Source organism: Bombina bombina, chromosome 6, assembly GCF_027579735.1.
Source record: "Bombina bombina isolate aBomBom1 chromosome 6, aBomBom1.pri, whole genome shotgun sequence".
NCBI lineage: Eukaryota > Metazoa > Chordata > Amphibia > Anura > Bombinatoridae > Bombina > Bombina bombina.
Window position 1 is genome coordinate 448,400,570 of NC_069504.1, and position 72,089 is coordinate 448,472,658.

Consider the following 72,089-nt stretch of genomic DNA (forward strand, 5'->3'; position numbering starts at 1 on the left):
AACTGTATCAATATAGAAATTAACAACCTCCAATCTGGTTCCTGAATTACTCCTCAACACTTCAGCAGTTATACATTCATATTACACAAAAGATATACAAACCAATACATGATTATACTAAGTATTTATTGCTACAGGAGATTACACAGGTTTAAATTGCATATATAAAGATAAGTGTGGGCCCACTTCAACTATTGGTATACCAAAGCAGGTCAGCTGACTTAAAAATATAAACATAGAAAAAGAGAGTTCCATTTAAAAGGGTAATTGTAACGTTCCACTCTGCTTATAAATGTAACTTTTGCACCACACTTCTTTACTTTGTTTCAATCTTCAGTGGGAGATTATGGCAAGGTGTTAAAGGGACAGTCTAGTCAAAATTAAACTTTCATGATTCAGATAGGGCATGCAATTGTAAACAACTTTCCAATTTACTTCTATTATCTAATTTGCTCAGTTCTTTAGATATCCTTTGTTGAACAAATAGCAATGCACGTGTGAGCCAATCACACAAGGCCTCTATGTGCAGCAACCAATCAGCAGCTACTGAGCATATCTAGATATGCATTTCAGCAAGTGATATCAAGAGAATGAAGCAAATTAGATAATAGAAGTAAATTAGAAAGTCGTTTAAAATTACATGCTCTTTCTAAATCATGAAAGAAAAAAAATGGGTTTCATGTCCCTTTAAGCACTCACGGATATTTTTTTTTTTTTTTTATTATTTTTATTGAAGAAAATCAAAAACAGATCATCATCAGCGACATACTGTCTTGTGTCTCACAGGACACATTGTAACATAAAAAGGTTTTTTTGTTTCACATATATGTATTCCAACATCATACATAAATAAGTAACACATGGATTAATCACAGATGTATATACACCCATATGTCAACAATTAATGTAATTTATAGTATTACCATGAAACTGATTTTTTTATAATGATCCCTGATCAATTTTAATAAAGCAATATATATTATAGATTTCCTTATTATTTCAAAGAAAAAAAGAGGGTGTGTTACAACACCAAGAAAATAGACCCTAAAGGAAGAAAATAAAAAACAAGATAAAAAAGAGACAGAGAAAGAAACGAAAGAGAAACAAAGAAAAAAAAAAAAAAAAAAGGGAAAATGAACCCCCACCCCCCTCACTCCAATTAATCATACTTGCTCCAATCCCGCCAGAGCCGGGTCCACTAAAATTTCTAACCATCTCTATAACTCCTAATCCACATATGAGGAAATATTCCCAATATAACCAGTTCTGCAAAGCTAATAGAGGAGAGAAAAGGAGACAAAATTTGCTTCTGAACTGGAATTGGGTATGTTGTAATCACGGAGGCCCACCTGATCAGAAATTTTTTGATTCTAGACTCCTTTACATACTGTAAATGAAAAGATTCATAAATGATTTGTTCTCTAATACCTTTCAATATAGAGGCCAAACTAGGAGCTTTGAGAGCCGTCCAGTTCTTAAAAATAATGTGTCTAGTTGTAAGTATAATTGTATTAACTACACATCTATCGATATTTAATCTGACATCTGTAACCAATAGGAAAATGTCTTCCAGAGAAAAGGAGTGAGATATATTCAAGACCTTATTTGTCCAAAATTGGATTTTATACCACAACTGTCGAATCTTTGGGCAAAACCATAGCATATGAAACAAATCTGCAGAGGGACAAGAGCATCTACGACAGGCTACAACGTGTTCTGGATAGAATCTGGATAATTTAGCCGGTGTTAGATAGAAATTGTTGATTAATTTCAAATGAGATTCTTTCCAGCCAACTGATACAGAATAACTAGAGACCTGAGACAAACTAACTGCAAGCATATCTGTATTAATCATTTCAATAGTCGACCGCCATAGAACACATAGATTCTCCAAAGCTAGGGTACCTTGTTTGGAGAGCATTACATCGTAGATAAGAGATATAGATGCCTCTCCTGATCTAAATTTCTGAATACACATCTTCATGTCTGACCAGTCAGACATGACAGACGCATACCATTTCTGAGATGAAATATAATGTCGTATCTGAAAGTATGCATATTGATTTCTACATGGAAGAGCGTACTTTTGACATAATGTAGCCCAGGGATAAATTTGAAGATCAGTAGTCAATAGTTGATGTATATCTTTAAGCCCCTTATCACACCAGTTCCTAAACACCATTTGATCTATACCCGGAACAAAGAGTGGGTTTCCTATAATCGGTAAGAATTCTGAAAATGTTGGATCAATTTTAAGCACCTGACCGGCTTTCTGCCAAGCAGATATTATGTTCCTAAATGAACACAATTTCTTAATTTGTCTCGGTAGGTTTGAAGATGAACAATGCAGGAGAGCACTCAAAGTCCAGGGAGAAACCATATATTCTTCAAGAACATATGACGAAACTATATTAGCTTGGGCAATCCAATCAAATGCAAATTTCAATAGAGTTGCCAGATTATAAAGTTTGATATTTGGAAGAGCCAACCCGGCAGCAGGAAACTTATTGGTCATTCTATTAATCGATAACCGTGGCTTTTTACCTTTCCAGATGAAAAGAGAAAACCACGACTGCAACCTCTTTAGGTCTTTATTTAGTATATATAGTGGCATATTTTGCAATAAGTATAAAATACGAGGAAAGATTATTGTCTTGATAAGACTTATAGAAGCTGAGATAGATAATGGGAAAGTCCTCCAAAGTTGTAAATCATCTTTAATCTTCTGAAAAAGGGATAGAAAGTTTTCCTGATACCAGAATTTAGGGTTTTTATTTATATCCAGACCCAAATATTTAATACTTTTTACTGTTCTAAACTCCGTTATGGTTAACTTCCCCTCTTCTCTACCCAACCACATTATTTCACTCTTGTCAATATTAATCTTATATCCTGAAAAGGAACTAAATTCCTCCAGTACCTTTGTTATTTCTGGGATCTCAATCGCAGTGTCCTGGATAAATATTAACATATCATCTGCGTATAGTAAAAGCTTTAGGCTTTGAGTTCCAAATTGGATTCCTTTTAATACTTCTCTTAGCCTAACTGCCAGAGGTTCTAGGGCGATATTAAAGAGGAGAGGGGACAGAGGACATCCCTGCCTCGTTCCCCTCTGTAGAACAATGGGTGCCGACACTGTTTGATTAATCAAGAGGAACGACCTAGGATTCTGATAAATTTTCCAAATAATTTTGACAAAGTTGTCTGAAAAACCAAATTTATCTAATACAGTGAAGAGATGCGACCACGATATGCTATCAAACGCTTTAGCGGCGTCTAGACTTAACACCGCTCGATTTTCCAAGCCGCTATCAATTCTAACAAGCTCACTATTCCACATATAATCCACAAGCGTAATTAATTTTCGAATATTTTTGGTCGGATTACGGGCAATCATAAAACCTGTCTGATCAGGATGAATAAGATTGTCGATACAATGTGAAAGTCTGGTAGATAAAACTGACGCTAAGATTTTATAATCAGCGTTGAGCACTGAAATTGGTCTATAGGATGCAGGATCCATTGGATCCTTGCCTTTTTTTAGGATTAAAGAGATGTTAGCAGCTGTGAAAAAATTAGAGATCGGATTATCAGAAGCGAAATAAAAATTGAAAAGTTTTACTAAAATAGGCGCAATCTCTTCAACTAATATTTTATAATATTCTGTAGGAAGGCCATCAGGGCCTGATGCTTTACTCATTTTAGAAGCTTTAATTGCGGTAACTATCTCTTCATTATTAAACGGAGCATTCAACTTATCCAGGTTTTCTACTTGAATTCTAGGCACCTTAATCTTAGACCAAAAGTTCTCTTGATTCTTTATATCAGCCGGCACCTCCATATAGAGCTGTTGATAGTATTGAGCAAAAGCCCTAGAAATGTCCTTTGTCTCATTATAACAAATATCCTCTATCTGAATAGCGGGAATAAAATTCCTCTTTTTCCTAATATTAACCATCTGGCAAGATTTTTTGCCGAGCAACCGTGAAAACTTCTAAAACGTAAATTAATTTTGTTTTCTTCTACCTGATATTTTTGTAGCAGGAATACCTCTCTCTCCTTTTTCATTTCAAGATATTTAGACCAATTATGCGTCGAGCGACTCAAAGAATAGGTTTTAAAAGCGTTCCTAACTTGATTAGTTAATTGAACTTCCCGCGCCCTTTTTTTCCTGTTAAGAGTGACCATGTAACTTTTAATGGCCCCTCGTATGACCGCCTTAGAAGCCTCCCAAAAAATTTCAATTTTCTGTAAATGCGCTACATTAAATTGACAATAGTCCTTAAAACTCTACTTTAGCCAAAGTGTGAACCTAGGATTATTCGCTAGATAACGGGGAAAAAAAATGCAGAACCTTTCATATTAGTTGTAATCTGTCTATCCAAGACTAATGATATGATAGCGTGATCTGTAACTACGATTTCTCCAATTTCTGCCTCTGTTCGCCAAATTGATAGACCTTCTGAAATAAGAAATAGATCTATTCGCGAAAAAGTTTTATGGGCTTTAGATTCGCAAGAAAACTGTCGATCATCCGGATTAAGCTTCCGCCAGATATCTACCAGTTGTAGTTTCCGATAAAAATTACTAAATTGTTTAGAAGATCTCCTGTTCTCTGGGACATTCCTTTGTGAGAAGCGATCCAGCTCAGGGCACATGGTCACATTAAAATCACCCCCAACAATAAGATTCTGCTTGATAAAAGGAAATAATTTGATTTTAATTTTATCCCAGAATTCAATTTTAAATTTATTCGGGGCATATATATTACAAAGAATGAACTCCACGTTATTAATAAGAATATGTACAACAATAAATCGGGAGTCCAGATCTATTTCTCTAGAAGTAATTTTATAGTCTAGGGATTTATTAATTAACATGGCAACGCCACATTTCCGACCGGTGGCCTCCGTGGCCACAACCTCCCCAACCCATTTAATCTTCAATTTATCAGCTTCCTGTCTACTTAGATGAGTCTCCTGTAAAAATGCAATGTCAGGCTTCTCTTTTGCTAATGTTTTAATAATTAATTTACGTTTAAGAGGAGAAGAGATTCCTCCCACATTCCACGAGACTATTTTAAGCTGCATAGAAAGTTAAAATATTGTTATACCCAGAACCTTCTTTTGCGGGGGGTAAGTGGGAGATGTGGGGGAAAAAAGAAAAAAAAGAGAGAAGAAGAGAGCAAGGAAAAAAAAAAAAAAAAAAAAAAAAGAAGGGGGGGGGAAAGAGGGAACCTCAAAAATTATAGCAGAAACTTTGATTCCATTCATAGCCTTCAATAAGTCATACATTAATTCCAACATAAAAATAAAAGAGAAAAGACTATAATACTTGATCCATCACCTAACAGTCAGTTAATAACTTTTTAACCTCTGCGACTTCACGATAGATTCTTCTAGCACCGCACTGATCAACAACAACTATATTAGCGGGATAAGCCATCCATGCATTAAGTCCTTTATTAATAAGTTGCGAGCAGTACGGTGCCATTAGCTTCCTTTTCGTAGAAGTTTCTACCGAGTAGTCCTGAAATAGCAGGATTCTGTTATTTCCAAACAGGAGAGGCTCATTTCTTTTTTTAAATAGTCTTAACATCTCCATCTTATCCTGAAAATTTAAAACTTTGAAAATACACATTCTGTTTTGGGGCATACCTTCAGCCTGAGCTTTCTTAGAGCCAGTTCTATGCGCTCTCTCTATGGCAATTGGGAGCTGCTGTTGGGGGAAACCTAATGCCTGGGGGAGTATAAATGATGTAAACTGAAGGAGGTCCCCAAATTCCGAGATTTCAGGGAGGCCAATTATTCGAATATTATTGCGTCTGGAACGATCTTCCAGGTCGTCCAGACGCAATTGTAATTTAGAAATTTTAGCCTCCTGTTTAGTTATAACCGAATCCTGTGCATTAACTTGGTCCTCCACTTCAGAAACTCTATTCTCCACCTCTTGCATTCTTTTTGAAAATTGTTTAATTTCAATAGACAGATTAGCTATTACAGCTGAAATTGCGCCTAATTCAGTTTTAATAATCTCAAATTGTGGGGTAAACAAATCTGTTAAATGGGTGATTAACAACTGGGTGTCACTATTATTAGATAGTGTCTCATTAGAACTATTTAGGCTGGGGTCAGCCTGCTTCATTTTTTTGTCTTTACTTTTAACAGGCATTTTAGGTGAAGAAGCCTTAGCTTGTGAAATAAATCTTTCCATAAAGGGGATAGGTAGTGTATAGTGTTTAAAAAAAAAAAAAGTGTCTTAAGGTGTATTTAAATGTGTATATAAAAAACTAAAGTGATGTGTGCAAACAAAACTAAGTGAACCACTAAATCGTAAATTAATCTAAATGTGTGTAAGGACACTAAGGTCCCTTCAATAAGCTCTCCTTCTCAGAGAGAGTGCATGCCATTATTAAATGTAACTGTGCTGCAAACAGAAATACCTGTTAGATAGAATGATTTGTATTCTATTATCTCTTCACAGAGAATAAACCCAATATAAAGGCAGGGTAATCTCCTGTTACCCTGCTTGCACAAACCCTACAAATAGCTGAGACTCAACAGAAAAAAAATATAATACTGCAGGTGTATCAATTAGACAGCAATTCCTTCTTAAGCTCTATTACTCTAAAGCTGATGCATATTCGTCTTAGGTTATATATAGGAGCCATTAATAAACATTTTTAACCTATACAGCTAAGAGACTGTTATTTATAGAGTGACAAATGAAAATTATTTTCTAAACAGCTGCTCCTAAGCAAACAATGAATAATGGCTGAAAACACTGTCCAGTATGATTCAATCAGTCAGTTTTTCTTAGCATCTTCTTTCTCCATATACCTCCACCAGAGTAGTCAGTGGATTTAGGGGCCTCAATCATCCAAAGCAAGAATAAAGAAAAACTGAATATAAGTCAAGCGCCCCTTTTCGATCAGAAAACAGCTCAGTACAATATTCACTCAAATTGCACCAACAGCCTGAAGCAAGGATAACAACACAGGCGGTACCTGGGAGCTGCTTCCTTACACCGATTCCAACTACTGCTGCCTCCGGGCACACCACTCCCACTGATTTTGCCCAGGGATCCAGATAGAACTGCGGTCACCAGTCGAGTGCTTCAGCGCCGGCCTCTTCACCTTAGCTGCCGCACGCCTCTCAGCAGAGACCCTCTCAGCACGTGTGCCGTCTCCTCGGTGGAATCCGCCACACCCCCAGCCAACCAGGCGGCCGGATGGAGTCCCGGTCTCACCGGTAAGTCCCCAACAGGGTAGCTCTTTAATATATGGGCTTAGTTTACCAGGTATTCTACACGGATCCTTAATGCAGCAAGCAGACGGATGATCTGGGGCTCCGGTTTCTTCTTATAGCGGTGTCCGCACTTATACAACAGCCTTAGTTCAGTCTATCCCATAGACTCTTTACTTGGCAAATAGATTACCCCCTTCAGGCTCACACTGCTTCCTCCGGCTCACACAGCTTTCTCCAGATTAAACTGTGGGTTACGGTGCCAAAGAAGAGATTTCCTCGCAGCAGCTTGTGGGATCAAAACCCCGGGGATGATTAAAATAACTCAGCAAACGATTTGCCAGCCATACCGGCTACAACAGACTTCAGAACCCGTGCGGGTAATTGCTTCGCACAACGCTACACACAATCCTGGCAAGCTCTCCAGGGCAAGTAGCTGTGAGTGGGGAGTGATGGAACAGCGTTCTCTCACCAAGCAGGTGTGCTGTGTGCAGGTAAGTTACACAGCACCTCCCCCAACGGAAGTCCATCCTAATTTCATTTTCTATCACTCACAGATATTTGTAATCCCACAGTCACAGCTTTATATTCTTGTGTGTCTATGCAGCTTTCTGGATCAATTATTACTTATCCCAGATTCTCAGCTTTTATCACATGCAAACAAAAACACCTCACCAGGTAGGCGATTCACTCTCCTTACTGCTTATTTATTTCAAGCAGTCACAGCGTTATAAATTCTGCGCTTACCTTGATTGAAGATCCTCAATATAGTTGTTTAGACTTACTGGACTGTTGTCGTCAATGACCTCCGTTCTGTTCCGCTACTTGGCGGTTCCCATCCGTGAAAAGATTGGTCATACTACATTGAGAAATAATTCTTTATACATGCCACCTCTATCACAGGTGGCATGTGTAAATAATTTTGTTAAGTTAGTAGAAACTGACATTGATGAACTGGATATTAATATGGCGTTTAAAGATAATTTAACTAAAGATTTAAGGTTATCCTTGAAAAAACTAATGGAAGATAAAACTATCACAATAAAGCCGGACGATAAAGGCAGTAATGTTGTGGTATTAAACACCAGGGATTATGTTAAGGAATGCTCTAGGCAACTCATTGATAGAAAACAATATACCATTTTGAAAAAGGATCCAACAGAGCTATACAAGGAAACCCTAATGCAATTAATTAAAGAGGGAACACAGGAAGGGTTACTTAACAAAAAGGAATCTGATTTCTTAATGGTTAAATTTCCATGTGTAGCAACATTTTATAACATACCAAAAATTCATAAAAATAAAATTCCTCCCCCGGGTAGACCTATTGTGTCTGGCCAGGGATCCATAACAGAAAAAGCATCTCAATATGTGGACTATGTTCTAAGACCATCTCTGCTGGATCTGCCATCCTATGTGAAAGATACCCAGGATGTGTTGAAGATTATAAATGGGGTGTCTTTTGAGAGGGGCTGGCTCTTGGTGGCTATAGATGTCGAATCGTTATACTCCTCAATACCCCATAATGAGGGTATAGCTGCATGCGAATATTTTTTGAAACAGAGAGGGCAGCTCTTCTCGAAACACACAGAATTTGTCAGTAAACTTCTCAGATTTGTGCTAGAGCACAACTACTTCACATTTGATGGCAGATTCTACCAGCAGGTAAGGGGCACAGCAATGGGCACTTGCTGTGCCCCTACCTATGCTTGCCTATACTTAGGCAAATGGGAGAAAGATGTGGTCTATGAGGGAAGCCAGGGATCTAATGTAAAGCTCTGGCTTCGCTTCATAGACGACATACTATTGTTCTGGTCAGGCACAGCAGAATCCTTAAATAAATTCATGACAGAATTGAACCAAAATGAATTTAATTTAAAATTTACTTTTCAATATAGTGAAACTAAAATTACATTTTTAGACCTAATAATAACAACTGAGGGGGAACGAATTGTTACACAAACACATAGAAAAGAAACAGCAGGTAACAACCTGTTAATGGCAGACAGTCACCATCCTAGATCATTAATTACCAACATTCCAAATGGACAATATTTGCGCCATAGAAGGAACTGTACAGAATTAGATACTTTCAAACAAGAAGCCAAACAGTTAAAAACTAGATTTAGAACAAGGGGTTATCCCCAAAATTGTTTAAAGCAAGCTTATACAGCAGCTGTTAAAAAGAACAGAGATGAATTATTGTATAAAACGAAAGAGGATGATACAACCAATATGATCAGATTCATTTCAACATATAATAATAAATGGCAAAATATAAGAGCAATCTTACAAAAGAATTGGTCAGTACTAACAATTGATAAAGATATAATTCAATTTGTGGGAGATAGACCTCTCATGGCAGCACGTAGAGCCCCCAATCTCAAAGATATATTAGTACATAGTCATTTTACAAAAGATACTAAGAGAACATGGTTACAACATTACCAAGAAAGAGAGGGCAACATCAGATGCAAGAGATGTTCTGTTTGCACCAATATGCAAGAAGGTAGATTCTTTGTTGATAAATTTGGTAAGACTTTTAAAATAAAAGGCAAAATTAATTGCAGAAGTGAAGGTATTATTTATTTAGTCTTTTGTAATTGTCCAATGTATTACGTTGGAAAAACCTACAGGGAGCTCAAGGAACGTATTAAAGAACATAAAAGGGACATATCAAATTAAATTAAGACTAGCAGTGTAGCCAGGCATTTCAAAAAATTCCATGAAAGTAATGAACACAAATTAAAGTTTTTAGGTCTAGAAAAAGTGGACCTATCTGTAAGAGGGGGTAACTTGGATAATTTGCTCCTACAAAAGGAGTGTAGGTGGATATTTGATCTAAAGGCTTTAAAACCGTTTGGGTTAAATGAGGAAATAAATTATGCCCCATTCTTATAAATATTAATAGCTAAATCTTTAAAGTCATTAAAGTACCAAAATGTTGAACTAAAAGTCTGATCAAAACACAAAGGATTGTATGTGTATACCTTTAAGAAAAATGTAACATTAAAACAGAGGTTAAATTATTCCCTCTGTTTTTCTTCTTTTTTCTTTTTTCCCCCCTTTTTTTTCCCTTTTTCATTTTATTTAGTAATTGCAAGCTTTGTTGATGAGGTGAAATTAGAAAATGTTTTTTGTTTTTTTCCCCTCTTTTTAATTTTATTTTCTAGGATATACACATGATCACAAAAGTGCATAGAATTAAAGATGTATATATGTTTTTTACTTTTAAATATACTCCTTTAACAATCAGCAGATGAGATATATGGATGAATATATACTAAGTTTACCTTTTTTATTTCACCTGTATGGGCGGAGAGATAACAGGCTTAAAAGTCAGGTAACTGACTAATGAGAAATAAGCCGGATGAAGCCCTATTTTGACAGACCAATGAGGGTGAAACGCGCGTCGCTAGATGCAATCAGTTTGTGAGGGTAACAGCTGTACCCTCCATGTTGTTGCTTAACCGGAGATTTTGTATCACAGAGGTGGTCGAGTAGCGGGTACACTCACGGATGGGAACCGCCAAGTAGAGGAACAGAACGGAGGTCATTGACGACAACAGTCCAGTAAGTCTAAACAACTATATTGAGGATCTTCAATCAAGGTAAGCGCAGAACTTATAACGCTGTGACTGCTTGAAATAAATAAGCAGTAAGGAGAGTGAATCGCCTACCTGGTGAGGCGTTTTCGTTTGCATGTGATAAAAGCTGAGAATCTGGGATAAGTAAAAATTGATTCAGAAAGCTGCATAGACACACAAGAATATAAAGCTGTGACTGTGGGATTATAAATATCCGTGAGTGTTTAATACCTTGCCATAATCTCCCACTGAAGATTGAAACAAAGTAAAGAAGTGTGGTGCAAAAGTTACATTTATAAGCAGAGTGGAACGTTACAATTATCCTTTTAAAAGGAACTCTCTTTTTCTATGTTTATATTTTTAAGTCAGCTGACCTGCTTTGGTATACCAATAGTTGAAGTGGGCCCACACTTATCTTTATATATGCAATTTAAACCTGTGTAATCTCCTGTAGCAATAAATACTTAGTATAATCATGTATTGGTTTGTATATCTTTTGTGTAATATGAATGTATAACTGCTGAAGTGTTGAGGAGTAATTCAGGAACCAGATTGGAGGTTGTTAATTTCTATATTGATACAGTTATGATTTAGACCGTATGCTCTGGTGCTGGATATAGGGAAGCTATTTTTCTCTTTAGGTAAAACAATATATATATATATATATATACATACACACACACACATACATACGTACATACACACACACATATATATATATATATATATATATATGTGTGTGTGTATGTATATATATATGTACGTATGTGTGTGTGTGTGTGTATATATATATATATATATATATATATATATATATACACACATGTTGTTATATGCATACATTTTTAACTGTATATAGGGGGACAAGTATTTCATTATATTTAATACAACTGAATTATATTGATCCATTAAACCATTTTTAAATGTTGTTTAATATTGTATTGAGTGAAAAGGGGAAATAACCATTATTTATAAGGCTTTTTGAATTGTGTTCTGTTTGTGTACGGCCTGAAATGTTTTTATAAGAAACTTAACACCTTTTTAACTTTATGACTCACTGAAAGTGTTTTTGAGAACTCTGAGAAAGTGCAAAGTATGTTTATAGCACAAAATTTAATAGACTGTATAATTCACACAACCCTAGTGCATTATAACTTTTTTTTTGCATTTTTGAGTTTGCCTTTATGTAAAATTAGAGCGTTTAAGGGAAAATATACACCAATCTTCATATAAATGCAGGTAATAGACACTATGAAGAATATATGCAGAGATACTGATCTATAACATAAATTATGCTTACCTGATAATTTTCTTTTCCTCTGATGGAAAGAGTCCACAGCTGCATTAATTACTTTTGTGAACTAAGAACCAGGCCACCGGAAAGGAGGCAAAGACACCCCAGCCAAAGGCTTAAATACTCCTCCCACTCCCTTCATCCCCCAGTCATTCTGTCGAGGAACAAGGAACAGTAGAAGAAATATCAGGGTGAAAGGTGCCAGAAGAATAAAATAAGGACGCCCCACATAAAAAATTTACGGGTGGGGAGCTGTGGACTCTTTCCATCAGAAGAAAAGAAAATTATCAGGTAAGCATAATTTATGTTTTTCTTATTAAATGGAAAGAGCCTACAGGTGCATTCATTACTTTTGGGAAAACAATACCCAAGCTATAGAGGACACTGAATGCCAAGACAGGAGGGTACCATAGGCGGCCCATTCTGAGAGCACCAAGCCTGAAACCACTGCCCACAAAAACCCCAGCTTCATCCGAAGCCAAGAAAACTTGAAAAGAAAAATGCCCCGAAGACAATGACCCGCAGGTAGTCCAGAGCCTAGCTAGAGACCGCAAAATCGGACTCAACTGAGCCAACAGGCCTCCTCCAGGAGACACCGTCGTCCAACAGTCGGGCCCTCCTAAACTCCCAAAGGGATAGGACCAGGAGAATCGAAGGAAAAAAAGGAAAGGTCAAAAATCCATAAAGGAAAACCCCCCCAGAACGAGCCCAGCTCACAAGGGCACAAATGGGTCCCGACAGACAAGGGGAGACTACTCCTAGACCGGGGAAAACCGGAGGTATAGGACCGGGCATAGGAACAGAGAAAACTTTCTCTCAAACGTTGTGCAAAAGCATTAAAAGACCTCACATAGTCCGAACGTTGAACACTGAAGTATTCCGCTACAAAAAAAGTGTAAACCTCACATAGTCCGAACGTTGAACACTGAAGTATTCCACTACAAAAAAAGTGTAACAGACCCAGACGAAAAACCCTCTAGGCAATCTATGCCGCCAGACCTACCCACTTGTCTTCCAAAAAAGGGGGGATCATAATCTCCACGAGGTCCCCCAAGAAAGAGAAGTGACACCCAGAACCCGAGGTGGAGAAATCCTAGACCCTCTGCTTGTAAGCTTAGGGAGCTAGCTAGCTACTATGCCCAACTTGATCCTGGAGATGACAATGTCTCTCAGAACCCACTCCCAGCCGGGCCATCCCCAGCAACGGCAGGTCTGAAAACAGGGGAACAGAAGAATCCCAAAACCAGCTCAAAAACGAGCAGAAGAATGGCCACAACCAATCCAACAAAGCACGGATGCTACCCAACTCCTTAGAACAAACAACAGGACCGTAGACCCAAAGGATCTAGCAAAAAGGTCCAACTTAGTCTTGACACGGAGCAAGCAAGACTCCAAATGGAACATAACAACCCAGAGAGAATATCCCTTTCAGCTAGGGAAACTCACAGGTCCCATCTCCTGATCCAGGAGAAGCCTTAAGAAAGGGACCACATCTCCATAAAAGGCAGACTAAGCTCTCACCCAAGAAGGGGAAAGGGCTAAATGGCAGCACCTTCCACAAACAACAGGCTAAAGGAGAGAACAATCCCCAACTCAGAAGCCCATGTGAAGGTGATTCCCCTAAAAACTAGCCTGCTAACACGCAACCAATGTGCAATAGTAGCAGCAGTGACACTGCAAGTCCATTCACCTGCAGAGCAGTGAATTCAATGGATACTACAGCAAGCTGACCAAGGGAAACCGCCTAAGGTGCAAAACAAGCCCAATGAGCAACGACACTCAGAAAACCTGGCCAACCAATACCAGGTCAAGTAATCTGAGTAAAAGGACATAGCCCAAGTTTCCAGGAACTAGGGAACCCCGAACCAACCCTGGAGCCTAGAGGCCTGGTAACAACCCACAACGGGATCCACAAGGGAAAATGCTGAATGAAACCCAGCAACCGGAAGCCCCAGGGAGAACAGGTCCGAACCCCCAATTGTTTTGACAAACAATACCCGCAAACTTAACACCCCGCCTGAATAACAACCCAGACCACAAGGGATATAATGCAATATCCAGATCAATCCGGATAACGAGAAAAACTTGCAAGTCCCAACCTAAGGAAGAGACCACCCCTTGCCGAAGTCCTACTCTCCAAAGGAGCCAAGGCAGAAAAAGTCATACAGTGACGCTAGAACTTCTAGACTCACCAACAGCCTCTGGACAATAAGGCAAGGGGTTACCTCGAGGGCAAAAGGGTGGTCTCCACATCACCTCCGTACAAGCGGATGATTACAGGGAGAAAGGGGTGCAAACCAACCCCAGTTCCGTGAGGAACCCCAAGCAAGCGCAAGGAAACCACACCCAGCATCCCTTAACAGGGAACAAACATCTCCCAGGCCCCTAAAAGGAGACTTAACATGGAGATCACAAAGGAAGACCAAAAAGTCTCAAAAAACAGCTAGACAGTACACAGTCAATGTGCAATAGCTGCAGCTGGTTACATCTGCAACCTAACCGTTGCAAGGCAGCCGAACTACCCTTCAAACTACTAGCTGCTGACGACAAAGTCCAAAGGAGAATCCCAGAGCCTCAAAAGAAAAAAGGCCAAATCGGTCTCTCTCAGCGTTAAGAAGGCGCTAAAGCCCTCCAACTCTCCACCACGTGGGGGAGGAACTCTAGGGTCCGATACCAGACACCAGAGATAATGACGCAGCAGAAACTCCACTGACGCAGTCATTCAAATCGAAGGCTATAAGGACTGAGACGATCCTTCCCGCCTTGTAGACCCCTAGAATGCTTAGTTGAATGTAAAACAAATGATAACATGAGCACTCAGCACCTCGACCGGACCAGCCAATCAGAACGGCACCACGTGTCTGAACAGCCACAAGACAGAACCGAACCCAACAGGATCAGCCTGCACCCGGGTCCTAACCGTCAAGTTGCATAAATCCTCCCTCAGAGGGGAAGAAGGGAAAACAGACAAGAAGGCAAAACAGACAAAAAGAGGACTAACATGTCCCCAAAAACACTTCCGCAGAAGTAACAGAGCATCGATCTCAGTTTAAGATTCCCGAAGGAAAATAATAAACAAATCAAAAGACATCCTAATCGGATAAAAAGAAAATATAAGGCAACCTGTAGGTTAACGCCCAATAAGTAAACAGGCCTACCGCAGGACCAGCCAAATGGAGCCCTGCTCTTCCAAAAAAAAAAAAACTGGGAAGGAACTCAAAAAGGAACAGTCGGGAGATTACATCATCCCCAAATGTCTGAGGCTCACCATTCGAAGCAGACTGAAAATTCCTGTATCTGAGGATAGGATCATTTAATAACTGAGAAACATGTCTGAGTAAGACGCGAAGGCACAACACTTAGGGACAGTTACACCCGCAGGGAACTGTACAGGCCCTCCCCAAGGAGGTAGACCCAGGCAATAGGGCACAAGCTCAATCGCGCATAAACGTCTGGACTCTGCAGACAAATAATAGCTAAGAATATGTGGAAGTGAAAACGTGCTGCAACCTCCGGGGGGAACAAGTCGCCCTGCCTGGAGGAATAATCAAAATCTCTGTTACCCGCATGTGTAGAAGTATGGAGTGGTAGGGAACTCGCCTCTTGGAGGACAGGACCCCCAGAGGCGGATGGCTAAGCTGACCCTTGATTCCCTGAGCCCGGGAGCTCTAATACGGCACACCGAACATAACTGATTGACATGTGTCAACGAGGCCAATCCGGATTCTTCCCCGGACGAAGAATCTGAAATAAAAACAGTCTCGGTATCAGAATCCTCTGTAACTGAGTCTAAAGTTAGAATAGTCTCAGCATCAGAATCCTCTATAACTGGATAGAGAATATGTTAATATGGACTATTTTAAGACAAAACAAAATGGCACCTGACACCCACAATGGCTCCCCTCAGGAGATATTAACCCTTGATTCCAAGATACTAAAGGAGACTCACTGAGACCCTTATGTTAAGTTAGTCCCGCAAGGTGGTAGCCTCTCGGGAAAACATTAGTACTGTACATTCAAGAAGAAAGTAAATGAAACTATCTTACTGGAATCTACGCTGTGGAACAGGAACACGGCTATTCAAGTGTGACAGATAGCAGCATCGCCTCCGTCATGGACTTGAGAGAGGAAAACAGGCAGCGGAGCAAAGTTAGACAACGCTGATTGCTTGAGGAGCTGTTAAAATGAGTCGGGATGGTTTTGCAGAAAGACTCTTCCTGCATCTCCGGACTCTAACTTTCATCCAAGCCCTCACTGAGAGACTGACAGGATTACTTAAAACTCCTGTCCCATGTCGAAGAGTACTACCCTCAATAAGAGACAATTAAATGCTGACACTTCTCTGCCAACCTCCTGGGATGAAAGGCAAAGAATAACTGGGGAATCGTCTCAGTCCTTATAGGAACAGAGAAAACTTTCTCTCAAACGTTGTGCAAAAGCACAAGTATTTAAGCCTTTGGCTGGGGTGTCTTTGCCTCCTCCTGGTGGCCAGGTTCTTATTTCCCAAAAGTAATGAATGCAGCTGTGGACTCTTTCCATTTAAGAAGAAAAAAATCAGTATAAAACCCTTTAAAAACTTACTTAGAAGCTCCAAGTTTAGCACTGTTGATGAGGTTAGCTGCAACACCCAGTAAAAGGGGCTGGGAGCAGACACTCTTCCCCCCTCCCCTGCATATGAAAAGAAAGATAACATAAACAGGAGCCAGCAGGAGTCTGTAAACGCATGTATACATCTAACACTTTGGGGCTTGGTTAGGAGTATTTAAAAATAAGCAAAACTATACATTGTTACAAAAACACTCCCAGATGGGCTATATAAATGGATAATCTACAAAACATGTATGCAAAGAAAAATCTAGTGTACAATATCCCTTTAACTAGAGCTAAGGTCCGCAACGGGCAAAATTATGCTTACTCAGTGCTACAATATTGTGAGCACATGTTCAGTCCAAGCCTGTGGTATTAATAGTTATTTATTGAAATGCTATAGGGTAGGTTTATGCCCTTCCACGTCCCTTTAACCCTTTGAGTGCTAACTCAACTTTTTTTTTTTTCAAGACCCCCAAGTTGCAAAGGTTAGACGATAACTTGAGATACAGGCTTCTAAGCAGCATGCCCCCTGCTCCTATACTTAACATTGTTAAGTATAAATAAAGTTGCACAGTGACGTCATCACGTTATTGCGCGTGACGTCACCACACAAAACGGGAAGCCCCGACAAAGCCTGTCACTCTACAGGCACGATCGCCAGGGTAGGAGCGGGTGGGAACCCCCAGATCTCCCTCAAGGTGGGAGAGTGCTAGTGACGGCTCTGAGCCATCATTAGCACTAGAGTGGGAAACTCTGTGACGGCTCAGAGCCATCATTAGCACTCAAAGGGTTAATCTGTTTGTAATACACTGGTATGCTTCTCTCCTGCTTCTTTATCTGCCTGGTTGCCCTTCCACGTCCCTTTAATTTGTTTGTAATACACTGGTATGCTTCTCTCCTGCTTCCTTTATCTGCCTGGTTGCCCTTTCACGTCTCTTTAATCTGTTTGTAATACACTGCTGCCTTGAATTAAATCATTCCAACTCAAATCTCACTGCTACATACAGCTGAGCAAAGGCTATGTGTGCCCTGTGCTTCTAAGTGGCCTGTGTTACAAGTGGCAAGTTAAGAACTGGAAATATAACCTGGAGGGGGAAACTGCATTCCCAGGTAAAACTTACTAACTATACACCTGCACAATGCTCTCCATGTCTTTTCTGCTATTTCTGCCTGCCCTTTTCCTAAAACTCACTGCACTTCACCTACTGTCACTCACACTACTACTACTGCTTGCTGCTGGTGACATCTCTCCTAACCCTGGCCCGGCCACAATCACCACACTTTTACACTCTCACTCAGTCCCCCACTGCAAAAACTCTAGGTCACGCAATCCTAACAATCTCATCTCTATTAACCCACAGCGCTTATTCCCTCTTTTCTTGTGCTCTTTGGAATGCTCGCTCTGTCTATAACAAACTTATAACTGTGCACGACCTGTTTGTTTCTAACGCTTTTAATCTTCTAGCAATTACTGAAACCTGTTTATCATCTAATGACACTGCTTCCATTGCTGCTCTCACACACGGTGGTCTCCACTTTAGCCACACACCTAGGCCAGGCGAGAGACATGGAGACTTCCTGCTCCTATCAGCACCTGCATCCTCATCAATCTCTCTCCTTTTCCTGCTTTGAAGTCCACTGCATCCGCCTGTTCTCCCCCCTCTCCCTCAGAGTGGCAGTTATCTATCACCCCCCTGGACCAACCTCCCAATTCCTTGATAGCTTTGCTGCCTGGCTTTCTCTCTACAAATACACCTGCTCTAATCCTGGGGGACTTCAACATCCCCATTGATAACCCATCTGCCCCTGCTGCCTCTAAGCTTCTCTCACTCACAAATTCCTTTGGTCTCTCACAATCCACCCTATTCCATACTCACCGCAATGGACACTCTATTGATCTGGTATTTTCCTACCTCTGCTCTCTCTCTGACGTCACCTGTCGCCCATTTCCCATCTCAGACCACCATTTCACCTTTAATCTTAATATACAGGCTAAACCTACTTCTCCCCCTTGCCCCCACACCTGTAGAAATCTGTACACTGTGGATCATCTCCAACCTTATTCAAAAACGCCTCCCCACACTTCTAAGATATCCTGCCCTGACCTTGCTACAACCCACTATAACAATACTCTCTCCTCTGCACTTGACACTTTTGCCCCTCCCCAAATACGCAAAACCCCACCTCGTCAGCTCCAACCCTGGCACTCTAAGCAAACACGCTGCCTGCAAAAATGCTCCAGTGCTGCTGAACGTGCCTGGAGGAAATCCCCTTCTTAACCAGATTTCCTCCACTATAAGTTCATTCTTTATTCTTACACCTCTGATCTTCACTTAGCCAAGCATACCTACTTATCTTCTCTTATATCTACTCACTCCTCAAACCCTAAACGTCTCTTCTCCATTTTCAACTCTCTCCTCTATCCACCTGCACCACCCACTTCATCTGCATTTAGTGCTGAAGACCTGGTAGACTACTTTCTTTTGCAAGATGTACAGAGTCCACGGATTCATCCTAACTTGTGGGATATTGTCCTTCCTGACAGGAAATAGCAAAGAGAGCACCATTAGGGGAAGGGGAAGCAGTAATCCTAGTGTTATCAGAGGTTTTTACTAGCTTGCATAAAGGGTTAATTTTTTGAGGGCACTCAGTTTGTTATGTGAATTTGGGACAAACGTTTTTGTGTCTGGGAGTAACGTTTTCTGTTTTATGGGACATTTGCTTGAGGGTTCTTTGGGGTTGTTTATAACCCACATGGCTTTCAGGCAGGGTTTGTTAGTTTTGTGTAGGCCCCAGCAACATCGAGTGAGGTGGGCGGGGCCTACATTTACAAGCAGAAAGCTAATTGAAGCTTTAAACCCCATATTATCACTTCCTAAGGGCAGGTAGGGCCACAGCAGAGCTGTGGCAAGGTGCTTTAGGGGTTTTTAACAGGTTTTAGACACTTATCAATCCGTTTTTTTCATTTGGGGGTCTATTGCTTTGTTACTTGTGGTGCAATCCTTCTAAAGCTTAGTGGGTTTACTGTTAAAATTTCGGAATTTTTGAAGCAATTTTAACCTGTTCTGCAGTTTGTGTATGCCTTTTTTTCTCTTAAAGGTACAGTACCATTTTTGCAAATTGTGTTTTTTTCATTAAATAAAGTGTTTTCCAAGCTTGCTTCATTACTAGCCTGTTAAACATGTCAGACACTGAGGAAACTCATTGTTCAATTTGTTTAGAAGCCATTGTGGAACCCCCTCTAAGAATGTGTCCCAATTTTACTGATATGTCTATAAATTGCAAACAGCATATTTTGACTTATAAGAATTTGGCATTAAATGATTCTCAGACAGAAGGAAATCAGGTTTCGCCCTCTAGTTCTCTCCAAGTGTCACAACCAGTTACGCCCGCACAAGTGACGCCAAGTACTTCTAGTGCGTCTAATTCTTTCACCTTGCAAGATATGGCTTCAGTTATGAATACTACCCTCACAGAGGTTTTATCTAAACTGCCAGGGTTGCAAGGGAAGCGCAGTAGCTCTGGGTTAAGAACAAATGCTGAGCCTTCTGACGCTTTAGTAGCCATATCCGATATTCCCTCACAATGTTCTGAGGTAGGGATGAGGGATTTGCTGTCTGAGGGAGAGATTTCCAAATCAGGAAAGATGTTCCCTCAGACAGATTCAGATATGACGGCATTTAAATTTAAGCTAGAGCACCTCTGTTTATTGCTCAGGGAGGTTTTAGCTACTCTGATTGTGACCCTATTGTCGTTCCAGAGAAATTGTGTAAAATGGACAAATATTTAAAGGTTCTTGTTTACACTGATGTTTTTCCGGTCCCTAAGAGGATTTCGGACATTGTTACGAAGGAGTGGGATAGACCAGGTATTCCGTTCGCTCCCCCTCCTGTTTTTAAGAAAATGTTCCCCATTTCTGACACCATAAAGGACTCATGGCAGACTGTCCCTAAGGTGGAGGGAGCTATTTCTACTCTGGCTAAGCGTACAACTATACCTATTGAAGACAGTTGTGCTTTCATTGATCCTATGGATAAAAAGTTAGAGGGTCTCCTAAAGAAAATTTTTGTTCATCAGGGTTTTTTTCTTCAACCTATAGCGTGCATTGTTCCGGTAACCACTGCAGCTGCTTTTTGGTTTGAGGCTCTAGAAGAGGCTCTTCAGATGGAGACCCCACTAGATGATATTTTGGACAGAATTAAGGCCCTTAAGTTGGCTAATTCTTTTATTACAGACGCTGCTTTTCATTTTGCTAAGTTAGCGGCAAAGAATTCAGGTTTTGCCATTTTAGCGCGAAGAGTGTTATGGCTTAAGTCCTGGTCAGCTGATGTGTCATCTAAATCTAAGCTTTTGACCATCCCTTTCAAAGGTAAGACCCTATTCGGGCCTGCACTGAAAGAGATCATTTTAGACATCACTGGAGGGAAGGGTCATGCCCTCCCTCAAGATAAGTCAAATAAGACAAGGACCAAACTAAATAATTTTCGTTCCTTTAGAAACTTCAAGGGTGGTCCCGCTTCCTCTTCCCCTGCTGCAAAGCAAGAGGGGAACTTTGCTCAATCCAAGCCAACCTGGAGACCTAACCAGGCTTGGAACAAGGGTAAACAGGCCAAAAAGCCTGCTGCTGCCACTAAGACAGCATGAAGGGGTAGCCCCCGATCCAGGACTGGATCAAGTAGGGGGCAGACTTTCTCTCTTTGCTCAGGCCTGGAGACGTTCAGGACTCCTGGGCCGTAGAAATTGTAACCCAGGGGTATCTCCTAGATTTCAAAGATTCTCCTCCAAGGGGGAGGTTCCATCTTTCTCAATTGTCTGTAAACCAGACAAAAAGAGAGGCGTTCTTACGCTGTGTAGAAGACCTTTTTACCATAGGAGTGATCTGCCCAGTTCCGAAAACAGAACAGAGGCAAGGTTTCTACTCCAATCTGTTTGTGGCTCCCAAAAAAAGAGGGAACCTTCAGACCAATTCTAGATCTCAAGATCCTAAACCAATTCCTAAGAGTTCCATCCTTCTAGATGGAGACCATTCAGACTATTTTACCAATGATCCAGGAGGGTCAATATATGACTACCGTGGATCTAAAGGATGCGTATCTACACATTCCTATCCACAAAGATCATCACCAGTTCCTCAGGGTTGCCTTTCTGGACAGGCATTACCAGTTTGTGGCTCTTCCCTTCGGGTTGGTCACGGCACCAAGAATCTTCACAAAGGTGCTAGGGTCCCTTCTGGCGGTCCTAAGGCCGAGGGGCATAGCAGTGGCGCCTTATCTAGAAGACATCTTAATTCAAGCGTCGACTTTCCACATAGCAGCAATTGACATAGTTCCGTTTGCTCGCTTGCATCTCAGACCACTGCAACTATGCATGCTCAAACAGTGGAATGGGGATTATACAAATTTATCTCCTCAGATAAATCTGGATCAAGAGACCAGAGACTCTCTTCTTCTTTGGTGGTTGTCACAGGATCACCTGTCCAGGGGAATGTGTTTCCGCAGGCCAGCGTGGGTTATTGTGACGACGGACGCCAGCCTACTGGGCTGGGGTGCAGTCTGGAATTCCCTGAAAGCACAGGCTTTGTGGACTCAGGAGGAGGCCCTCCTACCGATAAATATTCTGGAATCAAGAGCGATATTCAATGCTCTTCAGGCATGGCCTCAGCTGGCTTCGGCCGGATTCATCAAGTTTCAGTCAGACAACATCACAACTGTAGCTTATATCAATCATCAGGGGGGAACAAGGAGTTCCTTGGCGATGATAGAAGTTTCCAGGATAATCCGATGGGCAGAGACTCTTGCCATCTATCAGCGATCTATATCCCAGGGGTGGAGAACTGGGAGGCATATTTTCTAAGTCATCAGACTTTTCATCCAGGGGAGTGTGAGCTCCATCCGGAGGTGTTTGCTCAACTGGTTCAGCTATCGGGCACACCAGAATTGGATCGGATGGCGTCTGTTCAGAACGCCAAACTTCCTCGTTACGGATCCAGGTCAAGGGATCCTCAGGCAGTACTGATAGATGCTCTAGCAGTACCCTGGTCGTTCAACCTGGCTTATGTGTTTCCACCATTCCCTCTCCTTCCACGTCTGATTGCCAGAATCAAACAGGAGAGAGCTTCGGTGATTTTGATAGCACCTGCATGGCCACGCAGGACTTGGTATGCAGACCTGGTGGACATATCTCTGCCACTGAGACGGGACCTTTTGATTCAAGGTCCATTCAAGCATCCAAATCTAATTTCTCTGCAACTGACTGCTTGGAGACTGAACGCTTGATTTTATCAAAGCGGGGTTTCTCTGAGTCGGTCATAGATACCTTGATTCAGGCTCGAAAACCTGTCACCAGGAAGATCTATCATAAGATATGGCGTAAATATCTTTTTTGGTGTGAATCCAAAGGCTACTCATGGAGTAAGATCAGGATTCCTAGGATTTTGTCTTTTCTCCAAGAACGATTGGAGAAAGGATTGTCCGCTAGTTCCTTAAAGGGACAGATATCTGCTTTGTCTATTCTGTTGCACAAGCGTCTGGCAGATGTCCCAGACATTCGGGCTTTTTGTCAGGCTTTAGTTAGAATTAAGCTTGTGTTTAAACCTGTTGCTCCGCCAGAGTCTCAATTTAGTTCTTAAAGTTCTTCAGGGGGTTCCGTTTGAACCCATGCATTCCATAGATATTAAGCTTCTATCTTGGAAAGTTCTGTTTCTAGTTGCTATCTCTTCAGCTCGATGAGTTTCTGAACTATCTGCATTACAATGTGACTCGCCTTATCTTGTTTTCCATGCTGATAAGGTGGTTTTGCGTACCAAACCTGGGTTCCTCCCTAAGGTTGTTTCTATTTGAAAATTTGAAATTGGTGTTCCTTCTCTGTGTCCTAATCCTTCTTCTAAGAAGGACCGTCTGTTGCACAACTTGGACGTGGTTCGTGCCTTGAAGTTTTATTTGCAGGCAACCAAAGATTTTCGCCAATCATCTTCTTTGTTTGTTGTCTATGCTGGAAAGCGTAAAAGTCAAAAGGCTACGGCTACCTCTCTTTCCTTTTGGCTGAAAAGCATCATCCGTTTGGCTTACGAGACTGCTGGACAGCAGCCTCCTGAAAGAATTACAGCTCACTCCACTAGAGCGGTGGCTTCCACATGGGCTTTTAAAAATGATGCTTCTGTTGAACAGCTTTGTAAGGCTGCGACTTGGTCTTCGCTTCATACCTTTTCCAAATTTGATACTTTTGCTTCTTCGGAGGCTATTTTTGGGAGGTTTTGCAAGCACTGGTGCCTTCCGTTTAGGTTCCTGTCTTGTCCCTCCCTTCATCCGTGTCATAAAGCTTTGGTATTGGTATCCCACAAGTTAGGATGAATCCGTGGACTCGGTACATCTTGCAAAAGAAAACAGAATTTATGCTTACCTGATAAATTTCTTTCTTTTGCGATGTACCGAGTCCACGGCCCGCCCTGTCTATTCAAGACAGATAGTATTTTTTTATGTAAACTTCAGTCACCTCTGCACCTTATAGTTTCTCCTTTTCTTCCTTGGCCTTCGGTCGAATAACTGGGGGGGTGGAGTTAAGGGGGGAGCTATATAGACAGCTCTGCTGTGGTGCTCTCTTTGCTACTTCTTGTCAGGAAGGACAATATCCCACAAGTTAGGATGAATACGTGGACTCGGTACATCGCAAAAGAAAGAAATTTATCAGGTAAGCATAAATTCTGTTTTTTCAACCAAACACCATCCGGAGTAATATCCCAACACAAGACTGCAACCTTCCATCTCTGCCCCCAGACACCCCCTCCAAACCTTCGCCCCAACCACTGAGAATTAAGTGAGTTCCCTATTGTCTTCCTCACACCTCACTACCTGCCCACATGACCCTATCCCTTCATATCTAATACCTTTTCTGTCTTCTACCCTCACTCCAGCTCTTACTCACATATTCAACCTATCCCTTATTACCGGTTTATTCCCATCTTCCTTCAAACATGCAAAGGTCACCCTCATCCTCAAAAAAAACCCTCCCTCGACACAAATTCTCCTGCAAAACCGCCCCATATCACTGCTTCCGCTAGCTTCGAAAGTCCTGGAAAAATTACTTTTCGATCGCCTAACCCACTTCTTGTCCTCCAACTCATTGCTTGACCCCTTGCAATCTGGCATCCGTCCCCAACAATCAACTGAGACTGCCCTCACCAAGGTTACTAACTATCTTCTTTCTGCTAAAAACAACAGCCACTACTCAATACTTATCTCACTTGACCTGTCTGCTGCCTTTGACACTGTTGACCATCCCCTTCTCCTAAGGACTCTCTGACACTGCCCTCTCCTGGATCCACTCTTATCTCTCTAATATGTCCTTTTCTGTCTCCTTTGCTGGTGGCGACTCCTCTCCATTGTCTCTGTCTGTTGGAGTACCTCAAGGCTCTGTTTTGGGTCCTCTACTCTTTTCGATTTTTACTTCCTCACTGGGTAAACTTATCAGTAGCTATGGCTTCAACTATCACCTCTATTCTGATGATACTCAGATCTACCTATCCACTGCGGCACGCTCTTCTACTGTCCTTTCTCACATCAGTGTCTGCTTATCTGGCATTTCTTCTTGGATGGCCTCTCACAACCTAAAAATCAACATGTCCAAGACTGAGCTCCTTCTAATCCCCACTCTAATTCTACCCTGGTTTCTAACTTTTCACCCTGACCTACAAAGCCCTTACCAACGCAGCCCCCCCCGTCCTCACTCATCAACAAATATACTCCAGCCCGCCCCCTAAGATCCAACAATGACCTTTTCCTTGCATCTTCTACCATCACCTCCTGCCATGCTAGACTAAAGGACTTCTCTTGTACAGCACCAACCATCTGGAACGCACTTCCTCGAGCTGTCAGACTTTCCCCTAACCTTTCCCCTTTTAAACGCTCCCTAAAGAACTTTTTGTTCAGGGAAGCCCATTTCCAAATCAGTAACAAATGAATTCCACTTGCCTAATAGCTGCCCTCATCTAACTCCACACTAACATCATTCTCACCCTCCTACCCATCTAGATTGTAAGTTCTCACGAGAACAGGGCCCTCAATTCCCCCTGTATTGGTTTGTTAAACTTTGTCTTACCTTTTATATTGTGTTGTACTTTTATCTTTGTACCCATGGACAGCGCTGTGAAATCTGTTGGCGCTTTATAAATAAATCACACACACAGTCATGGCCAAAAATATTGGCATCCCTGCATTTCTGTCAGACAATGCAACACTTTGCCCAGAAAATTGTTGCAATTACAAATGTTTAAGCCGTCTCATGTTTATTCCTTTTGTTTGTGTTGTTAAGACACAAAAAAGTGGAGAAAAAAAAAAGCCACATCTGACACTTTCCACGCAAAACTCCAAAAATGGACTGGACAAAATTATTGGCACCTTCCCAAAATTGTAAGAAAAAAATTGCATTCCAAGTTTATGATGATCATTTAATTTGTTATTAAATTCACCTGTATCAATTAACAGGTGCTGACAATATAGAAATCACACCGGCAACCAATTAAAATGGTGAACAATTTACTCATCCTTTCTGTTTGTCTGTGTGCCACACTAAGCATGGAGAAGAGAAAGAGCAGCAAATAATTGTCTGAGGATTTGAGAACAAAAATTGTGGAAAAGCATTGACAATCTCAAGATTACAAGAGGTCTTTATGGTCCTGTGTCCACTGTGCGCAACACTGTTAAGCGTTGCCACTGTAGCTAATCTCCCTGGATGTGGATGAAAGAGAAAAATTGATCAAAGATTGCAACAAAGGATTATTCGAATGGTGGATAAAGAACCTCGATCAACTTCCAAATTCAAGTTAACCTTTAGGCACAGGGTACAAATGTGTCAGCTTGCACTATACATCGCCATCTGAATGAAAAGGGACGCTATGGTAGGAGGCCCAGGAGGACCTCACTACTGACAGAAACATAAAAAAGCCACATTGGAGTTTGCCAACACTTACCTGAGGAAGACAAAATGTGCTGTGGACAGACAAAACAAAATTACAGCTTTTTGGTAAAGCCCATCATTCTACCGTTTTCAAAAAAAAGAAATGAGGCCTTTAAATAAAAGAATACAGTCCCTACAGTCAAACATGGTGGAGGTCCACTGCTGTTTTCGGGTTGCTATGCTGCTTCAAGCACTGGATGTCGTGACTGTGTGCATGGCATTATGAGATCTGAAGACTACCTTAGAATTCTATGGTGCAATGTAGGGCCAAGTGTCAGAAAGTTGGGTCTCCATCAGAGGTCATGGGTCTTACAGCAGGATAAATTACCCAAAGCACATGTCAAAAACACCCAGAAATGGTTTAAGACAAAGCGCTGGAGAGTACTGAACTAGCCAGTAATGAGTCTAGATCTCAATTCCATAGAGTACCTGGGGAGAGATCTCAAAACAACATTTGGGAAAAGGAACCCTTCCAATCTGAAAGACCTGGAGCAGTTGGCAAAAGAAGAGTGGTCCAAAATTCCAGTAGAGAGAGGTGTAAGAAACTCATTGATGGTTACAGGAAGCAATTAATTTCAGTTATTTTTCCAAGGGGTGTGCTACAAAATATTAAATTGAAGGTGCCAATAATTTTGTCCAGTCCATCTTTGAAGTTTTGCATGGAATGTGACAGATTTGGCTTTTTGTTCTCCACTTTTTTGTGTCACCAAAACAAACAAAAGAAATAAACATGAGAATGCCTAAACATTTGTAATAGCAACAATTTTCTGGACGACGTGGTGCATTATCTGACAGAAATGCAGGTGTGCCAATATTTTTGGCCATGACTGTGTGTATAATAAATATATATATATATAAATAAAAAACACTGCTCATATATATAACCTCTTTTGTTCTGTTTCTAAACAGTTGCAGTTGTAAGCATGAAGAAAAATCAACCAATATGGATTACTCAACTCTTCAATGAGCTATTCATTTAACAGTTTACTTTAAAATATTACAAAAACTGTATGTGCTATTCGAAGAAATGATAAATTCGCAAAATGAGGAGTTTGTTTTGAAAAACAACAAATAAATATACAGATTTACAAAAACGTGTGTATTTTTTCATGAAAACTCCACACCAAAATTATACATTGAGAGAAAAAAAAAAAAATACAAACAGGATATATTACAAATGCTACAATAACTTATTTCAGACCATGCATAACCATGCAGTAAAAAGTACATTAGCAGAGATACGCAAGCTTTGAAATTTCCCAAAACTGGGAGCAAATGAAAAAAAAAAAAAAAAAAAAAAAGTCTGCCAACAATTTTTTTTATGTAAATCCTTAAAACCTGTGGCACTTAAAATCTGCAGAAGCCTCCTTTGTCTTTTATGAAGTAAAAATTGCACAAAAGATGAAGTAATGCCACGCAAAAGATCTATTAGGAATCGTTCCAACTTTGCTCCACAATTGCAGATACCCTTTTTTCATATTCACGTTTGTTTTCCTGATAAAGCTGTGCTGCTTGACTGTTGGCAGGACTATTTGGATTTGGTTCATCAAGAAGAGACTGAAGACAAGAATGAAGACTAACGTTAGTGGTTTCGTAGAAATTAAATTTTTGACTGTGTAAATTAAGCACTTTATTATGTGCTTTATGGCAAGTAATAAAAATAATAAATAAATAAATAAATATATATATATATATATATATATATATATATATATATATATATATATATACATACACACACACACATATACACACATATACACACACACACATTTTTTAAATATATATTTATTTATTATCAAAAAATAAGGAATTCCACAAAAAGTAGTATACAGCAATACTTCCTTTTTAAAAGGGATATGAAACCCAATTTTTCCCCTTTCATGTGTCAGAAAGAGCAGGAAATTTTAAGCAAATTTCTAATTTACTCCTATTATCCATTTTCTTCGTTCTCTTGGTATCTTTATTAGAAAAGGCAGGAATGTAAGCTTAGGAGCTGACCTATTTTTTGTTCAACACCTGGGTAGCGATTGGTGGCTACATTTAGCCACCAATCAGCAAGCAATACCCAGGTGCTGAACCACAAATGGTCCGGCTCCTTTTACAGCTCAATCCACTCTCTGTTTATATGGTCATATTTGGGCCTAGATCAATCAATACCTTTGGTTTTCATAGGTAAATAATAAAAAAAAAAAAAAAAAAAAACAGTGGCTCTATATCTGTTTAAATGGAGTGATGGAAAAATGCTAAAAATTCTCTGGACAAGTTTTTCTCTGCAATTCTGGTAATGAAGGGGTTAAAGTAGCAGAATTTGAGCTTATCAGGAACTGAATGCCTCTGTAGAAATGAATATGTTAAAAAAAAAAAAAGTCTTTTTCCCCTACACTGAGTGGAATAGTATTATTCCCTTACATATGTCATTTTACAGCTCAATCCTCTCTCTATGTTTATAACTATTTTGATCCAATTTGCACTTTTCAATGTTTAAACATTTAATATATCTATTTTATGAGCATGTATACAGATTTTAAAATATATAAAATAGGGCAATAAACCCAAATGTTTTCTTTCGTGATTCAGATAGACCATGTAATTTTAAACAACTTTCTAAGTTACTCCTATTATCAATTTTTCTTTGTTTATTGGTGCACTTGTTTATTGGTGCTGTCAAATCATCAAGAACAACCCAGGTAGTGATCCAAAAATGGGCCGGCCTCTAAACTTAAATTCTTGCTTTTCAAATAAAAAGATAGCAAGAGAATGAAGAAAAAATTGATAATGGGAGTAAATTAGAAAGTTGCATGCTCTATCTGAATCATGAAAGAAAAAAAAAAATGGGTTCAGTGTCCCTTTAAAATTAGTTTTGTTTGGTATTCTATACGTATGAATATACTGGTTTTATAACATTTCTCCTTTTATTTTTAATAATGCAGATTGTGTTCTGAAACGGGGAAAGTAAAGGGTTTGTGTGCGGATTTACACAAAAATGCATACACACAGAGATGATTTTTTAAACCAACTATTGTGGCATAAATCATACACTAGTTTCATTTCACTTTAATAAAGTGAAAAAAAAAACCCCATTAATATTTTGGCAGTCAGAGAGGGCTGAAATTAATATTAAAGCTTCTTTCTGGCAGCTTAACTGTTAAATTGATACTGAAAGGTTTTAAGAGCAAAGTGCTGGCATTCACCATGTCAAGGTCACAGGCTGCATAACCAGCCAATTTCTCGCTATTCTGGGCACTACTCCCAATGTAATCTATTACTCTTCATTACAGGAAGTGCCAATTTTTTTTTTTGAGAGTGAGACTGCCTATATTAATGCAAAGTTAGAACTTCTGTTGCATCCTTCAAACTATTCAAATTAAAAATGTTGTTCGACACAGAATGGCACTTACCTGGATTGAAGTTAATATAGAAGAGACATCATACGTTGGACTCCAACGATTCTGAAGGATATCTAAGCATATGCTACCATCAGCATAAACTGCAAAGATATAAATAAGAAAAAAATAAAAACACTGGAATATATGTACCCAATATAAATATACTAAAAAATGAAAGGAAAAAGTAAAACTGACAGATCATAAAGAAAACTTGCAGGTTTTGGACAAGCAACAATCTCCTCAGTTTGGAAAAGCAATTATTTATCCAGAAACTGGCAGTCTGTCTGAGAAAACAGTAATGCTTCAATGCTCCTAGAATGCATTGCGTCTACCCACATCTTTATGAAGTCACATGCATTTTTATCCTTTTTTTTTTTGGACTAAGCTGGAGCTTTTCCAACTGGAAGATCTTTACTTTTTTTTTTTCTCTTTTTAATACGTTTGCTTTACATTAAACTATGTAGCGGTTTAGCAGTTCTCCATTATTCAGAAAATGTATGGTTTGTTTAAAATGTGGTTAGATCTCTAGAATGCAGTGACCTAACAATTTCACCCTATTCACTCATGCAGACAAGTGAACCATTACAACTTGATAGTGAGTTTGCAGTTTTCGCCACAGAAAATTTTGCCAGCCGGGTGCCATGATGAAGTAGCCAGGTGGGGGCCTTGTAATACTTTCTAATAATATAACATTTTCTGCTATCCAAAGCACAAATTAATTGCATAATTTAACAAATGTATTTAATAATAATTTGAGCAATAAGCATTGAAACATTGTAATATTGATTTTAGCTTAATTTTGGCTCAAGTTTTAGTCCGGTGGTCAGTAAAATCAGCTGAGTGGTCAACCCATTAAAAAGGTTCTGGGGAGAACACTAGTATGTACACAAACTTTGTTGTAGGACCATTGAACACAGGTGAATTGCATAATCAAACACATAATAAAAATACAATGCAATAGTACTTACTCTGAATATCAATTGAGCAGAAGACTTTCTAACATATTTCAAAAAGTAATTATGTTTCCCCACCCCCTGTATCACATGACAGCTATCAGCCAATCACAGACTCATATGTATACACTGATCTCCTACACATGCTCAGGAGGAGTTTGGGCCTCAGAAAGTGAATTATTTCACAAAGTTTGTTATTTTGCGGTGGGGTTTTGTTTTTGTTTTTAATTGCATGCTCTGTCTGAATCATGAAAGTTTAACCTTTTATGTCAGCAATAATTTACATCAATGAAAAACCTTTAACACCTTTATTTAGCCACGTTTCTCAGAAAGTGGTTGTGCATTGTATTCATGATCCTGTATGGCAGCAAAGACTTTTAAGATAGCCAAAACATCCACCAATTGCACTCACTGTGGAAAGCAACAACGCTAATGCCCCTCTTAGTTCATGATCTAGGGGTTAATAGGTCTTAAACCTAGATAAGTTACCCTTTGGATGCTAGTTGAAGGCAGTTTTAGATTAACATTACTATATTATAATAAAATCCCCTATTTTGTATACCACACCTCTTCTATACAAAAGCCAGACATTAAGTCACTTACCATTTGGATGGAACATTTTTGATACAAATCTAACAGTTGGAGGTTTATTTGGGTACTCTTCTGAAAATTCTATAACAAGTTTAAATGTACCTGTGGAGGGAGACTCTGTATTACAATTCGTAAAATTAGAGAAACATACAAGACATTATAAGCAGTCATTCTATGCCCCCCCCCCCAATTATATATATACATACGACAGTCCATTCAATGTTAAGCATAGAAATACATAATTTCTAAAAAGGAACAGTTACACCAGAATTTTACTGTTTAAAAAGATAGATCCCTTTATTACCCGTTCCCCAGTTTTGCATAACCAATATGGTTTTTATTTTAGTATACTTTTTACCTCTGATTCCCTTGTATCTAAGCCTCTGCAGACTGCTTCCTTATTTCAGTATTTTACAGATATGCATTTTAGCCAATCAGTGCTAACTCCTATGTAACTACATTGGAGTGAACACAATGTTATCTATATGGCACACATGAACTAGCACCGACAAGCTGTAAAAAAAAAAACAACAACAACCTGTTAAAATGCAATGAGATAAGAGGCGGCCTTCAAGGGTTTAGACATTAGCATTAGGGCATGTAATTTTAAACAATGTTTAAAATACATTTATCATCAAATTTGATTTGTTCTCTTGGTATTCTTAGTTGAAAGCTAAACCTAGGTAGGCTCATCTGTTAATTTCTAAACCCTTGAAGGCCGCCTCTTATTTCAGTGCGCTTATCTGAATGCATTTGACCGTTTTTAACAGCTAAAGGGCGTTAGTTCATGTATGCCATATAGATTACATTGTGCTCACGCCCGTGGAGTTACTTAGGAGAGGGCACTTATTGGCTAAAATGTAAGTCTGTCAAAATAACTGAAATAAGGGGGCAGTCTGCAAAAGCTTAGATACAAGGTAATCACAGAGGTAAAAAAGTATATTAATATAACCATGTTAGTTATGCAAAACTGGGGAATAGGTAATAAAAAGGGATTATCTATCTTTTTTAACGTTATAAATTATGGAGTAGACTGTCCCTTAAAGAAAGATGTGCAGTGAACGTGATACCATAGGACAAGGTTCTCCCTCTGGTTGTGCATGTATGCAAATTATCTTATTCGTTATGACCCTCCTACAGGTGATGGAAACAAAGTGACATGGACCCTTGCCCCACCATATTTTTAAGATCTACAGCTACACCTCCACTGTCAAGGCCAATCCCATAATGATCTCACCCTCTAGTCTGCTCTGTAAAAGGCCAGTAAACAGTTTGCAATTAGAAGACATTCCTGTTGTGTTGCTACAGAATGATGCATTTTAAATTGGTTTGGTCTTAAAGGGACAACACCTTGCAATTACAATACATTTCTATTGTGTTACTATAAAATTACATATCAGCCAATTCTAAATATTTTTAAAAATGTCTGCAGACTCAAGCCTAGGTTGGCTCCTCCAAATAAGGCAAATGGTGCGTGAAGTATAGCTATGGAAAAATAATTGCAGCAAATAAGATCTTAAATGGTTTTAAAATCATCCAGATTTGGTCGATATGCTATTCTATAGCAACACAATGGAATTGTATAGTAATCAGGGTCGACAAATCTGTTAGAACATTTAAAGGGACAGTCAACACTTACTTTAACATGTTTTTATATTGAAAATAACAAAACGGAGGTCCGCCTACACTATACCCCTCCTGCCTTGCCGCCTTGCTTCTGTCCTAATCAGCGGCGCTAACTACTCTAATACCCAGTAAATATGGATGCCGGACTCCCCCCACCATTACGTAGCTGCCTTCTTCTTCAACTTATAAGCAAATCAGAATCCAGGCATCGGACAGAAATTGCAAGCGCGTGCAATTTCAGTCCGAGGACTGGATTCTGATTTGCTTATCAGTTGAAGAAGAAGGCAGCTACGTAATGGTGGGGGGAGTCCGGCATCCATATTTACCGGGTATTAGAGTAGTTAGCGCCGCTGATTAGGACAGAAGCAAGGCGGCAAGACAGGAGGGGTATAGTGTAGGCGGACCTCCGTTTTGTTATTTTCAATATAAAAACATGTTAAAGTAAGTGTTGACTGTCCCTTTAAGAGTCACAGACAGTGGTGTGTGTGTGTATAGAATATCCCAAAGTTGTCTGTCGAGCCCTGTAGTAATGTTTATAAACCCATTTAAAATGTGATAAAATCTCCTCAAATTAAATTTCCAAAAGACACTTTATAAAGCTTACCATCTTCAAATGGTGTCCCTTCAGGTCTGAAACATAAAAAAGGAAAGTCACGTTTAGCAAGAAGTAACACTTGATATGATAAATTGATCTAAAAGTAAAAAGTACCCATCTGCTCTATAACTAATAAAAACTACAATCAGCCCTACTACATACGTCCATCTGTCATCATTAGAAAACAACATGTAAAATAAACCTAGGTCCCCAGTGAAGTGGCAAACATTTTAGGGAGCCTGGGGCACTCTTTTCCCTCAAGTTACCATATATTTGCATAATCACTATTTTTACACCAGGTATAATGTAGTTTGAACCCTTCTCCCTCTCAGATGGCACATTTTGTAGCGTACGTACATAAATTAAATTCAAACAGCAGCTTGCCAGATGCAGGAGGCATATGAACAGTGGATGTACTCCAGTAAGAGGGGAAACTTATTAATGTCAAATCGTTTTTGCATTTAGAAATAAGTTTGGTTAGAATGACAATTCCTGAACTCTTAATTATGCCCTTTGGTTATCAATTTGGTTATCAATTCGCCCATCAATTCTGCATATTATACCGTCTAAGAAGCAATATATTCTTAAGCTAGCTCACATCCCTCATTATGTAACCTTGCCTTGAGTATATGCCTAAAAATCCTTAAAGGGATAGGACACCCACATTTTTTTCTTTCCTGATTCATATAGAGCATGCAATTTTAAAATGTACTCCCATTATCAAATTTTCTTCGGCCTCTATTTAAAAAGCAGGAATGTAAAGCTTAGGAGCCAGCCCATTTTTTATTCAGAACCTGGGTAGCACTTGCTGATTGGTGGCTAAATGTAGCCACCAATTAGAGAGCGCTACTGAGGGTGCTGAACCTAAAATGGGCCTGCACCTAAGCTTATATTCCTTCTGTTTTAAAAAAAGATACTAAGAAAACAAATAAAAATTTATAATGGGAATAAATTAGAAAGTTGCTTGTTCTATCTGAATCATGAAAGAAAACATATTTGTGTTTTATATCCCTTTAACTAGATCTTCCTCCCCGGCAAGCACATGATATTGACTCTCTCAGGTTTGTTTTCACAACGCATATCAAGTTTTTAAAAAGGACATACAGCTGCAATAATAAAATGCTCAAATCCATTAGTCGATTTTCCTGCACAGAACTCCCACACTACCTTACACTTCTGCTCCAAAGATGGACACAGGCTGGTGACTTTAACCCCTTTGCAAGTATGTGTGTTGTGTTTAGAATCTATGTATGGTTGTAGAAAACTCCGATAGTTGCCTGTCAGATGCGTTTATAAATGAATACATTATATCACCAGCAGGTAGGTCTACAAAAACACAATGCACCAAAAAAAGGTTGGGAACACCTGTTTAATCTACAATGTCTTGTATTCTAGTGAAAACATACTAAAAACACCAATAGCTTTGCAGACAAAGAATACTTTTTCTAATAAGTCTACTTACCCAAATATAACCGCATTCCAAACCATGATATTGTTTTCAGATGGGGCTCCGCTGACTCCCACTGGAGGGTCTTCCTGTAATCTGTTATAAAAAAAATTATGAGTCTACACACAGTTTTGGAATATTCCAGCAGTTCCATGTTTCACAACTTTAATATCGACTAGTGTGCAAGTTTGGTACACTACTGTGGAATTTAAGGAAAATTTAAATTTAGAACCATGGGAACTATGAAAAAAAATAAAAAAATTTATATATGAGACAAGGGGTTGAGAAATATGGGTGTTAGGGGGCAGTGAGGCCTTAAAAACTGGGCTTTGAACCTGAAGCTACATCTGTACCGCAGCTGGTATTACTGGACAGTGAGCTGTCTACCGCATCTTCTCTGTGTCCAACATGTGTATGAGCTACAACTTCCTGGCCAGAAAAGTGGTACAATTAAATGGCCCTGCACTACCAGTGCACTAACTACCCTCCTTCTAGGAACCCAGTGCACTCATTCAAAACACTAGAGTAATGTTCAAGGAATTAATCTTGTTAACTCATCTACTCTCAGGGCCACCTACTCAGCACAGCAGCGGGTAAATGAACAATAGAAGAGGCAGTGATAACACTGTTCCTTATATGGGTCATGCATTTTTCGCTACATCGTACAAAGCAGCCAATGGGAATCTTCACTGGGCTGTACAGAATGCATTTGCTGAAACTGGGCTTCTTGGGCACCCTGCTATATGAGCATCGATCAGGATTGTTGCGTTTTAGTGGGCTCTGAGTGTGGGTGGATCTATGCACAAGTTTACTGCACAAACGTTGCAAACATGGTATCAATGAGCAGCGGCTAGTAGCCCCAAAGCCCATTCAAGCAGTCACACTGCTTCCCCAAAAGGTACACCTGCTGCTCTTTATGTTAGGCCACCTTTCTGTCCAAACCCACTTATGATCCCAAGCAAAGTTATAGCCCAAAATTCAAGCACCATGCACCAGATAAGATTGTAATGTATGTAGGTTAAAAATGACCTAGAGTTACAGTGCTCTTAAACTATGGGCGCATTCGGGCAGCGCTCAGGAGCTAGTGGAGGCACTTCGCTTCCAGCGATGACGTGGCGCTAGGTGACATCACAAGCAAGGGAGCTTAGAGAAAACGTTCACATGCGCAAAGGGATCTGCTGCACAATAATGGACTTTGCGCATGCGAACGTTTAAGCTCCCTTGTGTATTACATGATCAACCCTCTGCAGCCCATTGGCTATTTATTACTAAATAGGGCTAATAAATAGCCAATGGGCTGCAGAGGGTTGAGCATGTGTGTAGCGAAACTCAAGTAGCCCTGCCACCCCTGAATTCACGGAAACAAAACGGCGATACTATGAATAAATACAAAATACCCCCACTTTTTGCCAATACCGTCACCAGTCCACCCCGTGACGGAAATAGTAGGCACAATGTTTGAACGTCAGAGATAGATATATATATATATATATATATATATATATATATATATATATATATATATATATATATATATATATATATATATATATATATATATATATATATATATATATATATATATATATATATATATATAAAAAACATGGCAGCCTCCACGAGCAACACGTGTGTGGAGGCTGCCATGTTTCCAAGCGTCTGAGCTTGCTAAGCGCTGGGAATTACGTCAGCAGAGCGCTCAAAAAACGCCAGGCATCTCACTTGCAAGTGTGGGGAAAACGCTCCAAGCAAGTTCCAGTTCGCTTGGAGCGCTGCCCGAACGCGGGTCATATCACACAAACTGGGCACAAAAATGTCTGACACAACATTACATTTAAATTATTAAAGGGACAGTCTACATCTTAGTCATCTTAAAGTCTTACCTTAGGTTAAGCTGCAAATAGCCTCCTGTATTCCCTTAAGATGACTAAGGTGTACACTGTCCCTTTAATTTGAGTAGCTTGTTTCTGGAAGGTCATGATTACAATGGTGGTCAAGATACATTTTAATACATTAAAGGGACAGTAAACCTTAAAAATTTTATATAATTCTGCATAGTGCAGAATTATATAACATTATATTAGCCAAATATTATTTAAACGTAATTTCCCCTATTCATTTTTAAAAGAAAGCGCTGTTTCACAGACCCGCTCTCTGCTGAGCGGGTCTGTTATATTTCCTCAGCGCATCGGGCCAGCTGTATAGTCACAGCCCGGCCCGACCGCGCCATAAGACTAAGTGCAGCTCGCTCCTGTGACAGGAGCGAGCTGCACTTAGTGCTATGGCGCGGTCGGGCCAGGCTGTGACTATACAGCTGGCCCGATGCGCTGACTAAAAATAACAGACCCGCTCAGCAGAGAGCGGGTCTGTGAAACAGCGCTTTCTTTTAAAAATGAATAGGGGAAATTACGTTTAAATAATATTTGGCTAATATAATGTTATATAATTCTGCACTATGTGCAGAATTATATAACATTATTTTTAAGGTTTACTGTCCCTTTAAATGTAATATTTAATGGATTGAAGAATTAAGATACGTTTAATTCACCAAAAATTTCAATGAAATAACACTATAAATGTATAACTTCATATATGTGTTACTTTATTGTGGTGTTTATTGTCCATATTTTTATGGTATTAAATCACACCCCAAAATCTTAAAATTGACTGGCTCTTATAATGGCCAAATATTCCTGTAAATCCGTGCTGGTGCATGTACAAATGTGCACACACTGTGCCAAATACATAATAAAAAGGGCTAAGGTAAAGTAGACATTTCTTCTCTATAGCCTGTTCTGCTTTTGGGTAATGGAGGTTATACCCTAGTAGTTCCCTAAGTGGTGGTTATAATATAGCATCTCAAAGTGACTACTATTATAACACGTGGCAGCCCAAACGTTTCTGTCTCCTAGAGTCTGAACTAATTTGTCAAAGCTAGTATTAGTACTAGAAACATCTTTAGTTTTTACCCATTCAGTTATGGATTTCTTTCCCTAGTTCTGTTTATTATTATTATTCGTTATTTGTAAAGCGCCAACAGATTCTGCAGACTGCTCAACATTAATCATCCTTTCAATATAGAAATGTATCATTTTGTACCCTGAAGTGACAAGCAACCTACTCGTTACCATAATGATATGGGCCATTACTTCTTCCTTATTCCATAATAAACATAGAATGCCAGAAGTACACAACATGCAGCAATGTTTTGAGGCTTAATGTCCCTTCCTCAAACTACTCGTTGCCATTAAATTAATTGAAGACCGTGTTCTCCACAGAACATTTTGCCAGCCGGGTGGCAATTTGAAGTAGTCGGGTGGGGGCAGTGTAATATTTTCTGATTTTATATAATTTTCAGCTATCCAAAGCACACATTAAATGCATAATTTAGCAAATGTATTTAATGATATTTTTTTTTAATACTGCTAATTTTAGCTTAATATTGGCTAAAATGTTAGATGGGTTGTTAGTAAAATCAGCCTGGTGGTGCACTCACTAAAAAGGTCCTCAGAGAACACTGGAAGATAAACCTAGTGTTTATATATATATATATATATTTTTATATATATATATATATATATATATATATATATATATATATATATATATATATATATATATATATATATATATATATATATATATATATATATATATATATATATATATATATATATATATATATATATATAAAAAAAAATGATCATAGTTAATTGCAACTTTACTTTTATTTGCAGGAGTAATTGTTATAAACACAGTCATGAAGGAGTCTCACACACAAGTGAATTTAGCTTAAATCATATTCAAATAAACAACCAAGTTAAATTAAAATGTAAAAATATTATTAAAAAAATAAATAAAAATAATTGTTACAACCTTTTACTGAAAAAAGAAAAAAAAAAAAAATCTTTACAATTTAAAAACTTCTAAATAAATCCCAAAAGCCACCTAAAAATGTTGTTATCTGGTTCCTTGATATTCTAGATGCTTCTAAGTTTTATATGAGTTTTCAATTCCTGTTCCAAGGGCCAAAATCAATAATATCCAAAAAGGTCTGACAATGACAAAACTGTTTTCCAGCAACATATTAGTTTGTAAATAGAGGTATTTATATATAATGTATAATTCTCATAAATATTCATATACGAACCAGCAGCCAAAAAACCCACTCCATAGCATTTAGCTTTGGTTTTAATAATACAGACTTTTTATAAAATATGAAAACTATGGAAAATATTTCTTAAAGAAAAATACAGTAGTCTACTGTTATTTTCCTGATGTATAAATCCACTATTGCCCCAAACGTAAATCACAAAATATAAAAAACATTTTTACACACACATTTATAATCTCTCTCTCAAACAAAGCTAGATGATGTGTGTGGAAAAAAAGGACACTATTAAAAATGAAACAGAAAATAAAATGCCACATGCTAGATAAAACTATCAGTCCAACGATATATTAGGGGGGGGTGGAGCTAGCGGCTGGCAGCAGGAGTAAAGAGCTCCGTGAATCTGCTTCACATATACGGTATTAATTGCTGTCAGCTGCCTTATCCCACGACGCTACCTTGCTGGGTCACCCTCTAACGCACCCCAGCTGGCTGGAGAATTATCGTGGAGGGCAGAAAAATCGCCCTTGCCTCGGAAGGCTAAGAAAACTGTGCCACGCGGCATGAACAGTAGCGCTGATCGGCGCCATCTTAAAGGAACCCTCCCCACCAACGCCTCCGTGTTTTAGTCGGAGCCCTACAATCATATCGGCCCTCGGTGTCTTTGCCGGAAGGACCGGGTGTAAGGAGAAGGTATCGCTGCACATTAGACAAGCGGTCAATACCGCTACACTTCAGGCTACAACAATCCGGTGCTCAGGTAAAGGGTACCCTGGGGGACATTCCGCACTCTTGAAAGGTCATTGAGCATTCTGGACTGGTATAAGACTGGTGTGATTACACATACAAGCGCACTTGTTACTACAGTTAACCCCACTCCACTAACTTTTAATCAAGGCATAACTTTACCCTCACCTTGGGAGCTATAAAGTGTCATCAGCTGTACTCTCCCCAAGACGACAATCAATACCCTTGTGATTGCTAAGGGGTGGTTTACATGTGCACAGCTAGTGTCCGGAACCTGATCAATGTACTAATCTCTGTTTTAACTGCATATTGATCTATAAGAACATCTCAAGTCTCAAAGCTGGTATAACTTAATTTTTCAGGATAATATTTGAGATCCAACAGTTGTGTGTGGGTGGTCTGCTAGATTAAGGAGAGAAACACTATAATCTGCATAGCTGGTATAGCTAATTTTTTTCCTACCATACATCTGCAGCCTGGGATGTAATACCTGCAACTTTATTATTTGTTTTTCTCTTTCACCATCTTCATTCCACGCTGCTCACTAGTTGCTGCATTACATAGTACAACAGTGCCATCTAGTGATTTCTTCACAAGTGTTCCAACTTTTTCAGACTTTTCTGCTCTTTGTTCTATGAAAGTATACGAGTATTTTCACAGGCTGCCCTCGCCTTCAAGTAGCACCATGAGTCACCGTTCAGTAGTCTACTGTTATTTTCCTGATGTATAAATCCACTATTGCCCCAAACGTAAATCACAAAATATAAAAAACATTTTTACACACACATTTATAATCTCTCTCTCAAACAAAGCTAGATGATGTGTGTGGAAAAAAAGGACACTATTAAAAATGAAACAGAAAATAAAATGCCACATGCTAGATAAAACTATCAGTCCAACGATATATTAGGGGGGGGTGGAGCTAGCGGCTGGCAGCAGGAGTAAAGAGCTCCGTGAATCTGCTTCACATATACGGTATTAATTGCTGTCAGCTGCCTTATCCCACGACGCTACCTTGCTGGGTCACCCTCTAACGCACCCCAGCTGGCTGGAGAATTATCGTGGAGGGCAGAAAAATCGCCCTTGCCTCGGAATGCTGCTCACTAGTTGCTGCATTACATAGTACAACAGTGCCATCTAGTGATTTCTTCACAAGTGTTCCAACTTTTTCAGACTTTTCTGCTCTTTGTTCTATGAAAGTATACGAGTATTTTCACAGGCTGCCCTCGCCTTCAAGTAGCACCATGAGTCACCGTTCAGTAGTCTACTGTTATTTTCCTGATGTATAAATCCACTATTGCCCCAAACGTAAATCACAAAATATAAAAAACATTTTTACACACACATTTATAATCTCTCTCTCAAACAAAGCTAGATGATGTGTGTGGAAAAAAAGGACACTATTAAAAATGAAACAGAAAATAAAATGCCACATGCTAGATAAAACTATCAGTCCAACGATATATTAGGGGGGGGTGGAGCTAGCGGCTGGCAGCAGGAGTAAAGAGCTCCGTGAATCTGCTTCACATATACGGTATTAATTGCTGTCAGCTGCCTTATCCCACGACGCTACCTTGCTGGGTCACCCTCTAACGCACCCCAGCTGGCTGGAGAATTATCGTGGAGGGCAGAAAAATCGCCCTTGCCTCGGAAGGCTAAGAAAACTGTGCCACGCGGCATGAACAGTAGCGCTGATCGGCGCCATCTTAAAGGAACCCTCCCCACCAACGCCTCCGTGTTTTAGTCGGAGCCCTACAATCATATCGGCCCTCGGTGTCTTTGCCGGAAGGACCGGGTGTAAGGAGAAGGTATCGCTGCACATTAGACAAGCGGTCAATACCGCTACACTTCAGGCTACAACAATCCGGTGCTCAGGTAAAGGGTACCCTGGGGGACATTCCGCACTCTTGAAAGGTCATTGAGCATTCTGGACTGGTATAAGACTGGTGTGATTACACATACAAGCGCACTTGTTACTACAGTTAACCCCACTCCACTAACTTTTAATCAAGGCATAACTTTACCCTCACCTTGGGAGCTATAAAGTGTCATCAGCTGTACTCTCCCCAAGACGACAATCAATACCCTTGTGATTGCTAAGGGGTGGTTTACATGTGCACAGCTAGTGTCCGGAACCTGATCAATGTACTAATCTCTGTTTTAACTGCATATTGATCTATAAGAACATCTCAAGTCTCAAAGCTGGTATAACTTAATTTTTCAGGATAATATTTGAGATCCAACAGTTGTGTGTGGGTGGTCTGCTAGATTAAGGAGAGAAACACTATAATCTGCATAGCTGGTATAGCTAATTTTTTTCCTACCATACATCTGCAGCCTGGGATGTAATACCTGCAACTTTATTATTTGTTTTTCTCTTTCACCATCTTCATTCCACGCTGCTCACTAGTTGCTGCATTACATAGTACAACAGTGCCATCTAGTGATTTCTTCACAAGTGTTCCAACTTTTTCAGACTTTTCTGCTCTTTGTTCTATGAAAGTATACGAGTATTTTCACAGGCTGCCCTCGCCTTCAAGTAGCACCATGAGTCACCGTTCAAAAAACCAGGAAAAAAGACAAAAGCCTCTCACAGAAACACAGGCCAATCCATCCTTTGCAGATGCTGAAAGCAGTTTGCCAGGGGACCATTCCTCGCTCTTGCAAGAACTTAAGGCTTTCTTTTTACCAAAAATGGATAGCTTGCAGGCTGGTGTTGACACCCTAACCAGCGAAGTGCGGCTCTTTTCCACCCGTATGTCAGCTGCGGAGCAAAGAATTTCAGGGGTTGAGGACAGACAGGACGAATCAGAGGTTTCTTTAAAACGTCTATTGAAACAAAACCAGCAACTGATGGATAAAGTGGAGGACCTAGAAAATCGCAGTAGGCGAAATAACCTCCGAATCATAGGCGTCCCTGAATCCATTAAAGATAAAGATCTGCTAGAATTTGCTGCTTTGACCCTTCCAAAAATGCTGGGCCTACCTAAGGACTGCCTGCCTCTAGACATAGAGAGATCACATCGCATAGGCCCCAACAGGTATTTGGAAAACTCCAAGGAGAAGCCACGACAAGTAATTTTTAAATGCCAGATTTCCAAGATAAGTTGGCAATCCTAAGAGCCTACAGGGCGGCCAAAGAAGTTATCTTTGAAGACCACCGCATCTTGCTATTTCAGGACTTTTCAGTCGAGGTTACCAGAAGAGGAAAAGACTTTGCTTCTATTTGCTCCACTCTGCATGAACAGGGGCGTAAATTTGCGCTTATGTTTCCAGCTACCCTAAGGATCCAGAGCCTCTCAGGCCCCAAAACCTTCCATTCGCCTGCGGCAGCACAGGCATATCTGGCGTCTGAGCGGAAGCAAGACAATGGATGATGAGACTCTATTAAGTATCAATGCTCACAGTTCCTTAAATTGCACATCATGTTTCTTATAATGTGTACTTTGCTCTTGCGGGGTCTATGGCTCTGGTTATACTCCCCAGTTCTGATTGTGACCGGTGCCATGGCCCTGCAGGAGATGACTTGTTCTCTTTACTGTTGCACTGTTTGCAAGGGTTTTACACTGTACACCTTGCTCTCGCGGGGTATTTGGTTCTGGTTATATCTTGCAGTTCTGACAGGAACCGGAGACACAGCCCCGCAGGAGACAACTTGTTCTTTTTGTTGTCGTATGGTTTGCAAAAGTTTATGTTTTGTAATGCATAAAATCAATGTGATTGGGAGATACTATTCATTGCACTTAAATCTTAGATCCCACATGTGTATTATTAAGACAGTTCTTAGCTATTGTTGGTTTCTCCTTTACCCCTCGGCATATCTAACCTCTGACCTGCCCCTTATAGGTCCTTGTGGGGGCCTTATGTCCACCATATGCCCTTTTGTATGTGCAATCACTGGCGTTGCATTAACGCTATGGCCCCAGAATATCGGCATCATATATGAACGATTTCACTATCCACCTACACCCCTATCAGGCTACCTAAGACCCACTCCCCGGCCCCTGATATATGCAGTAAAACCTTTGGTACATTATCTCTCCCTAAAGCTATACTTAATACTCTAAGGTTTTATAAGGCTCTATTATCTCTTACATGCCCTCTCGTGGGCAGACTTCTAGATCTGGGATGTCAAGCTTTCCGCTACTGTAATGTGATTTTATTATCTTTTCAGTTTCATCATAGACAGATTGCCTTCACGACAGTGACTGTTAATGCAGGGGCAGACATGGTTGCATTCCTCTTTCTCATATGTATTATTGATGCTGCTTTATGTTTTGGCTTCTCTTGTAGTGACTGCTGGAATGTGACCTGGAGACCTCCGGTTCCCCCTCCCTCATCTTGCCACCCACTCTTGAGGATTCATCTATACCCTCCCTCAACTGTAAGTCAATTACTCCTATGCTTACCTCAGACATCACATGAGACACTGGCTGGGGTACTACCCACTAGGTCGCACACTTTCTATCTTTACACTTTGTAGACATGACTCTCCCCCTTAAATTAATAGCGTGGAATGTGGGTGGCATTACGTCCCCGGCAAAGAGAAGTAGAATTCTCCACCACTTAAATTCCCTAAGGGCGGATATTGCTATGCTTCAGGAGACAAAATTGACAGCTGAGGAACATGAGAAGCTGAAAATCCGTTGGGTGGGACAGGTTCTGGGCTCCCCTTCTGAGGGTAGGAAGAGAGGAGTGGCCATCCTAGTGCGCAAAGGTCTAGCGGCTTCTTTAACAGCAGTGAACATAGACAAAAAAGGACGATACATAGTTGCATCACTACAGATCAACACTTATACATATACTCTCTGTAATGTTTATGGCCCCAATGTCCATGACCCACACTTTTGGACTAGTTTGTTGGCAATATTGGCCACACATAGCGCCCCTTTAATAATGGGAGGTGATTTCAACTTGGCTCAGGCTCTCCCCCTGGATAGGTTTAAAGATCCCTCAATTTCTAGAACTTTAAAAAAGCATCTGATCAGATACAAGCGTGAAGTGTCCCTAATTGGATCCTTCAAAGAAACTTTGAATTTGCTGGATGTATGGAGAGCTAGAAATCCAGATGGGAGGGATTACACTTGCCTTTCAAAAACACACCATACCTTGTCTTGCATTGATTACTTTTTAACTTCCCCAAGCATAACTCCACAAATCTTCTCCACCAATATAGGTCAGGTCACCATATCAGATCACGCCCCAATCTCCTTGATTCTGCAGCCCCAACCCCCCAAGCCTCTAAATAGAAGCTGGAGATTCCCCCTCCACCTGTATCCCAATATTGAGTTCCGACAACACTTGAGAGCCTCTTGGACATACTATGCATCTGATAATGCCTGTCATTCAGGAACTCCAGATCTTTTCTGGCACGCTTCAAAAGCGGTGATGAGAGGCCACATAACCTCTTTTGCAACTCACCATAAAAAACAACTTACAAGGGTGGACGGGACTCTTCTTTCCCAACTCACTACAGCTTACAACAATTATTTAAACAACCCTACGCCAGCATCTAGGAAATCATACTATGACCTTAAACAGACAAGAGATACTTTCTTGGCCCAACAAGATAACAAAGTCAATATTCACCGGCAAGGTCGTTATTACCGTCATGGTAATAAGGCCGGCAAATTACTGGCCAGGCTGGTTCACTCTTTCAAACCTAAATCCCAAATTCTAGCTATTAATTCTAAAGGCTCATTAACTGTCAATGACAGAGAAATCATGTCTGAATTCGTAGACTATTATGCTTCCCTGTACTCTAAACAGCCTATTCATATGGAGGCAAAGCGTGCCTTCTGGGACGCAGTGCAACTCCCCACACTCACTGAGGAGCAGTCCTCCTCATTGAACTCCCCTATAAACCCTCAGGAGGTTCTCAGAGCTATAAGGCAAAGTAAATTGGGCAAAGCAGCTGGCCCGGATGGGCTGCCTGTGGAATATTTTAAGTTATTAGGAGAGGAATTGGCACCAGTTCTCTCCTCCCTGTATTTGGCCTACTTAGCGGGCACTGAGCAATTAAATGATAGATTCTCTGAGGCCAACATCTGTCTGTTACTGAAGCCTGATAGGGATCCCACCCAGACTTCTTCATACCGCCCGATTTCCCTGTTAAATGGGGATTATAAACTTCTAACAAAAATCCTAGCAGACAGGTTGGCGAAGATCCTGCCACACATAGTTCATACAGATCAAACGGGATTCGTAAAGGGCAGGTCCTCAGTGATAAATATTAGAAAGACTCTTGGCATCATGTCCCACTATTGGTACAACGCACACGCACAGTCCCCTTCTCAGCTACCAGATGCCTGCCTTTTGGCGCTAGACGCCGAAAAGGCATTTGATCGGATCGAGTGGGATCACCTACACACGTCGCTGTCGCGCTTTGGTGTGCTGGGTGACTTCTCTGATTTTCTGCGGAGATTGTACTCGACCCCTAAGGCTTCCCTCTTAATCAATGGGGAACTTTCCCCCTCCTTCACATTACAACGGGGAACGAGACAGGGATGTCCCCTTTCTCCTCTTTTCGATTTAGCTATCGAACCCCTGGCGTCTTACATCAGGCAACATTGTGCCGGTCTGGACCTATGTGGCCAAAAGCAACATCTGTCATTATACGCAGATGATCTGCTGCTCTTTGTAGGTGACCCTCGTACTAATTTGCAGCCCCTTTTAGATGTAATAAATGATTTTGGCAAGTTCTCGGGGTATAAGATCAACATTGATAAATCGGAGGCCACCTGGTTACAAAATTCCCGCAATATGAATTTAGCGGATTTTGGTCTTAAAACCACTCAAGGTAGTTTCAAATATTTAGGCATATGGATACATGTCAACCCTCATATGTTATATTCTCTCAATCTTGGTGGGCTTATTAATGGAATCAGGCAGATGTTGGTGGGTTGGGCGAAGCTTCCCCTCTCTCTCTCTCAGGTAGGGTACACCTTTTAAAAAGGTTGCCTTGCCTAAACTTCATTATCCGTTACAAATGCTGCCCCTTCTCCTTACGCAGAAAGATGCGGCATCCTTACAATCCGCTATTGGAACCTTTGTTTGGCAAGGCAAAAAACATAGAATAGGTAGGACTCCCTTGTCAATGATGGTGGGGGGGGGGTGGGCTCCGTCTTCCCAATATAATGTGGTACAATTGGGCGGCCCTCTCCAGATTTATATTGGACTGGCTGGTGGAGAAGAACTGCTACACTGTCCCTGACCTAGAATCCAACATAATTAAACCTCTCCACTTGGCCTTCCTGCCCCATGCCAACCTGAAATCTTTATCCCCGTTAATACAAAATCATATACTGTTCAGGGATCCGCTGAGAGCCTGGGCCAAGATTTGTAGACTCTGGGGTCTACACCGATCGACTAGTAAATACCTTCCAATACAAGGCAACCTGGACTTTCTTCCGGGGTATACCACGCAGGCATTCCAGACATGGCAGCAACTGCGACTGACACAACTTCACCAATTTTTTCGCCCCCTGACTTTAGAGATATTGTCTTTCCAGGACCTACAATCACACTGCAACATACCGCACACGCATAGGTTCGCATACTTCCAATGCAGACACTACATATCCACCTTAATTTCTAAGGGATTGTTACCTACAGAGTCTAACAACCTAGATAGGCTCTGTGCTCTAGCGAAAATGGGTTCTTTTAGGTTATCACACACATACAATTTACTGATTCGCCACTTTGAAGACTCCATGCTTCAGGGACTAGCATCAAAGTGGTCTCAATTTAGGGAGTTAGATGTAGACTCATCAGTGATCGCTATGAGCTTCGAGAGGGCACATCAAAGTACTATTTCCGCGAAATTACGGGAATCACATCTGAAATTTCTGCATCAAGCCTACATCACTCCTGGCTTACGGGCTAAATGGGTTCAGGGGGCTCCTAATTCATGTAACAAATGTTGCCTTGAATCTCCTGATTGGATCCACCTACTTTGGAGTTGCCCCAAAATACAAAAATTCTGGCAGAAAATCTCGTACTGGCTAACTAAATTAACTAAACAAACCGTGTCCCTCTCGGCGCAACATGTGATCTTTTTGATACCCAGAGACCAAACATACAAACATAACATCTTTTTAACCACAATTCTTATGCTAGCTAAGCAGACTATTTTGACAGAGTGGGTGGGGAGTCAAACCTTGCCCTTCCGGCGACTGCTTAAAACCATACATAATCAGATGTTGATTGAACAGGCAGATACTAGAGGTGATCCTGAGAAAAGGATAAAGAGATTTCTCCTTAAATGGGAAGTTTATTTGCTGCATTTGCCGGATTTAGTCAGAGATAGGGTTCTCTTTCCCTTTAAAAATAGTCAGTATAAGACTTCTCAGATGTGTCGGGATATAAAGTCAATTTAGATAAGTGCGAAGGACTGCCCATAGCTCTCCCGACCCATACTTCTAAATTAATAGAAACGAATTTCACATTTACCTGGGCTAGAAAAGAGATACAGTATTTAGGAGTCAAAATACCTAAAGACTATAAGGATCTGTATAAGATTAACTATATCCCTCTTTTTAAAAAAATTAGGTCAGACCTACACAGATGGAAGAGTAAACAATTCTCATGGTTTGGACGCCTTTCGGCAATTAAAATGACTATTCTTCCACGCATATTATACCTCTTTAGGGCTTTACCTATCAAAGTCCCAGCCCCAGATATAATCAAATTACAACAAGACCTGACGGGATTTCTAAGAGGCAGTAAGATAGCTAGAATTGCTTCCAGAACTTTACAACTACACAGACAGGCGGGGGGGGGGGTGGGTATGCCGAACCTGATGGAGTACTATCAAGCAGCTAGATTAGCTCAAGATCTACTACTGAACAAAAACACAAACGACATTATATGGACTACACTGGAGGCTGAAGTAGAAAAAACTGATAAGTCTTCTGATATACTATGGAGACCCACTAAGGGATACACAAATACCAACACCACCTTATCAACCTCTGGGGACTCGGTAAAGACCTGGACAGCGTTGACCAGTGCTCTTCACCTATTACCAATAGACTCAATAGCCAGACCGATTAAAACTCTGCTCCCGAATGATCTACATTTACAACTGGAAAAATGGGAGAATAAGGGACTTTACAGAGTGGCCGACTTTCTCGTAGATGGTAAATTCATTACATTCGCACAAACCCAAGATAAATTAGCTCCCTACAAACTTCACTGGTTTCTATACCTGCAGATCTCATCTGCGGTACACAAATACCTACATTTTCCTCTTACAAGAAAATTAACAATATTGGAACAATTTATAATTAACAAGAAAAGGGATAAAAAGATGATTTCCTATCTATACATAGCTATACAAAAGGCAAGATACACCTCAAACACTCCAATAGTTGATAGATGGATAAAAGATATAGGTGCAGATTTAAAAATAGAGGACTGGATAGCCATCACACGTGACGTTGGTAGAGGTATGATTAGTGCTGACTTCAAAGAGAACTGTATTAAAACCACTTTCAGGTGGTACTTGACCCCGACTAAAACCTCTCACTATTCGCGTGGTTCCACCAACCACTGTTATAGAGGGTGTCGAGAAGTAGGTACATACATTCATATGTGGTGGGAATGCCCTAAAGTGCGGCTGATATGGTCTGAGCTATCGTCTCTACTGAGTACTTTGCTATCAGAAAATATCAATCTCTCGATGGCGCAGACCTTACTGAACGAACACATCCCAAGATTTAACTCTGCCATAAACACTTTTATAAGAACACTATGCACAGCCACAAGGATATGTGTAGCAAAGTATTGGAAGGTGGGGGTACCAACTTGGACTGAGATAATGGAAAAGTTTAAAGTTACATACTCCATGTCGGAGCAAGCTTCCTTGATTCAAGGTTCGACAGAGAGTTTTCAGAAAATTTGGTTTTATTGGATTATGGGAGACAGAGGAGTGAGAGGAGGTATAGAGGAAGCCGAATCTACTTAGAAATTAAGACAGGAGGGGTGTGGAGGGGACTGACAGGGAGAAGGGATCTAGCCTTCCCCGGCTCTGCTAAACTCTAATAATGTAAAAAAAAAAATTTTTTTTTTTTTTTTTGAGATATTGTTACTGACCTTACCTTTTTTCCTTCTTGTTTACAAGCTATAAGTATTATGTCAAAGATAGGCAAAATGTATAGGCTAAGACATATGCATTGGTTACAGGTTTCTGTTATGTTGATTTTTACTTTTGGGTTCTTAAGTTTAAATATCTACTTTGGTGGTCATATATACTAGATAGCAAAGAGTAACTTGACCACAGAAGACAACAACTTATTGAGATTGGGCTTCCAGAGCCCCAGGAATTGCTGGACTTAATTATCGAACATGCCCTAGTGCTCCATCAGTTATATGGCAGGACAAGAGTGTATAGGAGCCAATTCAGCCAGATATTTTGTAAGCTATACTTTACATGTCAATGTTGTTGTACATTTTATGATGTTAATTACTTGAAAACTAATAAAAATTATTTCAACCTAAAAATAGTCAGTATGTCCTCAGTGAAAATCTCAGGGGCAGGTGGTGTCTGTCCTCAGATCGTGCCCATGAATGATCTACCTGTTGGAGGGGGGGGACCTGGAGGTGCTCTGGGTAAGTATGAATGTTGTATGTCTTCCTATTATCTTTTCCTCCTTTCTTTCTTCCCTTATATGTTACTGTCTTTCTTTTTCTTCTCTGTTTGTTTGCAAAAATGTTATTGAAAAAACTGAGTCTCGGGACATGCATGGAGATTTCATTCCTCCTTTACAATATGCTCTGTAAAATTGTTTTATTCTACAAATGATCACTTTGTTAGATTCATGTCATTGTGACTGTACTCGCCATGTATGTCTTGGATTCTTGTTTATAAATAAAGTTTAAAACAAAACAAAAAAAAAAAAAAACACTATCAGTCCAACACGGAGACCAATTTTTTTTTAATAACGATATTAGTTTAATTTCTATAAAAGTAATGGGCCTACAAAGTTTTGAACAAAAGTTCTCTTTTTTTCTCTCTCTTCCATTGAAAAAATTAGGCCCAGATATAAATCAGGAAATAAACGAGTGTACACCCTGGTAGCTAATTAGTTCAATAAAAGTAAAAAATAAAGTCTTATGATTAACATAAAGGATGCAATAAAAAAATAAAAATAAATCCAATATGCTTTTATTATCAAAAAACATGCATACTTTGAGGCTCCTGCCACTACTGAGTATGTGCAAAAGTGTGCACAGTATATATGCATTTTGTGATTGGCTGATGTCTGTCACATGATACAGGGGGAGGAAACTTATTAACTTTGAAATGAGCAGTATAATATTTTCTGGCAAATTTCAAATTCTAGGCAAGTGCTATTGCATTGTCTTTTTATTGTATATCTATCAATTATTCAATTTTACTGTATTTAGTGGTCCTTTAATGTTTCCCTGAAATGTGAAAATGTTAATGCATATGGTCTATTGGGTATATTTGTACACAAACAATATAATATGGCTCCCAGAGAAAAATAAAATTAAAGAAAAAGGTGTAGCTGGCTCTTCAGTATGATTGCTGTCTGCTATATTTGAAATATAAAAATGCAACTGCATAGCAATTGGAAAGTATGTACATGAGTAGCACTCAACATCACCAAAAAATAGGAGCCATAGGATACTACAATATCCAACTGCAGAGTGGGATGATAGATAATGATTAAAACATATGAGAAATAAAAACCACAGTGTGATAAACTGAGTGGATAGCTAGTACAGGTGGAGACCCAGTGGATATATATCTCTGGGAATAAGGTTGAATATGCAAATACTTTAAAAGTGGTATATAAGTGCAAAAGGAAATTTCTCTAATAGGCAAGTGTATATTATTTCTTCTTGTATATTACCCCTGCAAGCTCCAGAACAGCAATGAACAACTTGGACTTGGCTGAACACATTTGGTGAGCCAATGACAAGACAAATGTGTGTAGCCACCGATCACTGGCTAGCTTCCAGTAGTGCATTGTTACTGCTGAGGGTATGTACATAGCCTTTTCAACAAAGGATACCAAGAACAAAGACATTTTGATAATTTAAAGTGTAAATTGCAAGGACTATATGAATAATTCTGACTTTCCTATAGCTTTAAGCACCACCTTTTAGATACCTAATACACTATGACAGCGCTCAACAAATCTATTAAAAAAAAATTATAGGAGCCACACATTCTTTTAGGAGCCAAACAGTGATAGTTGTTTATAGATATATGGAGAATAACCCAAAGAATTAGGAGCCAGTGGTAAAATTCTAGGAGCCTGTGGTTCCCTGGCTTTGTCGAGCCCTGCACTATGGCATGTATATGTAACATCAAACAAAAGCATAAATGCTCATAGATATATTAGTTAAAAGGGACAGTCAATTCCAGAATTGTTGTTTAAAAAGATAGATAATTCCTTTATCACCCATTACCCAGTTTTGCATAATCAACACAGTTATAATACACGTTTTACCTCTGTAATTACCTTGTATCTATTCCTCTGCAAACTGCCCCCTAATTTCAGTTATTTTGACAAACTTGCATTTTAGCCAATCAGTGCTGACTCCTAGGTAACTCCACGTACGTCAGCTCAATGTTATCTATGACACACATGAACTAATGCCCTCTAGTGTTGAAAAACTGTCAAAATGCATTCAGATTAGAGGCAGCCTTCAAGGTCTAAGAAATTAGCATATGAGCCTACCTAGGTTTAGCTTTCAACTAAGAATACCAAGAGAACAAAGCAAAATTGGTGATAAAAGTAAATTGGAAAGTTGTTTAAAATTGCATGCCCATATTTGAATTATGAAAGTTTATTTTGGAATTGACTGTCCCTTTAAAGTGATGGTAAACTTTACCCTTTGTATAAACATATCCGGAATGTTGGCAATATTTTAGATGGAGTTTAATCAGTTGTAATGAAGATGAGCTTTAACTTACTTTTTAATGTAGGGCTAAATTTCTGATACCCCACTCTCCAGTCACCCACTTCTCAAGTATTGTTTTTTGTGAGTCAACAGTTTGAATTGTTATCCAATTGGTGCTTTAAACATACGGCACTCACGCAATTTTTTTATTTTTTTTGATAGAGCGCCAATTGGAGAACAGTTCAAGCAGTTAGCACAATAAAAGGGTCATGAAACACAATTGTTTTCTTTAACGATTAAGATAGATAATACCATTTTAAACAACTTTCTAATATACTTCTATTATCTAATTTGTTTCATTCTCTTGGTATCATTTGTTGAAGGAGTAGCAATGCATTAATGGTTTCTAACTGAACACATGGGTGAGCCAATCACAATCAATAAATACAGCCACCAATCAACAGCTAGAACCTAGATTCTCTGCTGCTCCTGAGCTTACCTAGATAAACATTTCAGCAAAGGATAACAAGAGAAAGAAACAGATTAAATAATAGAAGTAAATTAGAAAGTTGTTTAAAATTGTATTCTCTATCTGAATCATGAAAAACATTTACGGTTTCATGTCCCTTTAAAAAAAGTTAAAGCACCTCTTCATTACAACTGATTAACTAAACTTTGAGTATAATACTTCTAATATTCCACATCTGTATATACAAAAGGGGAAGTTTACCATCACTTTAACCCCTTCACATTGGAAAGAAGTTCTGATGTAAACACTTGCTTTAAAAATGAAATTACGCTATCTTCAACGCAATAACGTGATTTCAAGGGTGGGATCGGATCATAGGGAGAGCCTACGATGCTAGACCCCCCCCAGAGTTCCCATTCTGAAAACGCCGGAGGCTGCAGGACACCAGATCGGTTAGGACGTTCCATACAGTCCTAACCGAGTTAAAGCCCAGCTCTGTTAGGATGGCATGGTACGTCATAACGGTGTCAAGGGGTTAATGAGATGTCATTCTTGCATCATAATCCCCAAGGCAGAACATACAGTGATCTGAGATGTCATCACAGAAAATGCAGCATGACTGCAGAAACAACAGGACACAAACAGGAACTGTTAGCGATTTAACTTTTCAGCGCTTTTCTCTTCAAACAGAGCTGTTCTCTGGCTGCACTGTGTAAGTTTTCCTTATTACAATTCCTCCAGAGCAACGTGCTATTTAAAATGAATAGTCAAATATGCAGTAGCTCTGTAAAGTAGTAGTGCATAATTGACTGGCTCTCAGAGATTGTTTCAAGCCTGTCCCCTAGCCTTTCACAGTCTGCAAAGCTGTGTTTTCTGAATGTAAAATGTTTGTATAAGCATTGCACCTTTTTTAGAGTATATCTGCAGCTAATTTGCAATGCAATTTTCAACTACTGCACTATATTATAAAACTTAAAAAATGGCTTTATTCTACAGTTAACTAACACATTACAATTGAACTGGTGCTTTATTGTAACTGCCTAATTTAAAATTGAATTTTATTTAAAAATGACCTGCAGAAAATTTTTCAATAAAAAAAAATCTCATCGCAGAAAGTGAAAAAAAAGGTCTGCCTCTGGGATCATAATATTTATAAGTTTATAAGTTTAGTGAAGTGAATACCGTATTTTCAAATTAGGGCCTTTATTATCAATTTTTTTTCCCCAGAGAAGTACACACCTATATTCAGAAGAAAGGATCAGGCATGCTTAGATTATCTATATTATGACACCCTAGTCAAATATGCAAAAATGTAGAGTGGGCATCTTATGCTCCTGAAGCTCTGAAGAATGTTAAGCTGAATATAGGTTCAGTTGTCTAAGAAAATGTCCACAACATGACTATATGTCAGTACAGTCACTGCTTCAAAACAATATCAGAGTTTCTTCCTGTTTGACCAGTCACTTCCTGTCTTTGTTTCTTCTTATGTTTGTAAACACTGACTGAAAATATATACCTAACTATACACATTCTAGGTGGGAAATTGCATTAAAAGGGACAGTCTAGTCAAAAATAAAAAACTTTCATGATTCAAATAGGGCATGCAATTTTAAACAACTTTCCAGTTTACTTTTAAAATCAAATTTGCTTTGCTCACTTGGTATTCTTTGAGGAAAGCTAAACCTAGGTAGGCTCATGTGCTAATTTGTAAGCCGTTGAACTGCCTCATATCTCAGTGCATTTTGACAGTTCGTGACAGACACTGTTAGGTCACATGTGTCATATAAATAACATTGTGCTCACTCCCGTTATTTAAGAGTCAGCACCGATTGGCTAAAATGCATGTCTGTCAAAAGAACAGAGATAAGGGGGCTGTCTGCAGAGGCTTAGATACAAGGTAAACACAGAGGTTAAAAGTATATTAATATAACCGTGCTGGCTATGCAAAACTGGGAAATGGGTAATAAAGAGATTAGCTATCTCTTTAAACAATAACAATTGTGGAGTAGAATGTCCCTTCCATGCAAAGTGACGGGGGGTGAGCTCTACTTTTCAGCGAATTTTAAAACGAAACATCTTTTTTTTTTTTTTTTTTTTTTTTTTTTTTTTTTTTATTTATTTATTTGACACAAATATTTCACACTTTTCTGTTATACTGTGACCTGTTACCTGACTTAGTACAAAGTTCATGTGAGCCACCGTAATTGACTTGTAATCATACCACTGGGGTCGCTCTCAGGACATTTAGCTGAACCCAGAGAAGTATAAACAAAGTGATCACTTCTACAGTTATCTCTCCCCTTCCACTGGGAGAGTTCCCTTATGCTGTCCGATGAGCAAGAGTACATGTGTCCATAAAATAGCTGGTACTTTACTAAACAAAAAGATGCTCCCATAATCCACTCCCCGTGGCTTCCTGGCAACTGTTTCCCAGCACAAGGCCCTGAAATGATACTGTACATTAAAGACACTACTGTACATTACTGACCTCTTAAAGTCCCTCATAAGCCGCCTCCTGGCTGGGGTAGACATGGTCCTGCTTTACAGTGGACGGAGGGGAAGGGAGGGAAAAAAGCGCGCAGGTGTCGGGGACCCAGGCCCGTCAGTCTCCACTCACTCTCTAACCCTGGTACAAACAAGCTACAATGACGTATTGCAGCCCAAAGAAGGGCAAGACAGAATGTTCCACCGGATCGTACCACTTGTTGCTAAATGTGGGGAGAACCCGGAAGCGTTTTGTTACAACCGCATGCTCCAGTAACAAACGGTGTGATGTGGTCAGTTGTAAACATAATCTTAATATATATCATATACAATGTCCATTTATCTATTAAGATGTTACATTTACGGTTTAACTCGAACTCCCCCACATGTAAGATATGTGGAAGATTCCAAGAGTGACAACTGAAAGTTCCTTGGGATAAAGGTTGCGTCAGATCATGTGGTACGGGAGCCGCCTGTAGCTAAAGTTGAGGGTGTATTGCATAATATTATGCCATAGGACAGTAAACATCAATGTGCATCATCCAGAAGTGGTGGTGACTGGTGAACTAAAAACACCAGTTAACCAAATATTTAAACCTATTAGACAGCTATGATATGAACCTCTTACGGGCCATAGGTAGTACCTTAAATAGCAGATATATATATATATATATATACATTTTTTATTGAAGTTGTGGGAATTACAAACATAGGTAAATAACATACAAAATTTGTCTAAAGATAAGAATGACATTCGAGCTAGGGACATATAACAGTAGCATATCATGTTCTAATGGAATGTGAGAGAAGGCGTAGACAAATTAAGATTGAACTTCATTTTATAATATAATATGTAACATATGTTCCCCACAACGACAGAAAATAACTTCTTCATTATGCGAGCTAATGATGCCAGAACGTGGGGAGTTGGCTTATGTTCCAGTGTTCTGTTAAGGGACCAAACTTTTCAAAAGAACGAACCATGTCACTTCCTGTGACGTTACATCAGCTGTTGTACACATTTTGCCCCTAATGCACATGCGTGCCAGCGTCATCACATACCTGACCGCATACGTCACTGTGAAACTATTTAGACTTGTGAAATTGAGAAGCCTTTCTATAGCGCATGCGTGGGATTTTCTATCACAAATGGGGGGGGTTTATGGAACGCTGTTTATTGGTCCCTGCATGACAAACAGCCACTCGGCTATCACCACTGCTTGTGTTGGAAAATCCATTTTGCAATGTCGTATTTTTTATCCTTACATTTATATCGGTTTTACACCATAATTCATATATTTGACTGTTTGTCATGCAGGGACCAATAAACAGTGTTCCATAAACCTCCCCATTTGTGATAGAAAATCCCACGCATGCGCTATAGAAAGGCTTCTCAATTTCACAAGTCTAAATAGTTTCACAGTGACGTATGCGGCCAGGTATGTGATGACGCTGGCACGCATGCGCATTAGGGGCAAAATGTGTACAACAGCTGATGTAACGTCACAGGAAGTGACATGGTTCGCTCTTTTGAAAAGTTCGGTCCCTTAACAGAACACCGGCCGCTCTTGGGCCAAAGTAAGTGGGGGGGGGGGAGTTCAGCAGGCAAGAGCCGCTCAAAATAAATAGGGGAAGGGGGCGGAGCCTATTTAGGTAATTCAGGGAAGGAGAATAAGGAGAGTGATATGGGAACATATGGCATGGGTGTCATGGGTGAATAAAAGACAACAGAATAAACATAGCTACAACAGGTTATGAGGCGAAATAAGTGGATGCTGGTTATCGCACAGGATGACTCTCCTGGTATAAGTTACCCGTGGTGCAATAATCAAACCTGACGGTCATCATCAAAACAATTCCATAGGAAAAAGGTGTCACCATATATCTTTGGCCACTCATGTAATTATGTCAAAATTGTGCTTATATCAACATATTGTGAAGGTACAGAGGCATGACATTCATATATATATATAGCAGAATGTTAAGTTGATTAATAATAAGCCAATCAGGTCAGTAGTAGACAGGAAGACCTATAAAAAACTAAGGGAATTCCTCAATGGTATAAAGTAATCATGAGGTATATGCTAGTCAGTGTACACATAAGAAGGCTCTCCCAATACCATTTACCCCTGGTGTAGCAATCAAGCGTAACGGTCATCATCATTACAATTCCATAGGGAAAAGGTGGTGCTATACATCTTTGGCTGCTCATGTAACAGATTCAAGATTATGCTCATAAAATCATATTGTTAAGGTACAGAGGTTTGATATGTATATATATATATATATATATATATATATATATATATATATATATATATATATATAGCAATATGTTAAATGAATGAATAATAAACCCATCAGGTCAATTTTAAACATAAATAGGACTGTGTAGTATTCCTCAATGGTAGGGAGTAATCATGAGGTATGTGCTGGTCAGTGTAATATAGGGAGATCTATAAAATACTAAGCCTAGAGGTATCCCAAGTAGTAGGCTGGTGGGTTGTTAAAACACAAAGATTATACCTAATAATTGCAATGTAAGAATCTACCTGCATATGGCTTGAGTAAACCTGCTCTTAATGTGACATTGTGCTAACCTCATGAGGTATGTGGAGGAGGGAGGGGCAAGGTTTGTGGCTTATGGTTTCCTAACATAAAATTGTAAAGTGAACTAGTAAATTAATGCAAATGGAGATTACATTATTCCCCATCTACCGTTGTTATTGTCAGGGTGCCAGGAATCAGACTGAGACGAGAAGTGCAAAAATAATCACACCTTTATTAATAGCAAAAAATAATAAAAAGTCCACAAGTGAAATAACAAGCCAGGAGTCAAAACCAGAGCTGGTAGTCAGACGAGCCGAGTCAGGAGCCAAAGCGAATAGTCAGACGAGCCGGATTCAGCAACAAGGAAAACAGCAGAGTCAGCAACAAGCCAGGGATCAGGAACCAGGAAGGACATCAGGCAGCCAGGTAATACACAGGAACTCTCACAAACAGGTCTGAGACAACGCAAAGGCAAAGCATACTGAACAGAGGCCCTTTAAATAATAAGTGATGACATCACAATTCTGAGACTGCATCCTGTCTCACACGGATGATGCACACCAGTCTGGCCATAAAAGGAAGTGCAGGAAATGAGCAGCATCCCCCACAATGCACCATAGTCAGGAAGAGAGGTGAGTAAAATGGCTGCCAGCAGCACATGGCAAACAAAACAGGGAAAAAACCCTGACAGTTATATAGTGAGCCTTGAGGTAGTAAACAAATACATCAGAGAACAGCTGTCTCATATCTATCATATCACACAGCTCTCTTTAGGGATATAATGCAGAAAGGCCCATTACATCCAGAATCACTACCCATTTAACATTGCATTATATAATTATATATGAGAACCTGCAGATGATAAGACTACCACAGGGCAGTGTTTTGAACAGTACGGAAATAGGTGGGTGTGTATAACTAACTACTGTTATTTGGACCTATACATAGCCCCTGACAGTGACATACAAAACTTAGCAGTAAGATCAGAGAGCAGAGGTCACCAGATAGTGAACCTTACATTATGAACATATCTATGTATATTAGGACGTTAACAGAGCTGTAAATGAAAATAATCGACAAAAAGCTTTGAAAATGTCATAAACCTGAAAGCAGTTAAACTATGGCCGTTGTAGTATAGTCATTCTCAGTGCAGTTCCTCAACCATTAAGTCCGTATAAACTCATGTTCGCAGCAGGCTCATGTAGAGAGGTTTTATCTGTTAGCTGAGGGGATGTATAACTATGTTGAGAGATTATGCTTAAAACCCAAGCTTTCTCCAGGACACAACAGGTTAAGTTATAGGTGACACGCAAAGCAAAGTCTGAGACAACGGACAGCGTCTATGTACTGCTCAGTGCTGACAAGAGTGTGTTACCCTATACCAACTCGCACATCAATACGCTCCTCTCTTGCAGAGCATAGATGGCCCTTAGAGCATTTGAATGGGGAATGCTGCCTCGCACACAACTGCAACCAAATCACAGTCTCTATTGTCGGACTTGACGGGGCCTGGTGATTTGAAGTAGTAGTAGTAGTGTTGTCATGCTCCTCAGTATTGATGGCAGTGTGGGCTGTCGTCTTTAGGTCATTGCGTCTACTAGATCTCCTCAATTTTATCTGTGACGCCTCTAGGTGAGCTTCGCTATGCTGCGCAGGTCCAGTGTGAATGGTGGAGGGCTGGAGGGTATTATACTGCTTGCAGATATCTAATTGTACCTCCATCACAGGCTTGAGGTTCCAGATCTCAGTCCCACAAACATCCTCTGTATCCTGAGGTGTCTCCTCTCAAGTGTAGTGATATTAGTTCACAATGACTAGCCGCCCCCTCAGCTTCTCCTGCCAGCAGAGCATGTAGTTGTGGATCCCTAGGAGCTCTCAGTTTTTGAATAAGAGCCTGCTGCTGGTTATCTAGGGAGAGCATTAAGTTGCGGAGCACAGAGATGATTTGCCCCTCCATAGAGTAGCTTAAGAGGAGGTTACATTTTAGAGATGTATCTCTAGTAAAAGAGATGATGCGTAAGAGTCCTCTAATATGGCGGCTTGCTTTATGTGGCAGACAAACTGGGAGGCCTTTGTACTGTTGATTTTGTCAGCTATTATGTATTATTGTCTCATATCCTTTATCCTGTATTCCCAGACTGATTGAGAACCAGGTCTCGTAGTATAAGGATATTCAAAGTGCCAAAATTATGAGATTTATTGAGCAGATGACAGGAGCTCTGAAATGGCACGTCATGCTGCATCGGCTGCTAGCTCCGCCCCCAATAGCAGATATTTTAAGTTGATGTGAGCAGAACATTTTAGGACACTTAAAAGGACGGTCTACTTGATTTTTTTTTATTATTATTTAAAAAATATAAAACGCCTTTTCTACCCATTCCCCAGCATTGCGCAACCAACATTGTTATATTAATATACTTTATAAATTCTAAATTCTGCAGGGCGCCTTTATCTCTGCATTTTATTAGCTTTTCACAGCAAGACAGTGCTAGTTCATGTGTGGCATATAGATAAAACTGCTCACTGCTGTGGAGTTACAAATGAGCCAGCACTGACTGACTAAAATGCAAGATTATAAATAGTACTGAAATAAAGGGGCCGTCTGCAATGGCTTATATACAAGATAATCAAAGAGGTAAAAAGTATGTTTATGTAACAGTGTTGGTTATGCAAAGCTGGGGAATGGGTAATAAATGGAATAGCTATCTTTTTAAACAATAAAAATGATCAAGTAGACTGTCCCTTTAAAAGCATATAAACCCTAAATAAAGGGAGGCACTGGAGCAGTGACACTGCACTATATCCTATGGAAACCACAAGCAGTAGCTGACTTTCATGAAACACAGAACTTTTGCTGACAGTGGCATTTGCCGTGTTGTTGTGGAAGAAAGGCACTGAGGTCAAAATCGCTCAGCGACTGAATTGTGTTTTTTGTCTTGATCAGTAAAGTCTGTGACACACTGCAAGTGGAGCGCGCACAGCTTGTACATGCAGCTGTGCACGCTCAGTGTGTCCTGCCTTTTCATCTCTGAGCACTCTGCTGCGTCAGGTTGCGTAGCTGAGCGCTCAGAAATTAAATAAGAGCTGTGTATGAACCATGGATCAAATGTAAATGCCCCAAATTAAAACTTAAAATAAATATTACAAGTTTCTTTAAAGAGAAAAAATAATGTAACATCTATTATGTAGTGGTGGGTGGGGCTGTGCTTTAAATTTTGTCAGAGGGGATGCTCACTGCCTAAGACTTTGAAAACCCCTACACTAAGCCAAACGTCAAAGAGAGGTGAGTAAAATGGCTGCCAGCAGCACATGGCAAACAAACAGGGAAAAAAACCCTGACATTTATACTGTTTCCTCTCCTACATTGCTATCCCCTTGAACCCTCTTAGCATGTAAGCCTAAGAGCCATGCTGTTTGTAGATCACCTTCTTTAGAGCTAGAGTCTGAGAGGAAGTACTGCAACAGAATGGATAACTTAGCCGAAACTCTGCGATTGAGAGATATGTCGCAAGATCATGCAGTTCAAAGGCAAAGATTAAACAAAACAACTACAGTCCCATCTGACCCTAGACATGGCAGTCTCATGCATCTCTACATCCAAGAACCTCGGACAGCCCTGGATTAGAACCTGTCTTATTCTCTCCATTGGAGCACCGGCAAGTGGCGCATTCTGATGAAACTAAACAGTGCAGTCTTACTCTAGCTACCACACTCTGTTTCACCGTGGGCAATGGTTCTTATTCTACCCAGAGGCCCTCAGATGAGGGCGTTATTGGCGAGCCACCTAGCACCTACTTGGGCCCCCTATTGCATTGAACCAGGCGACTGTGACGGAAAGCACACCCGGCTTCCTGGAGGGCCGTCACAGCCATTGCTGCTGTCCAACAAGAACCAATAGACATCCAGCAATCTGGAGTGAAAGACAGCGTCCTTCATTGTGGAGAGTGTGGAACTCGAGTCACTATAAAATAGGTATTGGCTAGAAGACGTTGGAGTAAAGCCCCAGCACATATGGAGGATTTTATATTTCACCCTTGTCGGTTAACTTATAGGGGGATATTTATCAAAGGGTCAACTATGTTGCATTTGTGGGCGTCAATACGCTCGGGAAACATCGTGGCCGTGGATCTGAATATGATCTCCTTATTTATCAAAAAAGCCGTCAAAAACATGAGCGCCAAGTACGGTGCAAAGAGCATCGGACTGGTGTTAACTAACATTCATAGATGTCACGGCTATTCAGGTTTTTCCCAGCTTTATTTATATCATTTCATTACTGTCCATGAACAAGACATTTCTCTTTAGCATATTATTGTATATAGTGTAAATGTATTCTTTTTCTGAGCAGGACTAATTGTGAATATAGCAAGTAGCGACATATTTGGTGCAAAGAGGATAGTGAATTATTAGAATTATTTTTAATATTGTACATATATATTTTAGTATGTATATATACACACACACACACACACATATATATATATATATATATATATATATATATATATATATGTGTGTGTGTGTTTGTGTTATGTCAGAAATCATTTGCAAACATATTTACATGTCCCTAAGTTCCTTTTTTGTTCTAAACAATGTTGTCTGTCATATCTCTGTGTTTATTTATACCACTATATGTATATATTGTAAATGTATTAATATTCTGAGCAGGAATAATTGCATATATAACATGTAATCTCCGAGTATCATATGTACTTATTCGCAATCAATGAATATTTTAAAGGGATAGGAAAGTAAAAATGTAAGTTGCACTAGTGGGAGCTAGCTGCTAATTGGTGCCTGCACACATTTGTCTCTTGTGATTGGCTAAATAGATGTGTTCAGTTAGCTGCCACTAGTGCAATGCTGTTCCTTCAGCAAAGGATAACAAGAGAATGAAGCAAATTTGATAATTGAAGTAAATTGGAAAGTTGTTTAAAATTGTATGTTCTATCCAAATCATAAAAGAAGATTTTGCGGTTTCCTGTCCTTTTAAAATCTGGGCCAGGTTTCTCTCTGCACCTGTCTATCCCCTCCTGATTGCAATCTATTTTTAAAAACCACCCCTTTACAGGTGTTATAAAAAGGCCTGGCATATAAGATGACATTTCTTACTGAAAAAGAAATTCAAGAGATGGAAGAAATACACTGAAAATAGCATGCCAGTTAAGATCTTATTTTAATTTCTGCTGTATCTGAATCATAACAGTTTAAAGTTAGGTGGACTATCCCTTTGAGCTATCATCTTAAGATTATATTGAACCAAACATCAATTCGAATTTTAAAATCCTTGTCTAAAATATTACACTGTGTGTCCTAATGTTAGCATCAATGTTTATCTTTAATACTAATTTCCCATATACATACTTTCAAAGTATAATACACAATGTAACAAATGGCACTTACAAGTTCTGATGGGTGATCAATGACACAAGTATCAAGCATTTTGATTCGTTAGTGATAGTTTATAATGTGTATTTGAATCAGATTGGCTGATGTCATAAATCATGTGATTATGCATATTCTAATCAAAAGTGGTGGAAAAATTTTGCGTCATAATTGGTGCGAAAAGTGTTGCGTCAAATATGGCTTGAAGTGGAGAGTGGGACTTGTATTACATGGCTTAAACATGGTGCACATAGATTTTTCCAACAAATAAAAAGGAAGTTAGCTATATTATGTTATGTATTTATTTCATTTTTTCTCAATATCTATTAGTGTGACAAGTTTGGGGCAAAACTTTGCACCAAATATGTAGAAATAATATTGTCCCCTTGCTTTGTAATGAGAGACACATTTGTAACATAATCCATAAGCAGTAATGTATTTTCTTTTTTATCCCTATATCTACTAGTGCACCAAATGTGGAGCAATAATATTGTTTGATTTAGAAAGGGTATACAATTTTAATAGAGTTTCTAATTTACTTTTATTATGTAATATACTTCATTCTCTTGCAGCATCGAAGATAAGCTTTCTGTGTTTTCCGACTCCTATTGAGTTCTATGGCATCCGCAACCTGAAGAGTGGCGGATTGAAAACCAGGTACGCTGAGTTGGAAAAGACGCGAGCGTAAATGTAGAAATTTTTATAACTTCGTAAGAGCTTCAAATAGTGTCGAATAGTAGGGCGAATGAACACGATTCCACTCGAATTCCACAGGTTTTCAACGCGCATCGTTCTGCATCAGATTGAGATCGCGGAATCGTATGTTATGTGACAAATTTCAACATTTTACGATTTTGATGCTTTGATAACTACGGTGGATCAATCTTGTGACAATTACAACGCGGAATTCCAGCGTATTTTCAGTTGACACTTTGATAAATATCCCCCATAGACATAACATAATAGGATGTTAAGTCTCTTTTGTCAGAGGTTCCACTATTCTGCCTTATGAAGATTTCCGGATCTGAATCCTTAGTGCTGTCTCATGTTTTCTAGTTAAAGGACTTTGACAGTCATTTTTATGGTAGGTGGTCTCATATGAGTGTTTACAGTTCTGGCATACTAACATCTATTCATGCCATCTGTTAGCTCTTTTTTGTGAGTTCTGTATAGTGAGCTAAATATCGCTAAACTTCTCTGTAAACTTTATTAATCAACTAACTATAGACCTATATTATAGGTTAGTCACCACAAACAAGCCACTTTAAGATGGTCTTTATAACGCTATTGCAGTCCTCTTCCTCTCTTACTATATGTGGAGCGTTGTTAGGATTGCTTATTACCCACAAGTTTTCATTATACATAGCACTAGGAACCTTGCATATAAAGCGCTTCCCTGACACAGTAATTCTATCCTACTAGATCTTACATCCAGATAGCTAATACATACCTTCCTATCTCCCTTTAAATTAGAGCCAACAATTGCTGTCTAGTTGTCTTCCCCTCTAAGATCAACAGCAAGACTGGGATCTACAATCAAACTACTGTTTACCAATTTCCTCAATATTATGCCTTATTTAGGGTAACTCTTTCATGTTATAGCATGTACTCCCTATAAGTAGCATACTTGTGTAACCAATGTTAATCTTTAGTTGGAGTAATCTACGTTTTGAGTTTATAGAATTAATTTTACCTAATATCACATAGCTCATATTTGCCTGAAATAAGTATGTGACCTTGCTGTGAAATTAAGTGAGTTTAACTATACATAATTTATTATGTTCTACATAACATATTAACATAGTAGATGAGGTTGAAAAAAGACCGAAGTCCATCAAGTTCGACCTATACAAATCTAAAATACTTACAAACAGCTCAAGTTAAGCTTAAATAATCCCACTAAAAGGAGACCCATTTAATACTAGCAATCATATCCATGAATTTTGTTTCTTGACAGAAATGTAACCAAACAATTTTTAAATGTATCTAGGGTATTGGCATTCACTACCTCCTTTGGTAATGAGTTCCACAAATTTATTGCTCTTACAGTGAAAAAACGTTTCTGTTGCAGTAGATTAAATCTCCTTTCCTCCAACCTTAAATTGTGACCTCTTGTCACAAAAAAATTTCTTGGAATAAACATAGCTTCTGCTATCTCTGTATATGGGCCTTGAATATATTTATATAAAGTAATCATGTCACTTCTCAAGCGCCTTTTTTCTAAAGGAAACAGACCCAGTTTGGCTAGCCTCTCCTAATAGCTTAAATTCTCCATTCCCCTTATTAGCTTTGTGGCCCTTCTCTGAACTTTTTCTAGTTCTACAATATATTTTTTTGCGATTGGTCGAGGAACTGCACTCCTTACTCAAGGTGAGGTCTTACCAGGGATTTATATAGTGACAGAATTATGCTTTCCTCCCTTGAATCAATGCCTCTTTTAATACATGCTAGTATCTTTTTAGCCTTTGTAGTTGCTGCCCTGCATTGTGCACCCATCTTTAGCTTGTTATCTATTACTACTCCCAAATTCCTTTCCTCCTCTGTTTGGCTAAGTCTTGTCCCATTTAAATAATATGTTGCCTGCTTATTTTTACTTCCAAAATGTAGAACCTTGCATTTTCCCGTATTAAATCTAATTTTCCATTTACCTGCCCATACTTCTAATTTTTGCAGCTCTCTAGGTAACAAAAGTTCATCCTGCTCTGACCTAATGACCTTACTTAACTTAGTATCATCTGCAAAAATAGAGATGTCGCTATTTAATCCTTGCTCCAAGTCATGTATAAATATATTAAAAAGAACAGGGCCCAGTACTGATCCCTGGGGGACTCCACTGATTACCTTTGTCCAATCTGAGTATGATCCATTCACTACTACTAGTTGCTCCCTATCTTTTATCCAGTTATTTATCCATGAGCTAACATTTACAGCTATTCTCAGTCCCTTAATTTTGTGCATTAATCTCTCATGTGGCACTGTATCAAATGCCTTTGCAAAATCTAAGTATATCACATCAACTGATTCCCCTTTATCTATATTTTACTTACTCCCTCATATAATCTAATTAGATTAGTTTGACATGATCTATTTCTCATAAAACCATGCTGATTTGAACTCATAATCTTGTTTACACGAATGTGCTAATCAATGTAATCCCTTTTAATCCCTTATAATCCCTTCAAATATCTTCCCCACTATTGATGTCAGACTAACTGGTCTATAGCTTCCTGGATCATCCCAGCTTCCCTTTTTGAACATCTTTAGGCCAGTCCTGGGCTACCATGCCTGAGGATAATGAGTCTTGAAAAATTAAGAGTAGAGGTTTGTCTATAACATTGCTAAATTCCCTTAACAACCTTGGGTGTATTCCATCTGGGCCTGGAGTTTTATTTACCTTAATACTATCCAGTATTTTCCTGATATTCTCTATACATAACCCAGTGAATGGTATGGGCTGGCATGTTCTAGTTTGTTCCAAAGTATCGTCCATTGGTTCCTCTTTTGTGTATACTGAAGAAAAAAAACTGGTTTAGTACCTCAGCCTTCTCCCTGTCACTGTTAACCATGCTACCCTTCACATATTTTAATGTACCTATATTGTCCTTGTTAAATTTTTTGCTATTTATGTATTTAAAGAAAATTTTAGGGTTAGACTTAGAATCCTTTGCAATTAATTTTTAATTTTCTATTGTGGCCAATTTGATTGCTTTTTTGCATGCTTTGTTATATTCCATATAATTATGGTATGTTGAGTCTATACTATTTTCTTTGAATAATTTAAATGCCCTACGTTTTTTCCTTATTTCGCTTAACACATTTTTATTTAGCCACATTGACTTAGATTTTTTTTATTTTTTTATAATCATATGGTATTTGCTGAGATGTATATTTATTTAACAAAGTTTTAAATGTTATCCGTCTATCCTCTGTATTTTTATTAGAGAATACTTTGTCCCACTTTATGTTATTTAAATCGTTGAATTTTGCTTTCTTAAAATTATAAGCCTTAGTTAAACCTTTAAGATACTGCTTATGAAAATAGATTTCAAATGTGACCATGTTATGATCACTGTTACCCAAATTTTCTTTGACTTCTATGTTTGATATTATATCTGTATTGTTTGATAGCACTAAATCCAAAATAGCTTTACTCCTAGTTGGCTCCTCTATTAATTGTGACAAGAAGTTATCCCTGAGAAGATTTAAAAATCTATCCCCCTTAGCTGAACCCCCACTCTTTATTTCTGAGTATAAATACTATGCAACAAGTTCACTATATCACATCTTAACTGTTATGCCTCTCTGACTTATTGAATTGTTCTTATCTCAGATGAATATACATTTTTATTATTGTTTAAAATAACAAAATATGCTAGTTAAAGGGACAGTATACTATAAAATAGTTTTTTCCATTAATGTGTTTCCAATTACTTTTTTTCCAGCTGCAGAGTATAAAATGTATAAGATTTGTTTTTTAAGGCTTATTTGTGTATATGAATTAGAGGATTTTGTGTTCTGAAATAAAATGGGTTAAGCCTGTAGGTATAATCAGATCTCATTACATTATCACATTGTGTAACTATACCTGCTTCTTTATTTTATATCTGTCCATAAACCAATCACCAATACTTGGAGAGAACAATGGAAAATTAACATTGTATTACCTTATCTCTTCTATACCCCACTGGGAGTGTAATTTCTTCTATTAGCTGTGTTAACACAGCTTGGCCTTGAGGCCAAAAACTTTTAGGATGGGTGGGGATACCACAGGCTAAGTATGCTATTTCAAATGCCAATATAAGGGTAATGGAAATACTTGTAAACAATTTAATACACTCCAGCAGATAAAGTGGATCATTGGGAACAGATTAAACATTTTTGAGTAAACTGTCCCTTTAAGTCTCTAGAATATCACATTATATGCAATTTTAAGTTTTAAGAAACGCTATTCTTGCTTTTTTACACTTTACTATTTCTGGTGTCATAAGTTCCAAAAGTGGACACTAGTGCGACTACCATATATATTTCATCCTTACTAACCAAGAGGTCCATGAGTGGCCAGTCAAGTAGTTGCTTACTTATGCTAGTATTATTGTAAAACAGAGGTTTAAGAAGTCTAATGATTTGTTACTCATTGTTTCCCTTCTTTATACCAATATGTACTGTTCAACTGAAACAATGAGTCTCGCTGGTTCAGCAAGAAGGTTAAACTGGGCCATTTCCATGGATGTGCCCAAAGTTCTCTCATTGGTCTCATCATATTCACAAATTATTTAATGCCGGCAAGTCACACTGTTTTATCTTGCAAAATGTATGTTCGAGAGTTTGTCTCTAATTATGTATTACACTGATAGAAAAATACATTTTGCAAAGCAAGAAGTGAACACAAGTTAAAGCACATTGAAAACACAGCAGTTTGATTTGTTTTTGGTTAAAAATACATTTTTTATTAGCCCTATAAGCAAAACTGCAGAAGGAATTATCAAATGGCTAATAGTAACATGAATAAAGTATCTCGCTGCTGAACTAAATGCCACTGATTATAGACTAATTTGGGTCAGTTAGAATTTATTTAATTTTTTTATTACTTATGTATCAGACTTAAAGTGAAAGTAAATCGATAGCCGCTCTTAGCTCTTAGCTGGATTTACCGCACGGCTATTGGCTAAGAGCGGTGATCGATTGAATCAAATAAAGGAGCTTTCTACATGAAGTATCTTATACTTCATGAATGAAAGTGCCCTTTATTTGTTTCAATAGTAAATCCTAGCGTTTGTAAAACGCTAGGATTTACATTCACTTTAAATATCGTGAAATTACAAATAGATTTTCAGCAGATTCTATATGTTAGTTAACATGCTTGTGAACACCTTTAAACTGTGTCCACAATCGACCTTCTACTTTTCTGCGTGATATCATTATCAAATTTTAAATTGTTACAGCAGTTATGAAGCATCTAGATAACTCAACAAGAGTTTACAAATAGCTTATGATATTTCATATATATTTTAATATTCATTCATTCACTCCCTGCACGTTTCCATTCCAGAGAACTGCATTACTTTCTATGGGAAGCAGCTCGCCACTCACCAGTACTTCCAGGCTTAACCCCTCTTTTTAGAAAATTGAGGTCTGCCTCTGCAAGTGTCAATATGATGATTTCACTCCATGCCGGCTAATTTTTGAGAATGGGCCCTTAGTAAAAAAAATGGATTTAATAAATAAAAAGAAAATCTTTTTCCCTTCTTGTCACTCCAACCACCAAGGAAGTCAATGGAGGAATATAAGAAGTGAAGGGCATAAAGTGAACACGATAACCCTCTGCAAATACTTAAAAGGACAGTCTACTTGTTTTAAAAGATAAATAATCCCTTTTTTACTTTTTTGCATAACCAACACTTTTATATTAATACACTTTTTACCTCTGTGATTACCTGTATCTAAGCCTCTGCAGACTGCCCCCTTATCTCAGTTCTTTTGACAGACTTGCATTTACCCAACCAGTGCTGACTCACAAATAACTCAATGGGAGTGAGTACATTGTTATCTATATGACACACGTGAAGTAGCAGTGTCTTACTGTTAAAACTGTCAAAATGAATTGAGATAAGAGGCAGCCTTCAAGGGCTTAGCAATTAGTTTAAGAGCCTACCTAGGTTTAGTTTTAAACAAAGAATACCAAAAGAACAAAGCAAATTTAATGCTAAAAGTAAATGGGAGAGTTGTTTAAATTTGCAAGTCCTATCCAAATCATGAAAATTTAATTTTGACTTGACTGTCCCTTTATAGGGGTGGAAAGGTCAAAATTGAAATATGCATGGTTGCATTTCAATGTGAAAAAGAAGTATTTTTGCAATATATTTCCATTAGCAAAAATGCTTCTAGTTAAAGTTATTACTGTTTCTCTGTGGCATACGCACATATCCCGTGAGGGCCCAGTGATTCAGTATTGAACACCTTCTCAGACAGTCAGTGGTGGCTTGTATGACACAAATAACATCTTCACAGACGTAATACACACCATCTTCAGCTCTCTCAGATTGAATACTGGTGCACAGCCCTCACAGGATATGTGCATATGCTGCAGAAAAACAGTAATAACTTCTACTAGAAGCATTTTTGCTAATGGAAGTATATTGCAAACATGCTTCTATTTCAAACTGAAACGCACCCATGCACATTTCAATTTTGACCTTTCTTTTACTTTAAAATCCTTTACAACTGAGCCAGAATACTGTACACCTTATGTTAACACTGTGCATGCCTGCCACTGACAGCATCTGTTTAAAATGACAAAATAAAACTTTTATGATTCTGATAGAGCATAGATTGTGTAGAAACTTACCAATTTACTTTTATTATCAAATATACTACTTTCACTTGGTTTCCATGGTTAAAATGAAGCTCCTTTGCATGAGTAAGGAGCTACGCTTAGGAGCTTGTAGAGGTATTACTCACTGTGTGTCAGCATTGTTTACAACAATGTTTGTAACAATCATATAGTTGTAAACACTGCTCCCATAGAGTGCACAGTTTAAAGGTACATGAAAGTCAAAATAAAATTTTCATGATTTTGAATTTTAAGAGACTTTCCAATTTTCTTTTGTTACCAAATTTACTTTAAACTGAATTTACAGAAATATAATTTTATAGCTGATGATTTTTTAAATTTATGGGTTTAAATGGGAAAAAAAGGATATAAAACATAAAATAAAAAAGTGCAAACATTTCTATGTCTTTAAATAAATAAATATACAGTGTATATATATATATATATTAAGCAGGGATGGGCGAACCTGCTGAAAGTGTAATTTGTTTGGTAGAATAAATAGTCCTGTGGACATTCGTTTTGGACAATCGATTGCTGATAAGAAAGAAAATCCATCAAAATTTGGTAATCTGACGTTACTTTAGTTTTCGAATGTTCATAATTAAATCGAATATTCACATTCAAAATTTTTAATGTAACATTCAATTTAACAATTATTATTTAGAAGTTCAATAGTTCATGTTATGGGAATTTGGTAAATTAATACATAATAGATACAAATATATCAATTTGAATCTTTCTTTTTCGAATATTGCATAATTCAAATGTTACATTTAAACAGAGTCTTAGAAATACTATTACAAATATATAGATTCAAATTTTTTAAATTAGAATATTGCATAATTTGAGTCGAATTATTAGAAAAATGCG

The 72,089-nt window shown here is 39.0% G+C and overlaps 1 protein-coding gene across 1 annotated transcript; it reads right to left on the reverse strand.

The window, feature by feature from the left end:
• Positions 1 to 27,744: 27,744 nt before the first annotated feature.
• UBE2B (ubiquitin conjugating enzyme E2 B) lies at positions 27,745 to 56,122 on the reverse strand. Its single transcript, XM_053717216.1, has 6 exons — positions 55,959 to 56,122; positions 35,283 to 35,363; positions 33,830 to 33,855; positions 31,612 to 31,701; positions 30,068 to 30,156; positions 27,745 to 28,223 (listed from the first exon to the last, which is right to left on the reverse strand). The coding sequence occupies exons 1-6, from the start codon at positions 56,000 to 56,002 to the stop codon at positions 28,095 to 28,097; spliced, it is 459 nt and encodes a 152-aa protein (XP_053573191.1). The 5' UTR covers positions 56,003 to 56,122; the 3' UTR covers positions 27,745 to 28,094.
• Between the last annotated feature and the right edge of the window lie 15,967 nt (positions 56,123 to 72,089).

What these genes read in the sequence shown, in the direction of transcription:
- UBE2B (XM_053717216.1), bottom strand. Translation starts at nt 56,002, where the DNA reads ATGTCTACCCCAGCCAGGAGGCGGCTTATGAGGGACTTTAAGAG. An exon ending in TGGAATGCGGTTATATTTGG is followed by an intron (nt 33,856 to 35,282) that starts GTAAGTAGACTT and finishes TTTATGTTTCAG; the next exon opens with ACCTGAAGGGACACCATTTG. An exon ending in AGGGACACCATTTGAAGATG is followed by an intron (nt 31,702 to 33,829) that starts GTAAGCTTTATA and finishes CTCCCTCCACAG; the next exon opens with GTACATTTAAACTTGTTATA.